The 72,089-nt window shown below is 37.6% G+C and overlaps 4 protein-coding genes across 6 annotated transcripts; 1 reads left to right on the plus strand and 3 right to left on the minus strand.

Annotated features, from left to right (window-relative positions):
• Positions 1-3,884: 3,884 nt before the first annotated feature.
• LOC109175089 (transcription factor bHLH78-like) lies at positions 3,885-6,580 on the minus strand. 2 transcript variants are annotated; one of them, XM_019324336.1, is made up of 8 exons: positions 5,668-6,580; positions 5,413-5,583; positions 5,269-5,334; positions 5,102-5,170; positions 4,829-4,900; positions 4,558-4,716; positions 4,388-4,466; positions 3,885-4,295 (listed from the first exon to the last, which is right to left on the minus strand). In XM_019324336.1, the coding sequence occupies exons 1-8, from the start codon at positions 6,304-6,306 to the stop codon at positions 4,270-4,272; spliced, it is 1,281 nt and encodes a 426-aa protein (XP_019179881.1). In that variant the 5' UTR covers positions 6,307-6,580; the 3' UTR covers positions 3,885-4,269. The 2 variants fall into 2 exon arrangements, with proteins under 2 accessions (XP_019179881.1, XP_019179883.1); XM_019324338.1 differs by having other exon boundaries at positions 3,885-4,305; positions 4,387-4,466.
• Positions 6,581-10,720: 4,140 nt separating this feature from the next.
• Positions 10,721-14,668, minus strand: LOC109175136. Its single transcript, XM_019324388.1, has 3 exons — positions 13,934-14,668; positions 10,986-13,842; positions 10,721-10,902 (listed from the first exon to the last, which is right to left on the minus strand). The coding sequence occupies exons 1-3, from the start codon at positions 14,666-14,668 to the stop codon at positions 10,721-10,723; spliced, it is 3,774 nt and encodes a 1,257-aa protein (XP_019179933.1).
• A 6,959-nt stretch (positions 14,669-21,627) lies between these two features.
• On the minus strand, positions 21,628-22,992 carry LOC109175137. Its single transcript, XM_019324389.1, has 2 exons — positions 22,731-22,992; positions 21,628-22,055 (listed from the first exon to the last, which is right to left on the minus strand). Exons 1-2 carry the CDS (start codon positions 22,990-22,992, stop codon positions 21,628-21,630), a joined length of 690 nt encoding a protein of 229 aa, XP_019179934.1.
• Positions 22,993-26,640: 3,648 nt separating this feature from the next.
• Positions 26,641-45,696, plus strand: LOC109175217 (DNA topoisomerase 3-beta). 2 transcript variants are annotated; one of them, XM_019324476.1, is made up of 15 exons: positions 26,641-26,800; positions 26,888-26,944; positions 28,256-28,359; positions 28,493-28,586; positions 35,282-35,381; positions 39,145-39,385; positions 39,495-39,657; positions 39,753-39,872; positions 40,004-40,083; positions 41,136-41,414; positions 41,922-42,090; positions 42,690-42,818; positions 42,943-43,155; positions 44,053-44,232; positions 44,901-45,696. In XM_019324476.1, exons 1-15 carry the CDS (start codon positions 26,780-26,782, stop codon positions 45,546-45,548), a joined length of 2,598 nt encoding a protein of 865 aa, XP_019180021.1. In that variant the 5' UTR covers positions 26,641-26,779; the 3' UTR covers positions 45,549-45,696. The 2 variants fall into 2 exon arrangements, with proteins under 2 accessions (XP_019180021.1, XP_019180022.1); XM_019324477.1 differs by lacking the exons at positions 26,641-26,800; positions 26,888-26,944 and having other exon boundaries at positions 28,272-28,359; positions 28,498-28,586.
• The last annotated feature ends 26,393 nt before the right edge of the window (positions 45,697-72,089 follow it).

Consider the following 72,089-nt stretch of genomic DNA (forward strand, 5'->3'; position numbering starts at 1 on the left):
TTATTTTAAAATAGTCTAAATTCAACAATAAATGTATTTTATTTTTTCAGTTCGGAACATGAACCGTCCGTTCCGGTTCACGATTTTAATAAACTCTAAATATCGAATTTCGATTCTAAATTGTAATTGGAATATTTCGGTTTGGTTGCTATAGTGTTTGTTTAGTTTGAACCAAATTATGGTCATAATTTGTTGGAGAAAAAAAATAAATTAAATATTTAGTTTAAGGGTAAATATGTCCATTTAACATTTCAGGGGGGAAAACAGTCACTTCAATAATTTAGGGGGAGAAAATGCTATAGGTATATAACTCAGGGGGAAAAAGTGTCATTTTCCCTATTTAAAATTATTAAAATAAAAGTTAAAAAATTATTTTTTAATTTGGTAACCGACACGTCAACGTATCAATAGGTAAACAAGTCATTTTTGATGAAATTGCATGAATTTGTGTAGTTCAGGGACCTAATTGTAGTTTTTTTTTTGAGTTGGGTGGCCTAATTGCATGTTGGTGTGCAGTTGAATGACCTATTTGAACCTTATTCCTAAATCTTATAAATAGATAGAAAAATTCCAACAACTAATAATTGATTTATTATTCTTTCATTATTTAGTTCAAATTCATAGATTTTTCTCAAATTCTACCTAATTTTCTACCCAATTAGTGATTTCAAAAAATCTATTTGATTCACTAATTGGCCAAATCAGACCTCCATTACTGCCAACCTGGTTTTACAATGCTTCTTTTCATTTCCTCGTTAAAAAAATCAAATAGAATAATTAGGTCATATTTTGGACACAAAAACCATTAGACATCCAGATTTCAATCTTTGGTTGCTTGTTTTTGTGTTTGTGTTTGTATTTGATATGATATGCCCCTTCCATTATAGAGGACCCAACAACTCATAATTTATACAAATTATAAAGTGAAAATCTAATTCGTAATCTTAATGATAATTTTTTTAAAAAAATGGTGTATAATATTCGGTACATATTCTTACCATTGTGATACTAATTCGAATTCAGTCCAAATACACTTAAACTCGTAGAGTTTGACTCTTACTCAAAGAAAAAAAACTGACAAAAAACTATTTAACATAACTCACTAGTTACAAAACAATCAGCATTTTTGTGTTGGAAAATATTAGCAATTAACTTTAACATAACGTTTTCTTTATTTACTTAAAAAAAAAAAAAGATTTTGTTTGAATGTTAACTTTTTTTCTTTCTTTTGGTAACTCAATAACTAACCTGTCTTTCAAATGTCTTTGATGAGTCCTTTGAGGAGCATATATCTTTTTAAAAAAATTGTTTTCATTTGTGTAAACACAAGTAATGCATGAAAAGTATTTGAACCTAAAATGATGTGGACAAATTCTCCTTATGAGGTTAGTATTATAAAATTTATTGTTCTTGTTTGGTAAATGTTTGTTAGCTTATAGCTGTTAGCCGTTAGCTGATTGAGTTAATTAGAAGATATAATTAATTGATAACATTAGCTGATTGTAGAAATGTGTTTGGTAAATTAGTTGTTAGTTGATAGTTATTTGATATAATTTCTTTTTTTAGAAAGCTAATTGAAAAAATTACTTTGAGTAGCTTTTCAAAATTTAGCATTTTGGAGTACAAAAAGCTAATTAACCAAACACTTATATTGATTTTTAAACCAAGTCAAATAACTAATAGTGGTCAAATAAGTCAAAATTGGCCTGTAGGCTAACTATTTTACTAAACACGGCCAATATGTAATACTCCTTCTGTTATATTTTATTTGTCTTATTTACTATTAAAGGGTCAAACTAACTCTTTATTCTTCACTTATTTTCTTTAATATGGTTTTATAATTTTTAAATATTTAATAGTGTAATGTAATTTTTAAATATATTAATTTTATATAGTACTCCGTAATACTTTGTATTAAACTAAATATTATTAAAAATATTATAAATAACTTGTGTTAAGTCTGATTAATTGAATCAGAAACATAAATTGAGAGAAAGAGAGTATAAAATATTGAAATGAAGTGAGGGTATTGGTAATTCCCATTACTATCAAGAGTGAGACTTTGGATTCCAGCTCAATACAATACACAAACATCATTCTTAATCAACCAACTGGACTTAAGAGACCATTTTGTCCCCACTAACAGCTGTTTACAAGTAGTAGAATCTAATCCTCCACAAGTCACGCCATTTTTAGGTTTTTTTCTTTTCTTTTCTTTTCTTTTTCTTATTTCTTTGTGTTTTTTTATTTTTTATTTTTTTATATTTAGACGACCCCACTCCCACATTTTCTTTTCTTGATTACGACACTTGTACAATTTTTTATTTTTTAAATTTCCCTAAACTAACACTTACTTGGCATTGAAATGACTCTTCTAACCCCTCCAACGCCTCAAAATTACGTTGTCCCAGTAATGTGACAAAAAGTATTCTCACATTCCCTCTTCTAATAGCTATATTCATTAATTATTTAATTATATTTAAATGAGGTGTTTGGTAAATAGTAGTTAGTTGATTGTATTAGTGAGTTTGACTAGCTGATAGCATTAGTTGATTGTAGAAAAATATTTGATAAATTAGTTGTTAGCTGATTACATCTAAACTGTCTTTCTCAAAAAACTTATCGAAAAAGTAACTTTGTTGATTGAGCAGCTTTTTAAATTTTAGCATTTTGGAGCAATACGTTGTTACGAAAAGTTAATTAATCGAACAATCATATTGATTGTTTAACCAAGACAAATAACTAATAGTAGTCAAATAAGTCAAAATTGACTGATAAGTTAACTATATTACCAAACATGGTCAAAATATGTTATACTCACTTTTTCAAGTTTAAAAAAAAAAAATTAAAAATCTCTATACTAGGGAGTGAATATTGAAAAATAATTTTAATACCAATAGATAACATTATTTTGGATTATATTGTTATTTTTTGTGGAGTTTCTTCTCTCTTTCTTTTCCATGTCAAAATTGGAATACAAAAAGTATATTCATTGCTTTATAGACCAGATGTTATTCTAAATATTTTATAATATTTTGTGAGGTCATCGTATATATGACTTGTTATTGCATATGGAATCAAAAGCAAAAGAGAATAGGTTTTTTTAAAAAAAAATTTATTTTTAATCCACAAACATAATTATATTTAAAAAAAAAAAAAAAAAAAAAAAAAAAAGGAATCGACACTTTTCATCTTTATAATATAGTGATAGTGACTTTAGTTTTTCAATAGTTGGCGGCTCTACTTTTGGTTCTTAAATTAACATCAAAGTAATACTTTTAGTCTTTTATATATATAATAATATACAAAAAGAATTAAAAAATTTTACTCCTTTCAAAAAAAAAAAAATCAAACAAACAAATTTTACTAATATGTGATCTCCTTGAATAAAAACGTCATTCTAATACTCCTTATCTCTCATTTATATGTCCTACTTACTAGTTATTGGTCAAATCAATTATTTCTTCTTTGTCTATTTTCTTTAGTATTTTTTACTTATTTTTAAATTTGATTTTTTTTTTTGTGTGTTTGATAGTATTTTTAGTGTAGTTTCTAAATATATAAATTTTATATACAAATACTAAACTTAATAATAGGAAAAATTAGATTAAAAATAACTTCAGTCAATTAACCGAACCAAACACATAAAATTAGACGGAAGGAGTAACAATTAACACTGTTATTTTAATTTCATTACAATTTAATTTACTCATCGGATGGACTAAAATTACCCCTTCAGAATTAACTTAAAGAAACAAAAGTAGATGCGCCAATAATTGAAGGATTACATTTTCTATATTTTCATAATTAAAAGATCAAAAGTGTCACTTTTTAAAAAAAATAAAATAAAAATAAAAAGTATATGCAAATGAAAGGGAAAGAAAAACAAGGAATCCCATGATCTATAGCCAATAAATTAGTGATAAAAATTTGAAGGGCAAAGAAATAATACAATTCTACAATATGTTACAATGTAAAAATTTCACAACTTCTTACAACCATCTGGTCTGTAATTTTTTCTCCAATTTATGTTGTCAGAAGTTAACCCATAAAATGAAAATATTAAAAAAAAATTAAGAATAAAATCATGGTTTCCTTGATTAATGACCTAAAAATATAGAAAAAAAAGAATAGAAGAGAAAAATAATGATCTTGAGTGAACTTCCAAGTTCCAAGTCTGTGATCTGTACATACAGAAGCCTCTGTCATTTTGGGGTGGCCTCAAAAATGAATGGTTTGAAACTTTGAATATTATCTGATCTCATCTCATCATATCTCTACTTTCATTTGAGCTCCTGCATTTCCACCCCAATCCAATCCATCATTCAAAAATCTCTACCACAAAACAAAACATTATTAATTCCAACAAAACAAAACAACTACTAACCATGAACATTCTCAGCCTGGTTTTGGCCAATGCACATTTGGACAACATTGTTGAGGTCATTCTCAAAGAACGTCGAAACCTGCAGAATATTCGTCGTTTGGGCATTAGTACACAAATGAGAGACATGACAGTAGTTTTAAGGTTTTTGGCAGGTGGCTATGTTTGATTACCTGAGAGGGATTTTCAACAAAATTTCCCATAGGAGGAGGCAATGCCGCGATGCCTAGGTTTCTGTTCAATGAGGTTATCGGGGACATGAAATTTTGCCCATAGGATGCATCTGTTGGGAACATGTTGTGATGCACTGATCCGCGGGATTGGAGAACGATCTGGATATATATAGTTACAGAAAGGCAAGAACATTAATTCTTAGGAATCTTAGCTACATTTGAAACAAACATCTTAGTGAAACAGTACTAGGAACCGAAAACACAGACTTACATCCTTGGATAGAAGAGCTCCCATGTTGGAGTCCATTGCTGGATTCACTGTGGCCAACTTCATCGAAAGAAACTGCAATTATACCAAAAACCAGCACAGATTCAGTAAATCAGATATATATAGTCGCTTATGGGTGGCGCTGAGATTCGAACCCATGACCTTTTACATTGGTCAAATTGAAACATGTGCTCATCTCAAATAAAAGGCTAAGCTGATAGTTGGATTGCACGTTAATGGCTATATGCTCAACAAGGTGTATGTGTGATTCTTTACCTCAACCTGTCGTTGCAATGATTGCACGTAGTTTATGATCTCATCAAGCATTACAGCTTTTCCAGTCACCTATGAAAAAAAATTTAAAATTTGGACCCGTTTTGTTGTATATTTGAGGCATTGAAAGTTTCTTGGCAAAGCGAAAAAGGGACTATTCTGAAATGCACCTTGTTGCAGCCAGGCACAAGATCTTGTAAAAGTTTCATTCTTTCACTGATTTTTTCTCTTCTGACCTGTAAGAATTGCATGTTAGGAAACCCCATTGGAATCAAGAAACGATATATTAAGACGAATTGCGATTAGTTTCGTACTCTTTCAGCTAGACTGTGAGCATCAGTGGCTTGACCCCTTCTTGCTCTGACATGAATGTAGTCCTTTGGTGCCTCTGGTGGCTTTGGATTGTCTTTACTGTTCTGTTTCTTGTTTGCATCCTCTTCGGGTTTGTTCCGTTTGGCGCTCGATTCTTTGTTCTCTGATACAACCTGCAGAAAGCAGAATTATAACTTTTTTTCAAATACAGGAAGAAACAGCTGCAAATCCAAGAATTCAGAAGAAAAAAACATTACATTAGTTGTCTCTTTGCCTTTTTCCTTGGGAGCTGCTTTCCTCTTTCTTGAATTGGCGGTTTCCCCTCCCGGGATCTGCTCAGAAACCGAAGAATTCTCCCGGGAATCGCCCAATTCTGACTTCTCAGCCATCTGAGATCCAGAGGCCTTGATAGACTGATTACTGGGAACTCTGGAAAGCTTGCCAGTTTCCAAATTGTGAACCATTCTGTGCTGCAATTCGGGGTCTTTCAATCCGGGGCTCATCACCCCGGCCCCGTTAGCAAAACACGAAAACTTTGCAGCTCTCTCTGCAAACCCAGGGTCAGTGGAGAACTGTGGGAATGGCAAGGTGGCCCTGATCTGATGATCCACCATTGAAATATTGCTGAGCTTTGGGGGTGAGCTCAATGGGGTGTTGTAACAGGAAGTGTTATCAGCATAGGAAGGGGAAATTTCACCCAGTCTCCCAATCAATTCTCTCAGCACAAAATTCCCATTTTCACCATTATTAGTAGGAGAGGACACCATTGAGCTTAGAGAAGACCCCAACAAGTCCCTCTGATCCATTGGGTTCTCCCAATTAGGATTGAAGAAACAGTTGTGCAGTTCATATGGCATTGTGCTCTCATCGCTCAAGAACATGCTGTCTTTCTCCATGGCAGAGAATTGGAGATGAACCCCTAGAATGATCAAGAAAAACCAGAATTAAGGTGGGAAAAACAACCTAAAATTGTTTGTTTTTTGGAGGAAAGGTTGAGACTTGAGAGAAAAGTCTACAATCAGAAGCCCAGAAAAGGCTGCTATTGTGTCTTTGGTCTTTGAATTTGCTCAGCTCAGAAAGGAAAGTTAAAGAGAAAGAGAGAGAGAGAGAGGGGTTAGGATCAGAGAGAAAGTGAGAGAGGAAAATGAAGGAAAGTGGAGAGGAAGATGGGGGGAAAGAAAGAATGAAAGATAAAGAAAGGGAAATGGTTGTTTGACCTTTAGTTTCATCTTCTTTTTTTTTTTTTCTTTTTCTATTTTTGAAAATTTTCCTAATACCACCCACCAATCACCATCCATGCTTCCATGGTGTGCCATTAGCCATAGCCCCCATAGGGGTCTTGTCAAAAAAAAAATTGTTCACTTTATTTAACTAACCAATATCATCTGAGCGTTACGAATTTACGATACTCGAATATATTTATAATTATAATATATTATGATTAAATAAATAATATTTTGATTTTCAAACATATCTAATGTTTTAATTTTCTTATTTGTCAAATTAATTAAAATTTAACTCTTATTATGGTTTTAATTAGTAAAAATTTGTTGAAAGTTTTAAAACTTATATTTTAAAGTGATACGAAACTTAAGATTATATTATACATACAAATATGCCATACTATTTTGTGATATGACATAGGCGTTTAATTTAATTTTAAATAAAATTTCAAATTTTAGATTTGCAATAATATATAAATATAGTGACATATAAATAGTAACTTTGTATTTAAAATTAAGTGTTAAATAAATACTTTTTAAATCTAATTATAAATCAATCAATAATTATTGAGTACTAAAATTTAACCAATGCTAGTTATGGAGTAAGAAAAGAATAAAGAATGACCTTTAAATTGTCCATGTAAAAAGATAAAATGGGTTTTCTATTAATTACTCGTCCATCCCATTTTATGTGTCGGGTTCAGTTAACGAGCATTGACTGAAGTTATTTATAATTTAACTTTTCATAATATTAAGTTTAGAATTAATATGTAAATTTTATATATTTAGAAACTACATTAAAAGTAATACTAAACACAAAAAATCAAATTTTAAAATTATAAGAAAATTTTAATAAAAGTAAGCAAAGAAGAAAGAGTTGGTTTGACCAATGAATAGTAAGTAGGACATATAAAATGGGACAGAGAGAGTAATAAAAGGCAATTTATATCCTACACCACGGCGCGCGTTGCACTATGCGCCCAGATGCAAAACGACGTCGTTTTAATTTATTTTTTTTTGAAATTTCCCGCCCTAGTGAATGGCAGTAGTTTTTTCTTTAAAAAAAAAAACCCGCTGTTCAAGAATGTACATAATGTTATACTAGAATACACATAATTGTATACATGAATGTACATAATTATATAACAAAATATACATACTCTTTTTAAAAGATAATACACATAATCTAACATAATACATAATAAACATAAACTTTTAACATAATACACATCAACTATTAACATAATACACACAAATTTTCTGATTCGGATGTACATAATTGTATAAAAAGAATGTACGTAATTGTATAAAAAATGTACATAACTGTATGAACCAATACACATAAATGTATGAACAAATACACATAACTGTGTTAACAAATACACATATTCCCAGCAACTTCCTACCGCGCCTCTCAAAACGACGTCGTTTTGGGAGGCGCGCGGCGCACAGTGGTATGTGCGCCGTGGTGTAGGGTATAACGATGGGTAATAAAATGGTTGTTAACTACTTCTTACATTTTAAATTAACATTAATATTAATTTTGATTTATCTAAGGCTAAAGTGTCATCCCGCACCCTGAACCATTTGTGATTATTCATCCCGCACTATGAACTGTAAAAAGTGATATTTCGAGCCATCAACCAATTTTTTTTTTCACCTAGCACTTTTTATAGGTTGTCCGGTAATAACGATGACATGGCACCGGTTTCAACTGCTGATGTGGCCTTTTTATCTAGTCAACGAGTTGTTAGTGTCATCCCGCACCCTGAACCATTTGTGATTATTCATCCCGCACCATGAACTGTAAAAAGTGATATTTCGAGTCATCAACTAATTATTTTTTTTCACCTAACACTTTTTATAGGTTGTCCGGTAATAACGATGACAAAGATGGAAGGTAGGCATTGGACGAATTTATATTTCAATTTTTCTATTTCTTTTGTACATTTTCCCAATTTCTCCATATTTTTCTTATTTTTGTTTCTTGATTTTTCAGTATTTTTTATTTTTCAAAGATGTTTGTAAACTGCCAATGTAATGTTTGTAAAACTGCAAGTGGTAAATTGCCAATGGTAACATGCCAATGTATTCCATTAAACATAGACATTGATAACGCAGTCAAACTGCTAGTGGTAAACTGCCAATGCAGTCAAAATTGAAATATAAATTCGTCCAATGCCTACCTTCCATCTTTGTCATCGTTATTACCGGACAACCTATAAAAAGTGCTAGGTGAAAAAAAAATAATTAGTTGATGGCTCGAAATATCACTTTTTACAGTTCATGGTGCGGGATGAATAATCACAAATGGTTCAGGGTGCGGGATGACACTAACAACTCGTTGACTAGATAAAAAGGCCACATCAGCAGTTGAAACCGGTGCCATGTCATCGTTATTACCGGACAACCTATAAAAAATGCTAGGTGAAAAAAAAAATTTGGTTGATGGCTCGAAATATCACTTTTTACAGTTCATGGTGCGGGATGAATAATCACAAATGATTCAGGGTGCGGGATGACACTTTAGCCTTTATATAATAAAAAAGTGAAGCATAAGTTTTACTATTAATTAAACAAAAATTGCTTCAAAAACTCTATCCAATAAGAAAGTTACACATAAGCATTTTTATCAACCAATCATAATAAATTTTAAACCCCCACTTTCACTATAAATACAATAGATTCTCCCTTTAAAATGGTTAATGTAAAAAAAAAAATGTTGATTTTATTGAACTAATTTTCACTTAATTTTATTTTTCACTTTGCATACCATGAAGATTCATTCTCAATGGTAACTTTTACTTTTAGGCACAAACTATTGTGACATTGTCACATTTAGTCTTGTTTTTATAATTTTGTCTTATATATATATATATATATATATATATATATATATATATATATATATATTACTTTTATTTACTTGTCACAATTAGTCAAAATGTTAATTTTTTTTTTTTACTCTTCAATAAAATGGACTAACATGCAATTTTTTCATTCAAGCCTCTTGTTCTACACTCCTACATATGTACTTTTTCCCTCTCTCTTGCAAATTCTTTTAATCAAAATTACATATTAGTCATATAAATTAAATGGTGGAATAATTAAATTTTAAAGTAAGCCTGAATACAAAATTAAAAGAGCAAGAGTAAATATATAAATGTTAGAATAATCTATGACCAAAAGTAAAATATGATCTTTATAAGACAGTATAATGAAGATTTTGTGTGTAAAGTCAATTGGTGTATCATAGAACTCAATTCTCATAATTATATGAATTTACATTGCTAGTAATGCATCCTAATTATGAATGCGATGAACAAATAGTATAATGATGATAAACATCATTTACGTGTGAACGAACATTATTTAAATGATAATTATAATGAAAATTATTTGTTGTGAGATGCATAAAGCATGACACATTGGCCCATTATAATTTGTCTTAAGGGGGGACAGAAGATATTTCTAAATTATATGATTTGGCATTTTACTTTTTAAAAATATATATATATTATATTTACTTAATTGCACTTTTGATTCCTAAGATAAAAAAACTATTATTAAATTTATCCTTCAATTACATGAATAAGTTAGTATCATGACTATCATCATATCCTTAATTATATACCAATGTGACAATTTTAAATATTTCATATGATAGATTTAGTTAAACGATCACATATATGTTTGACATACGCACTCTAGTCCGCACGGACTTAGATCAATGGTTCAGCATCCCAGTATTTGGGAGAAGAGATCAAAGTTCGAATGTCGGCGGCGGCACGACAATTATGCCGTCATTGAGTCACCGTGATTTACATCTTGGCAAATGTTCTATCGGGTCAAAGTGTGGAGGGCCTTGAAGTTGGGGATTCAATTTTTTGAGAGAAGACATACTTACTCTAGATTCTTTGCCACTCATTTTTTTTTAGCACTGGTGACTAGACCAAAATATGTCTAAAATTGAATATAGAATTAAAGATTATTGTGACAGAAATAATCGAAAATAGTCACTTAAATACATAATGTACCCTTATAATTAGATGATTTTTTTTTTGAACAAAAAAGCAAAACGACTTCATTAATAATTCAGAAAACCAGAAATACACGTAGGTGGGATAACAGCCCACTCTCCTGAGACAGCCGAAGAACCAGTTGCCCGTGCTAATTCATGAGCCACTCGGTTCGCTGATCTCCTAACATGACGGACACAGACGTCCCCAATGTCATTAGCAATAGATAAACATTGCTTTTCGATTAAGCCTACATACGAGTAATCAAACATGCGTGAATTAAAAGCGGTACAAAAATTCAGACAATCAGTTTCACTAATGACATTGTTATACCTTTCAGCCAAGACAAAGCCTCCTTCACAGCGATCGCCTCTGCCGTGAACGGATCATGGGTGCCCTCAATATGGCCCCCCTTTGCTGCTATGAACCGGCCGTTATGATCTCGGATGACAGCGCCGTAGCCCGCCCCACCGGAGAAGATCGCGGCATCGACATTGCATTTCAGGTTGCCACTCGGAGGCGGACTCCAGCTTACAGTAACAGCGCTAGTTCCATCCCATTCAGACTGGGCGAAACAGTCCAGCCAAGAGGTTCGCAGCTTATTCACTTGGTCATGCATAGCCATTACTGTCGGTATCGCGTTGCGCCAAACTATCGCGTTCCTGGTTGTCCACATCACCTCCACGATGGCTGCCATCGTTGTGATTTTTCCCATGTCTGCTCCATTTAAAATGGAATTCATAGCCAATGGTAAAGAACGTCCCTGGAGGAAATCAACATGTTCCCAAAGGTCCAAAACGTACCAGCACTCGCCGAAGATGTGTTCCACAGTCTCGGCCGGGAAACCACAAAAAGGGCAGCCTCCACCTATCCAAATGTGTTTTGTTTTCAGATTTTCACGAACTGGGAGCACACCCCGAACACACCGCCATAATAAATTCTTCACCTTCGGTGGAATTGGTAATGACCATAGTTTTTTCCATGCATTAAAACCATCTACCGCAACGTTTAGCCACTGAGTGTCCATGATCAAGCGATAGCCGTGCCGTACCGTGTACCTGCCTCTCAAATCTCCATTCCAGCGCCATGAGTCTTTAAATTGGCAACTTACAGGTTTTGCAAGGATCCGTTGAATGTCCTCCTCTAAAAAAATATCTTTCACAATATCGATGTCCCAGTTTCCTTCGGCATTCAACAGACCACTAACAGTGGCGTTTTGTAACTCTCCGATGCAAGGTGTGTACAATCGGGGATGAGAGTTATCTGATAGCCAGCCCCAGTCCCAAATCCTTGTGTCCGCCCCGTCCCCGATACGCCGAGCTACTCCCAACTTTAGGATTTCTTGCCCAGCCATTATGCTATGCCATAAGAAACTTGGATTGTTTCCTACGCGCACTTCCAAAAAATCGGTACCTGGAAAATACTTTGCTTTTAAAAGTCGGCTAACCAAAGACTCAAGATGAATTAAAAGCCGCCAACCTTGCTTGGCAAGCAAAGCTATATTGAACTCATGCAATTTTTTAAAACCCAAGCCTCCCATTCCTTTTGGAGCACAAAGGCGTGACCAGCTCAACCAATGAATTCCTCGTTGTCCTGTCCCCCCACTTCCCCACCAGTACCAGTTGAGACACTTCTCAATAGAATCACATGTCCGCCTTGGTAATAAGAAGACGGACATAGTGAAGATAGGTAGGGATTGAGCTATGCTTTTAATAAGGACCTCTTTACCTGCCCATGAAAGGAGTTTGTGTTGCCACATCCCAATGCGCCCACGTAATTTATCCTCAATGTATTTGAAAGTGGATATTTTGTTTCGCCCTAACACGGAAGGCAGGCCCAAGTATGTGCCCAAATCCTCCGCGACCGGGACACCAATACAGCCCGAGATGTGTTCGCGCATGTCCGGGGAGGTATTAATACTGAAAACTGCATTTGATTTATCGAAATTGATCAATTGTCCCGAAGCTGCACTGTACAGGTCCAAACATTCTTTGATTTTTAGAGCTTCACTCTGAAGTGCCCTGAAAAAGAGTAAACTATCATCAGCGAAAAAAAAGTGGGTTACTGCCGGTGCCCCCCGGGCTACCCGTATCCCGTGAATGTCACCCCGGGCTTCCGCCTGTTGTAACAAAATGGATAGGCCTTCGGCACAAAGAATAAAAAGGTACGGGGATAACGGGTCCCCCTGCCGAATACCCCTCGTAGGACACACCACGCCAACGGCCTCCCCGTTAACTTGAATTGTATAGTTAACGGTCGAGACACAAAGCATAAGAAGTCGGACCCACTCGCGCCCGTAGCCTAGCGCACCCAACATTCCCTCCAAAAAACCCCACTCCATCCTGTCATAAGCCTTAGCCATGTCAAGTTTTAAAGCTGTCCACCCCATATTCCCACACGTCTTCCTCCGTAAATAATGTCCAATTTCCCCTGCTATGATGATATTATCTGTTAAGAGCCTTTCTGGGACAAAGGCACTTTGGGGTTGTGAAACAACCACCTCTAAAGTCCCTTTGAGCCTATTAGCCAGCATCTTGGCCAGCACTTTGTACACAACGTTACAAAGGGCTATCGGACGCAAATCAGACACTTTCTCAGGGATCTTTTTCTTGGGAAGTAATACAATGTTGGATGTATTGAATCCCGGTGGAAAAGCCCTGTTAGACACACAGCTTAGTATAAACACCGACAGATCATGTCCCAGGACCGGCCAAAAATGTTGGTAAAAAGCCGGGGACATGCCATCAGGGCCCGGTGCCTTGTCCGGGGCCATAGAAAATAGAGTCGTTTTCACCTCTACCATCGTAAACGGTTTTGTGAGTGAGCTATTCATCTCATCCGTGACCTGTTTCTGGACACGATGGAATAGGTCCGGACTACTATTGCTAGAACAAAAAATACAATCAAAGTACCTCATAATCTCATTGTGCATGGCCGACCCTTCTCTCCAATAACCCTCCCGGTCCTTAATACGTTGTAGGAAATTCCTTTTACGGCGAATAGTGGCAGCCTTGTGAAAATACTTAGTGTTAGCATCTTCGTGCTTTAGCCATAGCTGTTTGGACCGTTGTCTCCAAAAGAGCTCATCCTGGTGTACAAGAACTTCCAATTCTCCCCGTATTGCCAAATACTCAGACACGGCATTCACATCCCGGTTTCTTTTAAATCGTCCAGCTTGCGCCGTAGCACTCTTATTCGATTGCCGAAAAAGCGGAAGTGTTCTCTACCCCACTTCCATAGCCTTTGTCCACAAAGATTAATTCTATCTTGGAAAGCCATACCCGAGGACTGACGCCATGCTTCATCGACCACCTTTGCACAACCTCCTCAAGTAACCAAGCAGATTCAAACTTGAAGCTGCGCATGGTTGTACGCACTGGACCAGATTCCACATCAATAAACAGCGCATTATGGTCCGAAGATAGTGTATGCAAATTTCGGACCACCACATCTTCGTACAAGTCAGCCCACTCCATAGTTGCCACCGCCCTGTCCAGCCTTTCCTCAACCCATTCTGCAGTGCCATGTCCACGCTCCCATGCGAACCTTCCTCCCACCATCCCTAGATCATTGAGGCGACAATCCCCTAAAGCATCGTTGAAACCCTCAATCAAAGATTCAGGATGCGAATGAATACCTCTTTTCTCCGATAGGCCTGCAATGTCATTGAAGTCACCCGCAACAAGCCATGGAAGATCAGATTGATCTTTGAGACGCCGCAAGAGGTCCCAAGTGATCTGCCGATGTGTTCTGTCTGGATGTCCATAGAAACCTGTTAATCTCCATCTCGGCCTTCCCGGAATATCAATAATCACATCTATGTGATTTACAGAGTAGCTTAATAAAGTAACCGTATCACTGTCACGCCAGAACAGAGCTAAGCCGCCGCCTAGCCCCACTCGATCCACGCAAAAAGCCCTTTCAAAACCCAATTTTATACGTACCTCTTCTACCTTTACACTATTTGCTTTCGTTTCTATCAAGAAAACGAAAACGGGCCGCCGCTTGGACACCATGCCCGAGAGTTCACGAACCGTCCGGGTGCCGCCCAAACCCCGGCAGTTCCAGCTTAAAAGACTCATTGATCTTGGCAGGCCTGACTCCCCAGGCCCGCCATTTGCAGATTTGTGGTAGTTTCCACCATTGTTACATCCCCTACGCTTGAATCGCCCGACACTCCAGAATCCTCTCTGCGCCTTTTAAGATCCCCCTGTAGACCGCTATTTTCTTCCATTGACAGCGTTATGTGAGGAGGAGGACCAGGATTAGGCACGCTAGACGGTATAGTTAGTTTAATCTGGGATGACAGCAGCCATTTGGCTCCCACTGGATGCACTTGACGCCTTGGTCCCGCTTTCATCCAAGACCCGAAAGGGAATTCCTCCGGCGCAGTTCCCTCAACGTAAACCTGTTTGCAGAATTTGTCGATGTGGCCAAGCACACCGCAGCAAAAACAGAAAGCAGTAAGCCTTTCATACCGGAAGGACACCCATTGCGAAGAACCATCCTTCTTCAGCAGTTTCATACGCCTCTTCAGCGGGGCATCAATCTTCATCCGTACTCTGAGTCGTATGAAGCTACGCCAAGAGCCCCCGAAATTACCTGGATCAATGGCAACAAACTTTCCGACATAATTCCCGATCCGCGTTAGAAAATCCGTGGTTGCGAAAATAGATGGCAATCCATGGACTTGGACCTAGAAAGAAACTGCATCCAGCGTGACATCCTCTGGCCTAACATCTTTGGGTACCTCTTCACAGATCAACAAGCAATTTTCAAAAGTCCAGGGACCATCATCAAGGACCCTCTGAAGATCCTTCGGGTGGGGGAATTGAAAAAGAAAAAGCTCATCTGACAATGGCACCACCTGCATTCCCATCACAAGCCTCCAGACCGAGGCCATAGTCTGTTACATATATTCAAACTTGATCGGCCGGTCCGTGAGGAATCGACCTACGATATTGTGGAGAATCGGATCATCAGGACAGTTTTGGATATCCGGTGCTTCCAGGCCTGTGGAATCTTCCTCGGCCAATTGCAAAGCCGCACAACGTTCCTCGATTTGCCGAACGTCCATGCTGATTCTCGGGTAGCCAGAATATGTAAACAATAGAATGACACACAGAACAATTGGTAGATCCATCGAAGAAAAGATCGCTATAAAAAGCCCTAGATATCTAGGGAAACACTCTCCCAGTCACACTAAGAGAGGGGGCCACGATGAAAATCACGATCGCTGAGATCACGATCGAGGGATCACGATCGGAGAACGGCGTCAGAGAATCGGCGATAGCTTGCGGAGTTTGCGGAGAACGTGAGAGAAGAAGTGTATCTCTTCCTACTACCTTATAATTAGATGATTAATTTAACTATGTTAGCCTATTTGAGGACCAAAAAATGTAATTAACTATTTATTGGCCCTGTTTGGTAAAAAATTGGCCTATAGGCCAATTTTGACTTATTTGATCACTATTAATTGTTTGATTTAGTTAAAATATCAATGTAAATGTTTGGTTAATTAGCTTTTTGTAACTCCAAAAGGCTAAAATTTAAAAAGCTACTCCAAGCAACTTTTTCAATTAGCTTTTTGAGAAAAGAAATTATACCAAACAGCTATTAGCTAACAGCTAATTTACCAAACACTTTTCTACAATCAGCTAATGTTATCAACTATTTATACTCTCTAATTAACACAATCAGCTAACAGCAAACAGCTATCAGCTAACAGCCATTTTACCAAACAGGGCCTTATCTACTTCTCCTATCTGATGTTATGATGAGGTATAATTACACTTAAATTAATCATTTCTTTACTGTATGAATTTTTCTAAATTACAAAACACGTGTTAATTCCAGTTTTATTTTAAATTTATTTTGTTAATTTTTGAAGTGTCTTCATTAAGCATTAACTGTCTCGTCTTTAGTACACAAAATGCATAAATGACGAGACAGTTGCATAATCCCCACCTGCCGCCGCCGAGGTTTAAATCTTAGTCAATTCTTTTAAATATTGTCTACTGAACCATTGAACTAAAGTGCGGGCAAAAAAAAAAAAAAAAAAAAAAAAAACAACTTTCTGTTCGAACAATTAGGGAGTTATTAAAGAATTTAAATTTGAGTTTAAATCTAAGGTAGGGCAACTTTTAATTGTACGCGTTAATACTTTTATGGCTGAATTTAGGTGTCATCTACCCAAATAATTAATTGATGGCATATCATTACTTAGATTAAAAGGCTTTATTAAATGAATTTATTAATTAAAAATTAAAAGAGCTTATTATTGATGAAAACAATATTCCAACTCCCAAGCCTTAATATTTTATGATAATTACAATTTTTTTTTTCAGAATTGGCTATTTAAAAAGAAGTTTTAAATGTTGGTTTAATTTTAATAAATGTTTTAAGTTCAATTAAAAAAATATGTATACGTAAGTTGATGCACTTGAATTGACTTACAATTTTATAAAAGGGAATGATCTGATCCAACTTATAAAAATATTTATTTGCTTCCTCAATGCACATTACTTTCATATATTTATAATGATTACTTACATGAAACCTTATTTTCTAAATTAAGGTATTTTAAATTTATTTCTCAAATTAAAACACTTTTTTCGCATCGTTAGTGCAATTTTTTTTTTTTTTTTGAGTGAAATTGCCCGGGAAAGATGTATTACCACACTCTAATGGAATTGTCACCAAAGATATTGGCTACAAGGAATGTATCTAAGCTGGCAAGCGGCGGATCCAAGATGGTATTCCCCCATTCCCAATTGTGGGCGGCGAATCCATCGTTAGTGCAATATTACATGCACTTTCACTCAATCTTTTTAGAGTTCTATTACATGTACCCCAAATTTTACTCCCTCACTTTTACTTCCTGACGTGACAGACAATGATAGACTATTTTCATCATGGGGTCCCAAGAAAAATGTCTACATCAATAACTTGAAAGTGATAGTAGAACTTGAGAGTCCACAACATATATAATAATTTCCATCTTTTTACTTCGTGCTGAGATGTCTTGATCCCATAAAAGACATGGGCCACGATTTTTCATTCATTGTTCTTCATCCAATAAAATATATATACATAGTGAAGTTGTACCCCATGGGACTATGAGAGTACATATATCATTTTTCACTTTGTTATATGTTGTTATTAAATTATCATTATCACGTCATGCATACAGGGGCAAATCCATAAGAGGGGCAATGCGAGCAATTGCCCCCCCCCCCCCCCCCAACCCCAACCCCCCACCCCCACCCCTATTATATGTGTGTGTATAGTATATATGGGTTAGGAGAAATAAATAATACATTATTTATATATATAAATTATCAAAGGTTGAGATAGTTTAGTTGGTAACTAGATTTTTATTATGAAAAGTCAAGGATCAAATCTTACTAACTACACCCCTTAATTTTAATTTTTTGCACCACTCAAAAAAAATTCTTATTTCCATCCCTGCATGCATATCGTTAAATCATCATTGTCATGTCATACACTTCATGACTTCATCATATTACATGCTGAGTTTTATATATATATATATAGGGTCCGGTTCAGGTGAGAACCACTGCTTGGTTGTGAACCTGTGAACTCTTATGCACTATTGAGATGTGAGATTGGACAACCAAGATATGAAGAGTGGTGCGGTGATGCATCTGGTGCAATTGTGACTACCTAATAAACCATGGTTAAGCTGCCCCAATAATATGAGCAGCGAATGAAAATTGAATGGCAATTAAATCCTCTACCACCTGCCTGTCAATTTGTGGTATCCTAATCGATACCAACCAATAATCTTTCTACCCAATCTGATCTTTAAGGTAGACACGCAGTTGTCTGTCTTTTGTTTGGCTTTATTACCTAGTAAGTGTAGGGTTATGCTTCCCACTTTATAAAAGTTGTCTCTAAAATTGTAAAGAAACTTTTTAGATGTGTATTATGGCTTGTGAATATATTAGGCTTTTTTTTTTTTTTTTTTTTTTTTTTTTTTTTTTTTTTTTTTTTTTTTGAGGGGGTGTGGTGGGTAGGGGTGGGGGGAGTATAATTGAAGTGATGAAAAACAGAATTTAATGCATTTTTATATAATTATATTGTATTCTAGCTGTATGTCATTGGTTTGGAATGATACATTAGTGTTAAATAAATTACCCCATTTCTTCAAATATTCTGATATGATATTAATTGGAATGTATACATAACTTTTTTATTAGGCATACATAATTAGATTAAGGAAAATTGTGATTTTAGTCATTCAATTTAATTACATAAACATATATAGTTTATTCATTCTCTTAATTATTTGAGTCTCTACATTTAGTTATTTAATTATAATTTTAGTGACAAATATAGTCTTCCATAACAATATTTGTATAATATTGATGGACTAAATAATTGAATTATTTTTCACAATAATGACAAATTATCAAATAGAAATGCAATAATAATGTTTCTATGTTATTATACTATATACAAATTTATGAAATTAATGTTTTTTTTGGTCAAATAATTGAATTATTATTCGATAAGAATAATTTATCAGATAAAAATGCAATAATAAATAAATTAATTATTAATTTATATATAATAACTCATCATATAATTGCGACAATTTATTTTAATCTCCTATTTTTGGTGCACAATTTCTTAAGTGTAGAGGTTGGGGGTGGTTAGCTTAGCTTATACTGGCATACACCTCTATTAGGCTGGCATTGTTGCAAACCACCATTAATAATTAATGCTCAGTTAAAAAGCCATACACAACTGTTGTCTGCCAAGTACTATATCATTTTTTTTTAAAAAATTTTAAATACTATTATTTTTCTAATTGCGTATTATTGGAGTAATACTTTGTAGGCCCCACTGGGTAGGCTCACCAATAAAATTAAAATGCTTTAGGAGAATGATGAATGAGATTAATTAAAAAAAAAAAAATTAAACCTTTTGATCCGTGTGATTTTATTTAATCAATTTATTATAAAATTTATTAATTTATAATTATACATAAAAATAATTTTCTTGTAAAACGACTTATTTTTTAAAAAAAATATTTCATTTTCTGATATTTCGCTTAAAATTATAAAATAATTCTTTTGACTAAAAGTCAAGAAACTGCATTTTTCTATTTTTTTAATGAACTTAAACATATACGGAGTAACAAAGTTATTTCTTATAAAATGTTAATTATAATAATAGTGATAATCATTATTACTTTTTAAAAGTTTAACTTTTGTGTCCTTGTAATTATGGTTTTATTTATATTAAAATAAAGTTATAACTTAAAATTTATATATATTTTTGAATGATATTGACTCTATTACAATGTAGTATCTGCTTATAGTTATTTTCTCAACCTATTGAAGCACAAAAATAAAGAGCCACTGAGGTTTGAACTCACAACCTCCCATATGGGAATCCAACCTTAATGTCATCTGAGCACAAGGTGCTTGACAACTTAAAATTTATATGATTAGCTAGTTATGAATATGTGCATTGTGCGAATAAAAATTGCCAATGAATTAAAATGATCAAAATAAATGTAGGATCACAAACTTAAAGTTGAAAGATACAAATTCTAATGATAATACTATTGTCTCACATGAATTAAGCACTTTGTGCACAGATGGCACCCGGGTTGGACTTCCATATGGGAGATTGTAAGTTCGAGTCTAAGTGGAGCTCTAGGAATAAAGATATACGACTATAGGAGTCGGGACTAAAATATACTACTCTATAATAGATGCTCAACAGTTTAAAAATCTTACCACATACTTGAAGATTCTTCAAACGATGCAAGCCAATTTATGTAGTGTACTAGTGTCTCGTTAAAAATTTCACTAGAAAAATCATGTGGAAAAAACTAGTTAAAAAAAAAAGGTACATGATGCATGTGTATTCATGTGAAATGAAATTATGTAATGCAGATATGTAACAGACACACCAAACACAATATAAATCAATAAATGAAGCACCAAAATAATTACACAGTTGAATTTGATAATGCAATTGGAGAACACCTCCTAATCTGCGGGGCCACGCCCAAAAACTTTTTCACTCAAGATCAACCCGCGTCTTTACAATTACAAGGTTCAATGAATTACAAAACTAGGTCTACCACCCATTTAAACATTAACCTTATAAAGCAACTCTATGAAAAAGTTTACATGTACAATTTGAACTAATTCTACCAATTAAACAAATTGTAATCAACCTGAATTTCAACACAGCTAATACAAATATCAAGTAGTGGAGCGGCTTCTCCAGATAGTATTCTAGTCTTTTCCTATTTTGAAGTTTCTTCATAGCACCTTCCAAATAATATTCTATTTTAATCTCCTGGAAACTTTATCTATCTTCATTACATAACTCCCTATTTATAGTGTTTTGGACACCATAAAATTAGAGAATTTAACCACCCATTTCTTCAGCATTACGCGCATAACCTCATAAAAATGTGATGAGAAATTTTCTCATCCACTCACTTTGTTGAGATATTTCATGAACTTATTCAACATGATCAGACACTCCACAAAAGTAGCTCCCGGATCTTATTAACACTAAGGCTGAACTTACCCCTGCAAAGGGGTAAGTTTGCAAGATGATGTGGCTAAAGCCACAAAATTTTTTTTTTCTTTCTTATGAAATGGGTTTGCAAATTTGCAAACCTCGCAGCTGCGGCAGCTTTTGTATTTTTTTTTCATTCAAATACAAGGCTCAAATACAAATAAGATTATTAAAATACAAAATACATTATAAATTACAATACAAGTTTTATTATGAACTACGGGATAATACTCATTTACGCTCTCTCATATTTTGAAATCGTTGTAGAACTGTTTCATTTGAAACTTGATCAAAAATATATTTTTCAACATACGACACTAAGCAATCATTTAATAAATCATCGCCCATTCGGTTGCGTAAAGATGTCTTGATTAACTTCATAGCAGAAAATGCTTTTTCCACACTAGCAGTTACAACCAGTGGGATCAAAGACAACTTTAGAAGCAAATACACCATCGTATAGTCCAAATGTCTTCCCGTTTTCACCATTTTTTTTAGCTAATTCATCAATACCATCCAATTTAGAGAAAGCAGGATCAGAAGTTACATCAACAAAATAAGTCTGTAGTTGGTTATCTAGTAATTGAAGTTCAATATCAGAAAAATCATTTGGATAAAACTGTGCAAATCGAACTAATTTATCCTTATCAAACCTAGCAAATGAATTCTTTGGATCAAAACATGCCACACATAAGAGCAACTCTGTATTCTTCTCATTGAAACGATTATTTAGCTCATGGAGCTGTAGATCTAAAACCACATAAAACCTTTCAACACGGTACTTATGAAGATGAGTCCTTTTTTCAGCTTTACGGCGAGGTCTTCCTGGAACTACATAAACTTCATCCAAATTAGGTATCAGAATTGAATGCTTGTTGCAAAAGAGTGAAACTTCTTATAAAAGAGCTTCCCACCCATCATCTCTCATCATTTGCAATCTTATTTTTGAGACATCAACTAGTCTCATGGCGTTCACAATGTTTTGATCTTTTTTTTGTAGTGCATGTGACAAATCATTGGTAATTCCTAAAACATCGCTCATTAAGTGCAACAAGAACATAAAATCAAAACATAAGATATTCTTCAATACTCTAAATGCTTCTGTCCTTTGTTTTGGATCCTTCCTTTATTTCATCAAGAACATCAATCACTGGAGAAAATAATGTGATAATGCTCAAAAGTGCATCGTAATGAGATCCCCAACGTGTATCACCAGGACGTTTTAAAACTATTTCTTGATTCAAACCAATTCCCGTTTCAATTGTATCATTAGAAATTGAATCAATCAACATCTTTAATTGTTTGTCTCGTAAGCTATCCATGCGCTTACATGAAGCACAAACAATATTGCACAATTGCGAGACAGTGAAAAAAAAAAATCTCCAACTTCTTCATTTTCCTTTGCAACAACCACAAGTGCTAGTTGTAATTGATGAGCGAAACAATGAACATAAAAAGCAATTGGATTCTCATTCATGATCAAAGTGTTACGACCATTGAACTCACCTCGCATATTACTTGCTCCAACATAGCCCTGGTCTCTTATTCTTGAAATGCTTAATTTATGACTTGTTAGAAGATCTTCAATGACTACTTTAAGAGACATAGAAGTAGTGTCACAAACATGAGTAATGCCAAGAAGATGCTCAACAATATGCCTACTTGAATCAACATGCCGAATAAACACAATCATCTGCTCCTTAACTGATATATCTCTCGACTCAACAATATGCCTACTTGAATCAACATGCCGAATAAACACAATCATCTGCTCCTTAACTGATATATCTCTCGACTCATCAACTATTATTCCAAATAATTCTTCACCAAGATCATTGATTATTATTTGGGTTACCTCACTTGCAATTGCATTAGCTATATCTTTTTGAATGCAAGGGGCAATCTTTTGGTGATTTTCAGGTGCATTTTGCAACACTATTTTGACAATTTTTCATTATTATTAGCAAGTAACTTTAAAGCCTCAAGGAAGTTTCCTCGACTAAGTGAGTCGTAGCTTTCATCATGTCCACGAAAAGCAAGTCATTGCCTTAAAAGAAGTCGGATGCATTCACTGATGAAGTTAATCGAACACGATAGTCTTGTTTTGATTGCTCCAACTGTTTTGATACACAAACGTGTATGTGTTGCTCTTGAGTCATATAGTCTTGACAAACTTGTACGTTGCTTGCGTGAACACTATTATGATTACCAAATGTGCACGCAACGTTTCCGGCCCTTTTCTCCGAAGTGTTGAATCCTTCTATAACAAATGACTCTCCTCCTGCTTGTTGTCCGCTGCTTCCATCTTTGAATAAATAACAACATAAACAATATGCTGCATCTTCTGATACACTATACTCCAACCAATCTTTAAACCATTTAGGATTAAACCTCCTATTGACACGTGTAATCACTCTAGTAGGAAAAACATGATTTTTTGGTTGACAAGGACCCATTTGTAAATATCTTCGTCGCATAATATCCCTATCATTGATATTATATTCATAAATGCTTTTCCTTTTAGGCGGATCAACTTCAAGTTCATCTATGTTAACTTCAATAAGCGGCCTTGTACTTACACTTCGCGACTACATTAACTAGATGAATCCTCAAAAGTTGATTTTCTTTTAAATAAATTTTCCATAACTAAACCAACATAATTAAGTAAGTAAATTAACATAAGCATCTTACTAGTATTTACAATTATCAAGTAATCAATTAGTAATTAGTTATCAACAAATAACAAATAACATAAAAAATCAGTATGACACTATTTACAGATTAACAAATAAAATAAGCAAACTAGTACTTACAGATTAACTAATTAGTTAATTACTAATCCACATTAACAGATTAAGTAATTAGTAATTAACTAGGATAATCCACACTTAATAAATAATAATTAACAGATTATCAATTGAATTAGCAAACAAATATATTATTATGATTTAGGTGCAATATTATATATAATGTGTTCAGTATCCATACCTGCAGTAGTTTCCTTCCACCAATTCACCAAACATTACATAAGTTATAAAGTAGACATCAAAGCCTTGGCTGCTTCATCATCTGAAGAGGCATTCAAGCATTATCATCTATTCATCTTGAAATCTTGAATACCCAGAGCCATAAACTAGACCTAAATGGAGGAGTGACAAAAACAAAATTAGGCAAAAAAAATATATCAAAAAATTAGGGTAATTTCAAATTAGGAAAATCATAATTAGGGCAAACAAAAAATTAGGGCAATTAGATAAACAATTGAATTAATTTTTGAAATTAATATTTATAATTTAAGGGGGGAGATTGTGAGAAGTTGATGTTCATAGTAATGGTACTAATAGAAGGGTCGAAGAATGAAGAAAAGTAGAAAACCAATTAACCAAACCTGATGGTTGGTGTCAAGTTGAGTGGCGAGAGCGCGGTGGGCGGTGGTGAGGCGGTGGACCGGCAAGGGCGGCATGAGTGTATGGAGGTGGTGCCCTGGTTGCAGTCGCAGAGGAGGTGGTCGCAGTCGCAGAGGAATTAACGGAAGAAACGCAATACAAGGCAGCCAAAACTTAGTCTGTAAGGAGAACAAATGTATATATATATATATATATATATATATATATATATATATATATATATATATATATATATATATATATATATATATATATATATATATATATATATATATATATACAAATTCATTTTTATTCAAATTTTTGTCTATTTTATGATTTGTAAGGATGTTCTGATGTTATTTGTAAGTGTAAAAAATATTACACGTAAATCCACTTAAAGTTGGCTCAAATTAATTTTCAAAATAATTAGTGGTTAGGTTCTGGACCTAGTCCAATATCTGTGTCAGTAGAGTCTGGTAGGTCAGAAGATTTGAAGCTCATTCAACATTACATTTCGGTTAATACCCTATTTACAAGGTGCTTTAAATCTAGAGGAGCAGCTTAAATTGAGGAGTTAAGGGCTGCATGATTTGAGATCAAGGAGGCTTTACACTACCTCTATAAAATGTTACTTTGTTTAACATTTTATTTTGCACTTTAATGAGTTAATCTATTGAGTTTATTCCTCATACTCTGCCCAATTATTCAATCAATATATACGAGTGAAGAATGTTTCTCAATTGGTTCATGTTGTGGAGAAGATAGCATGCACGTCAAGTTCATGGTGGTGTTGGAGTAGGCTCTAGAGTAGTTGTAGTTTATACTTTAGAGTGTAACATACTCTCCTATTGTACTCCTGTTGTTCATCTAGTGGATTTGGGTTGACGTGAGTGTCCCCTCAGATGTAGGAGTGAGGCTCCAAACTGCGTGAATATTTACTAATGCACGATTCCATTTATTGCTTTTATAATTAGTTTCTTTATTATGTCTATAATAGATAACTCCAGTTTAATAATTGAATTAAATTTTAATAGAAACCTTTAGGCTATCTCTTGCATTCAAGATCCACAAGCTTTTTCATTATTTGTCAATGTATTCTAATACCATTTTAAATTATCAAAATGAATTTATGATAAATTGCAGACATTCCTCATTTCCTTGCATGTTATTTATTTACCTATTTATTTATTTATTTATTTATTTATATTCCAATTACATTCGCATCCAATTCATTTACAAATTTTCACCTTGCATTTCATCCATTTTAAGTAAATGTGGAATTGAATGATAGAGAATTTGGTGAATCCTTGCTCACCTCTAAGGGGGTGTTTGGTTCAAGTTATATAAGATAACTAAGGTTATATTTGATTGGGAATATAAGATTTCTATGTTTGGTTTAGGTTATGTAATTTTCATAGGGAATGTCACATAACCTCCAGACATAATTTTTAGCTATTGGAAGGGAATATGAGATACCCTTTGAGGGGGCATTTGGTTCACGGAATGTTAGATTACCTTAGGGAATGTTAGATTACTGGGAACGTTATATTACTAGGAATGTTAGATTCCTGTGTTTGGTAAAAACTGGGTTATATATAATATAAACCTGTTTGGTTGATGAATTGTTGGGAATGTTATAGTGGTTATTTTACCTTAATGCCCTCATATTACAAATCATCTTGCAAAGTCAATGGCAAATTTTGTAAAATAACAAGGGAATCTTATATTACCTAAGGAGAAGAAGATTATCACATTCCCTCAAAATTAGAAAAAATCTGATGTGGAGGGTAAATTAAATAACATTCCATGGAAAAGTTGGATAACTTCAACCAAACAAAAGAATCTTGTGTAACTAGCCAAATATAACCTTGATTATCCTAGATAACCCGAACCAAACGCCCCATAAGTATAACAATTGATTCGTATTACCTTGGCTTCTTAGAACTTAATTGGAGCAGATTTAAGCCCATATTCAATTTGGACCTTGGAGAAGGGGCCGATGAAGTGTTGACTTTTGATACGAGAACCCGCTCGCATAGTCGCGCTGCTAAATGGTTCGGGTCAAACCATTACGGGTCCTGGGGTTGCCTCGAAGGTTTCATACTCCATCATACTACCCGTTAAATCCCAAACCGGTGAAGAGTTTGCTTTGCAGTTTGCTCATCAATGGCGCCTAAAGTTCTCATGGTCAGAGAATCGCCCTCCCCCTCCCTTTTCCCTTTTCAAATATTTTTGCTCATTTTCTGCATATTTTGACGCCTTTTGAGCTTTCAGGTGGCAGAAAAGCCCAGCATTGCTCTGTCGATTGCGTCTGTACTCTCTGGTGGCCAAGTATGCATACCCTTACTTTTCTTAGTTGGTTTATTAAGTCCTGTTGTTTCTTTTTCGTGGCGCTAAATGTGGGGAAGAAAAGATTGAAAATTAAAAATAGAAAATGTTTCATTGGGTTCTCTGGGCATTTTAATTATATGAATTGGGAAGTACTGAAGTAGTCAAAAGCATAAATCAGAAGATTTTATGGGCAAACTTAATCAGTTGTTGTGGTTGGATGTTTGAAAATAATCACAACTCAGCTCAACGAAGCATTGATCTGTGGATTCTATTTCATAGTTTATTTCTCTTTAATGCTAATTTAGTCATTACTGCTCAAAGCAAAAAAAAAAAGGAAGAGAACTTGAGGTAATCGAGGGAGGGCCTGATAGAATGTTGCATTGTAGCCTGCTTTTCTTCTTAATTGGAGAATGCTGTAGCTAGGTTTCTGATCATTTATTAAAAACTGACCTGGGAAAGCTTTTTCTTGAATGTTTTTTCCCACAAATTTTAAATGAGATTTGAATATATGTGTATATCATTATTATTAGATGACAAAGCAATGCCCTTGCCTCAGTTAGTTATGGATGCTACATAGAATAGGCAGATGGAGTGTTTATTTATTTATTTATTATTTTTTTTTATTTTTAATAATATATGGAGAAATTTATAGTATCTATTTTTCCAGAAGAAAATTCTACGGCCTTTCCCCAACTTGAATGACCCACTTTGACTAAGCATGGATATTAAGAGTTTAGTATTGATTGATTGATTGATTGATTTATTTTTAAAATTATCTGAGTTGATATATCATAATAATAAAGTACTCTGTAACTAGTGGAATATTTTGACGTATAACCTGTAAGGAAAACATCATATCGAGGTTAAAGTAGTCTGTCTTAGAAACAAATTGAATTCTTGGAGATTGTAATCTTTACATTTAGATAAAGGGCCCATTAATTTCAGGACACTCCAGAATAAAAACATTAAAAAGTGGATCATTTGAAATATGACAAAGGGAGTACTATACTTAGGACTCATGGCTATAAGTAGGGGCAAGATCTAGGAAATGTATTAGTATTTCTACTGTAAACAGTGAAAGCACAGTAAATCCTGAGTTAGGCCTTAATCTTGCATGCCCTGGTTTCTTATTTTTTCGGTATAAGTTCATTCTTGCTGAATTCTATGAACATATTTCTAATTTAAAAATTTTGTCCGTGAAATGAATTAATTGCACTTCTTGTCGTTCTATCATCCTTAGCTTTCTTCAATTTGCTTGAGCTGAAATCTTTTAAAAATGGCATTGCTTCACATATTGCATATTTGGTGCAGATGTCAACACGGAGGGGTAGTACTGATGTGCACGAGTTTGATGGAATGTTTCTTGGTTCTCGTGCTCAGTTTAGAGTGACTTCAGTGATTGGTCATGTGTTCAGGTTTGCAATTATTTCAAATCATGATAAGTACATTCAATCGTATTTGCTTGCTTCAGTGATATACTTGCTCCCTATATCTCTACTATATGAGTGAGCAAATGTAATTTTAAGTTTTCTGTTTTTGACAATTCAGTGTAGATTTTCCAGCATCATATCAAGATTGGGCATCTACAGACCCTTTGAGTCTTTTCCAGGCACCAGTTCGTAAGGCGGAGACAAATCCAAAGGTAGGGAGTTCTCTTTGTTTGTCTGATGTAGTAGTAGTAGTAACAAGAAGAGAAATTTTTAGCCAATGGCATTTATGTAGAGAAAGTGGTCGGAAAATATTACACTAGTAGGTCAAAATTTTGTCCACAAAGAAGCAGGAAATTGAAGAGACTGATGGTTTCTTAGCTTATGGTAAATTGTATTGGGAGAAGTTGTTTAGGGTTTCAAAATTTGGTGGAAATAAAAAGAAAACTTTCTTGTTCTCACTCCTAGAAACCCTAAATCCCTATTGCATCAGACACTTGAGAAGAAATCCATTTCACAATTCAGTAGTAAGTTTCTTTGAAAATTCTTTATTACTCAACTCTGAGAAATTAAAACTGTGAAAGTGTAAAGGGTTTCATCTATTTCATCACATAGAACTGTACAGATTACAATAATTTATACTGGAAAACTAGCTATAACCTAATGGGCCTACTGTAACGGGCCTAGGGTTTCAATACTCCCCCTCAAGTTGGAGAGTAGATCATAAGCTCCAAGCTTGTTACAAATATATTCAACTCTAGGAGCTCTAAGGGATTTCGTCAAGATATCAGCTAACTGATCTGCAGAATTGACGAAGCTAGTTTTAATACACCCTGACACAATCTTCTCTCTAATGAAGTGGCAGTCAACCTCAATGTGTTTAGTCCTTTCATGATAAACATGATTTGACGCGATGTGTAGAGCTGCTTGATTGTCACATATCAACGTCATTTGGGCAACATTGCCACATTGCAATTCTTGTAGTAGGTGTTTAAGCCACATAAGCTCACATGTGGCAAGCGCCATGGCTCGATATTCTGCTTCAGCACTGGACCTAGCAACCACATCCTGCTTCTTACTTTTCCAAGATATGAGATTACCTCCAATGAGAATACAATAACCTGAAGTAGAGCGTCTGTCAAACGGGCAACCAGCCCAATCTGCATCACAATACCCAACAACTTGTAAATGTCCTCTATCTTCATATAATAAGCCTTGTCCTGGTGCTCTCTTGATATACCTTAGAACACGAACAACAGCATCCCAATGAGAATCACAAGGTGTCTCAAGAAACTGACTCAACACACTAACTGCGAAGGAGATATCCGGTCGTGTGATCGTGAGATAATTCAGTTTTCCAATTAATCTCCTATATCGCTCTCGGTCAGGCAATGGCTCCCCCTGTCCTGGTAGGAGTTTAACATTCGGATCCATTGGATTATCAACCGGTCTACTGTCCAGCATGCCAGTTTCTTCTAAGATATCCAAGGCATACTTCCTTTGAGAAATAACAACACCACTGCTAGATTGAGCCACTTCAATTCCAAGAAAGTATTTCAGCTTACCCAAATCCTTAGTCTGGAACCGACTAAAGAGATACTCCTTCAATTGAAATATGCCCTCTTGATCACTCCCTGTAATAACAATGTCATCCACATATACTACAAGGTATATGCATTTCTCATTAGAATGACGATAGAAAACAGAATGATCAACCGCACTTCTTGTCATACCAAACTCACACACCACAGAACTAAACCTTCCAAACCAAGCTCGTGGAGATTGCTTTAAACCGTATAAAGAACGGTGAAGTTTACATACCAGACCAGACTCCCCCTGAGCAACAAACCCAGGTGGTTGCTCCATATAAACCTCCTCGTGAAGATCACCATGAAGAAAGACATTCTTGATATCCAGCTGGTGTAAGTCCCAATGATGAATGGCTGCCAAAGACAAAAGTAACCGAATTGAAGCAATTTTAGCAACCGGGGAAAAAGTATCAGTATAATCCAAACCAAAAATCTGAGTATAGCCTTTCGCCACCAGTCGAGCCTTAAGACGATCAATTGCACCATCAGGGCCCACTTTCACCGTATAAATCCATCTACAACCAACCACAGTTTTACCAGGAGGAAGAGGAACCAACTCCCACGTGCCACTAGACTGGAGGGCCTCCATATCTGTTAACATGGCTTGACGCCAACCTGGATCCGAGAGAGCCTCACGAGTGGATTTGGGTATAGACACAGAAGATAGGTGAGAAAGAAATGCAAAGTAAGGGGACGAGACACGGTGATAACTCAGAAAGGTATATATAGGATGGGGGTTACGAGTAGAACGTGTACCTTTTCGAACAGCAATAGGTGCCTCAGTGAGATCAGTGTCAGATTGCAGTGGAAGTGGTGGAACCGCAGCCGGAGGATCGGACAGCACTGGCAAGTCACTAGGGACCTCAGGAACTGCAGGGCGAGGACGCTGGTGATAAACCTGAAGGGGCGGGTTTAGAGCAGTCGGTTGAGCTGGAGGAACAGTGGACTGGACAAGAGGAAGTGGATCAAGATAAGGTACGGGGAGCACCTCAGAGACAGGGATCGTGTCTCCTGATGAGGACTGGAAAAACGGTGTGGACTCAATAAAGGTGACATCTGCGGACACAAAGTGACGCTTTAGTGCTGGAGAATAACACCTATAACCCTTTTGGACACGGGAATAACCCAAAAAGACACACTTGACTGCTTTAGGATCTAATTTGGATCGACCTGGAGTCATGTCATGAACAAAACAAACACACCCAAAAACACGAGGATGAATAGGGAAAGGATCAACAGAAGGACACACAATGGAATATGGGGTGTCATTGTTAAGAGCAGAAGATGGCATGCGATTGATCAGGTAACAAGCAGTAAGGATAGCATCAGCCCAGAATTGGGAATGAACATGGGAGTGTAACAACATAGTACGGGCAATTTCTACTAGATGTCTATTCTTACGCTCAGCCACCCCATTCTGCTGAGGTGTGTAAACACATGACCTTTGATGCAATATACCACGAGATGTCATATATGACTGAAAAGGATGAGAGAGATATTCTTTAGCATTATCACTACGCAAAATACGAATGAGTTTGCCAAATTGAGTTTGTATTTCAGCACAAAAAGTTTGAAAAATTTGAAACAATTTAGAACGATCTTTCATAAGGAAAACCCAAGTGCACCTTGAATAATCATCAATAAAGGTTACGAAATAACGAAAACCCAAAATAGAGTTGACACGACAAGGACCCCATATATCTGAATGAACTAAATCAAAGAGGGACGCAGCCCGATTATTGACTCTTCTCGGAAAAGACCTACGTGATTGCTTTCCAAGATGACACGACTCACAATCAAAAGACTCAATAGACAGACTTGGGATCATCCGTTTTAGTTTAGAGAGACTAGGATGACCCAAACGACTATGAATAAGTAAAGGAGACTCTGTAGAGGTAGAAGCAACAACATCACCACCCCGCATGTAATAGAGGCCCTGTGACTCATTGCCGGTGCCAATCACCCTCCCTGTACTGCGATCCTGCACAACAACCGAATCAGCACAAAAGGTTATGGAACAATTGAGAGTACGGGTAATTTTACTCACAGAGATAAGGTTGAAAGGACTGTTAGGGACATATAAAACAGACTCCAAAGAAAAAGACGATATAGGGGAAGCCTGACCAACACCAATTGCTGGTGTTTGATGACCATTAGCTAAGGTGACCATGGGCAAAAGTCTTAGACTTAGACACATTATGCAAAAGAGAAAGGTTACTGGAAATGTGATCTGAAGCACTTGAGTCCAATATTCAAGAGTTTGGAGTATTGGTGTGTGAAAGACAAACCAAAGACGAAGTACCAGCATTAGGTGTGGAAGATTCAAGGCGGGATGCTGCTTTAAGCTGGAGATACTCTTCATATTCCCTAGAGGTCATCTCAATTGGAGTAGAGGTTGGTTCATGAGTCTGACTCTCGGATGCAGTGGCCTGGACCAGATTAGCAGAACGGGGAGGTCGACCATGTAACTTCCAACAACGATCTTTGGTATGACCATCTTTGTGGCAGTATTCACACCGAGGACGTCTGCCACGACGAACACCACCACCACTAGATGGTCCAGAAGGTCCTCTATCCACAGCCCGAGTAGCTAGAACTAATGATTCTCCAATAGGCTCAATCGAGGGAGCTGAGGCAACACGAAGCAGTCTGGCAGCGGTGTCAGTGAAAGTAGGCATATTAGGACTAGATAGAATCTGATCACGAATGTGAACCTGATCAGGCCGAAGGGCAGCCAAGGTCAACACCATAAAGAACTTATCACACTGCTTCGCATGATTTTCTAACATCTCCTGATACGAAAGTAAATTATTATACTCCTGTTGTAGAGCTTCAATCCGACCCAAGAAATCCTGTGTACTTGTATCAGCAGTGGAACGGAAGTTAAGCATATTAGATATAAGGGAATATAGCCTTTGGATATCATTAGTATACAACGACTTAGCTTTATTCCACACATCATAACAAGTTTCACGTAAATAAGATATAGTTTAGGGTCAATGGATTGCCACAACATATTGCACAATAACGCATCTGACTTTTCCCAATCTGATTTCTTCGATTCTTCAATTTCCCCAACCTTTTTGGTTAGATGATCAGACATCCCCTGGCCTTTGAACCAGAGTTTCACAGACGCGGCCCACGATGTGTAGTTTTCACTCCCAACCAATTTGTCCATAGTAATGGTGGGATAAGAGGTAAAGGAAGCCATAGAGATTACCCACAAAAAAAATAACACATTGTTTCTCTCTGACCGGCGGTGAACGGCGGCGGTGGGCGGCGGCGAGGGAAACGGTCAATACTCCCGGAAGCGCCTCGTTGAGACGAATCCAACGGCGGTGGCGGTGTCGCGATCGGAGGCCGGAGGAGAGAGATCTGGCCGGAAAAGTGAGCGGCAGTCCAGCGATGTCGGCGGCGCGTGGCCGCGCGTGCGGCGGAGATCGGCGACCGGATTCCTGCTGTAGGCTCGCGACGACGGTCCGGTAACCCCTGTGGTGTTACTTTGGAAGAAAAACCACAAGGTGGACGTCGGAACAGTAAGACAGTCGCGGCGGCAGTGTGGCTCCGGTGGCGGCAGCGGCGGCGACGGCGGTGGGAGGGAAGAAAGGGATTATTTAGGGGTTAGGCTCTGATACCATGTGAAAGTGTGAAGGGTTTCATCTATTTCATCACATAGAACTGTACAGATTACAATAATTTATACTGGAAAACTAGCTATAACCTAATGGGCCTACTGTAACGGGCCTAGGGTTTCAACAAAAACTATTACAAACAGATTTTTTGTGGATTCTGAAATGCCTGATGACCCTGATTCATAGAAGCTCCAATGAGACTAGCTGACCTTTTTGTGTGTATTTCAAACTCAGTTAACATATTTCCACCTTTACTTAACCTTGACATGTAAATAATGTTTTAAATGATAGAAATTCAGAATCAACAAGTGTTCCATAAAATGAAGGGAATTACAATAGAGCATAACACCACCCTTTTTTTGTCCATAAAGGGATGGTAAATTCCTAGAATTTCTGAAATTACAAAAATGCTCATGATTTCTAGAAACTGAATAAATACTCTTGACAACAAACTTGCTTTCCTTTTACTGTTCAATGTTCTGCTTTACTGTCCATTCTGGTTTTGTTCGTACTTTTCCATCCACTATCTTGCTTGCTCTAACATAATCGAATTTATTCCACTTCTGGTTGCTTGACTATAGTGACATTTCCACTTTTGGCCTTCAATTTTGATTTGTTCCACTTTTAGTCTTCCATTTATAAAAACGTTTCACTTTTAGTCCTAAGTACTCAAAATGCCCTCACTTTGTGAAAATTTACCAAACCTCAGCTTACTAGTAATACTACATTTAAGGGAATTTGAGCTAAAAGTGGAACATTTTTAAAAATCAACGACTAATGCTAAACATATCAAAGCTGAAGACCAAAAGTAAAAATGCCATTAAATTCGAGAGATCAAGTGTATAATAAACTCAACAAAATCTTTACAACAGTAAAAGCATTAAAATGGGATATTTTCTAGCTCATCAACATAAAATGGTTGTTTGCTATAAGTTGCACCAACTGTCTTGGTTTCCTAATATATTAATAAGAATTTGAACTTCATGTAAGTATGTAACTGCTGAAATTCGTTTTGCGTGTGTGTGAGTTGTATGGTATTTTTTTGAGCTCCGAAATATGTTTCGTGGCACAAGTTTATTTTCATTTACAATCTCACTAACTAGGTCAGAGCTAGAAATGCTTAAAATCCTACACCCTCAGCAAATTATGGTTAGCTATTAACAGAATTGCTGATTTGTTTTTCAAAAGAAAAGAGAAATGGTTATGCAAATTACAGAAAGTCTCTTACTTCATAATCTGTTTCACCATCATATTGCCCCATATTGTTTACTTTTCCTTTTGTCTCTTGTGTTGGGTTCATTGAATTTAGTAGTGAGAAGGATAACACCATGCCCTTATACTCCAGCGTTTACCATAGCTTTTGGTAGGTATCTGTATCCATTAAGAATTTATTGGAACCCATTAACTGGCACTCCAGCATGATGAAGCTGACAACAGGTCTCTCTATCTCGGAAAGCTACCTCCAATTAATGAATGGTTCAGCAACTTAGTTTATAACCAGTGAACAAACTATTTTCTTTAAGAGATTGTCTGTGTATGTCTCCTTTAAAGTTTTAACATATATCATTGGGAGTTTGTTATTTATTTTAGCTTGTATTATAGTCATTTTGAAGAAGCAGATAAAATGTAAATTGTATCTATCTGTTGTTTAGATTGATAGAGTTGGCTATCTAACCTCCTGGAAACAAGGCTCACATTTGTAGGCATATAAGCCAAGAAGCTCGTGGTTGTGGACAACTAGTGTTGTGGTTGGACTGCGATCGTGAAGGAGAAAATATATGCTTTGAAGGTATCCCTCTCAATAAGATTGTTTCCCTCCGTCCCATTTTATGTGTCTTACTTTCCTTTTTAGTTTGTCCCAAAATGTTGTCCACTTTCCAAAATTGAACATCACCATCATTCTACTTTTTTCAAATTACCCTTCTAGCTTTTGCTTTCTTTATTGTTTTTATTTCCAAAAGTGAAAAAGTGAGGGGCATAATTGGAAAGTGCATAACATTTACTTTAATTCATTAAAAAGCGTGCAAAAAGTAAATGAGACATCCAATTCGGGACGGAAGGAGTAATATATAATACCTGAAACTACTTATATATGTATGTGTGCGTGTGTACATATACATATAGTACCTGAAACTTGCCTACAACACATTTTCAATAAATTTCTTAGAGTCTCAGGACTACAAACAAAATGTGCCAAACCAGAGTCTTATAGAGAGCTAGTCAGTAGTCAGCTAGGTAGGTGGCACTATACTTGCAAAAAAAATGCACAAATCAAGGCTGAGTTACCTGAGTAAGCTAATAGTAAAATTGTAAAAATGAAGAAATAATTATAATTATATTGTACTTGATACTTAAAAATATCAATGTTCTAGAGGTGGCAATGTGGGTGGTTTACATTCCAACCCACCCAAACCACCCATCTTTAAACTTGTCTAAAACTCCAAACCACCGAAATAACCTGTACTTCAACCTTTTTTTGAGCCACCCAATATAACCCATGGTTAATTTGGGCTGGTTGAAAAGCTGCCCAATTTTTCTTCAACCCATTTGTCGCCTATCCAATATTCCCTTAAAAATCCTTGATCTAAATCTGACTAAGTAGTGTACCTAGTATTCCTTAGCTGTTCCGACAAAAGATCCAACGGATGCACATAATAGAAAGTAAGCTAAAATAACACCAGATTTAACATAGTTTGAAGATTTCCTAATTTTCGACCTGCGGGGCAGACACCTTAAGGTGATAGCCAAATTCACTATAGTAATTTTAAATACAAGATACACGGATTTTACACAACTTGTGAAACTTATCTACAATTGCAACCCTAATCTAGTATCACTAGGAATTCGGAATACAGGAACCCTACCTATTCTTCATGAGAAAAGTCAGAAAACACCCTTCTGACCCAAAAACAGATGACAGTAGATGATGAGAATTTTGTTGCTTGAGAAATTCTGTTCAGCGCACAGTATTGGTAGATAACCCTCAAGCTCTCAAGGTGTTCAGGATGCAAGAACACATGCCTTTTTCTTGGAATCATCAAGAGAAGTTTCAATCAAATTCAAAGATCAATCTGTGTTTTGCCAAAATAATATTCCCTAGAATTAAATTGACATTTACATTCTGTATCAATACTTAAAACCAGCATGATGGGTGTTGCTCTTAATAGCAAGGAAAGAGGCCAAGATCTATAGTTAATTGCTTGACATGCTTTCAACATAATTGCTGATTGTTTAGAGAGCACAATGTTTCACTCTGTATTATTTACAGCTTTTTAAAGTGGGATCAATGGGTTTGTCTTAGGAATCTAGAGAGTTTCCTTTATTGAGCTAGTTATATTGATTATGTTGCTTGTTTATTGTTAATCATATTTTTTCTTTAAACCAGTTTTTAGATTACATGATTATTAGAATTCTTAGAATTTCAATTGTGTATAAATGGAGAGCCTCCATCAGATGGTGTGAACTTCTGGATTAAAACTGGTATCGCCTCATGTGCAGTCATTAAAACTGAAAAACCATAAAAATTTCTTATCTGGCAAACCTTGAAATTCAGATTTCCGATATATTATTCTCTCTATACCAGTATACCATGGCCTGCTATTCCACTTTCCATTGCCCCATGAAATTGCTGTAAGCACAATTCTCAGAGAAACTATGATAGACTATCTTTCATTTGAAGTATTTAGTTCTGTTGAGTTAACAAGCACTTGATGGGCTGTTCATGACTAGACTCTTTGGTGCCTGACATAATGCCACATGCTTATTATATAGATCAAGACTTTGTTTCTTTAGTGATAAGGTGATTTGAACAATGAAGACAAATGGAATTTGGCCATTGAAATTTTGGCTCAAATATTTGAGCAGCAATTTTAGATGTGGCATTTTGCATGTAACTATGTAAGTAATGCTGGATCTTGATTCTAGGGGTCAAAGTGAAAGCCATCATACTGATCATGGATAAGATTCAGAAATTTGTTTCTTATCAAAGTTCTCTTAGGCAGACTTGAAAAAAAAAAAATAAAATAAAATAAAATAAAATAAAATAAAAAAAAAAATATATATATATATATATATATATATATATATATATATATATATATATATATATATATAATGGCCATAACATAGGTGAACTTATATAGAATAAAAAAATAGCATGCAAAATAAATTGCTGGAAAATTGGGAGTAGGGAACAGCATGTGTGAAAGTGATACTGTATTGGATCTTTCCAAAGGAATGAAGGATTATTAATTTATTTCTTTTTAAAATTTTGATTTTTCTATCAAATCTCTTACCAGTTTGTTTTTCACTCATTTGTGGTTTACATTTCCCCTATACTTTTGCAGTTTCTGTTCTTATTCACATTATGTGCTTTTCTATCATTTTTGTTGAACTTTGTCCCCACAACTTGCTATTCATTTTTGTTTTGGTATTTTAGTCATATATGGGGCATTAGTTTAAATCTTGTTTCTTTCTTTTCTCATCCCTCTATTTCTCTTTTAAAATTTTCCTTTTATTTCTTCTCCCTTACACATCAATGAATGTTGCTAATTATGTATTAAGTAAATCAACCATGCTTCACCACCAACCCCAAACTTTATTAGATCGAGGCTTAGTTGACCTGAGCTGAGTTATGCAGCCATGTTCCATAGAAAATTACACATAGGATGGGACAATCTGACTGTGCTGTTCAGACAACAGCAAATCCAAGAGGTGACTACATATGTAGGATATTTCAGCTAGTTTATGACGTTATGGGCCAAGGTAAAGATGTGAATTGTCTATTAATTCTTGCAAGTTGGGGTCTTCTGCAATTTTTTTCTCTTGGTTTAGTTTATTAATGCCAGAAAGTGCTTGCTTTACTTCAGAGTAGGCACACTTCTGGTTTGTAGAGCCAAGAAGAAAGTTAGGAAGGAGACTCCTGATGTGCTTGATTTTGGAGGAATGGAACCAACACATTTTTGGAGTAGGATTTCATATAACATATTGATGCTTCATTGCTTCCTTAATTCCTTATTTCTTAAGCCTTTTAAGTTCATGAGTGTTAAGAGCCCCACATTGATAAAATAAGAGAAAATATATGGGTTTATAAGGCCATGGGTTAGACTAGCTAATTGGTTGGATTCAATCTTTTAGTGTGGTTTGGCCCATGTGCATTATAGCCCAATTGAGTGACCCTAGCCCAATCTTAAATTATAACAATGAGCACAATATTGTTTCACTCTTTTTGTAGAATTTCCTTGGTGCTGTTACTGACACACAACGAAAAGTATAGGACCTTTATAAAACCCTAAGAAGTTGGGTCTAAAGTTGCAGTTAATCCTTATTTGTTAATTTCTCATATATCCATATATGATATTTACATTTGGAATTGCAACTTTGCAGTCAATTTTAGAGCACATATATGATATGTCCATTCTCAATTGTATTGAGTTGGCGAAGTTGCTAGGCTGATGCATTAAAAGTATTTGATTTAAACTACTTCTTAAAGTCTTTCTTGGAGCTCTTGTTTGATGTTTACTTGGTTCTGCTTTTACTATTATTTGTTTCAGTGATTGAATGCACTGGATTTCCATGGAATGATGGGAAAAGAGTTTACCGAGCTCGATTCTCTTCTGTTACTGAAAAGGATATTCTGAAGGCCATGAATAGCCTTGTTCTGCCTAACAGAGATGAGGCATTGTCTGTAGATGCACGTCAGGAGATTGATCTGAAAGTTGGAGTTGCATTTACACGTTTCCAGACCAGCTATTTCAATGGGAAATATGGCAATCTTGATGCAAGAGTTATCTCGTAGGTCCTATATATGTGTGCATTAATCTTCAATTGCCATTTGCATCCTGCTCCATAAGGAGATATAGTTTTCATAACTACTGTTATGATATCATTCCTCTGTGTTCAGCTATGGGCCCTGTCAAACTCCTACCCTTGGATTTTGTGTAGAACGCTACCTGCAAATTACCACATTCAAGCCGGAGAAGTTTTGGATGGTGCATCCATATATAATGTATAAGGGATATGAACTTAAATTAGGATGGGAACGCAACAGGTTGTTTGATGCAGACGTGAGTTCATTTAATTAAATTTCTTATAGAATTGAATCCATTGAACCTATGTTTCCTATCAATGTGTATATGCAAACCTTGTCCTACTATCACAGGTTGCTATGATGTTTCGGGATGTAATAAAAGAAGGTGGAATCATGAAAGTTGTTCGTATATCTGAAAATCATGAGTCCAAAGCTCGCCCTTCTGGTCTGAACACAGTTAATCTTTTAAAGGTCAGAGCTTGAAGGTTTCCAACTGTTTTCTTTATTTTTTTTTGACTGAGATTTTCAACAATTTATGGTCAGATAAACACATTAGTCCATAAACACATAAATTGATTATGATGATCTCTTTACAATTTCAGGTTGCTTCAAGTGCATTAGGCTTTGGCCCGCATTTGGCTATGCAATTAGCTGAGCGTCTATATACACAAGGTTTCATCAGGTTTTTCCTACTTATCAGTTTGCTATCATATTATTATTATTATTATTATTATTATTATTATTATTATTATTATTATTATTATTATTATTATTATTATTGTTGTTGTTGTTGTTATTATTATTATTATTATTATTATCCTTAACCATGATTATTGTAGATGGATGTAACATTAGTTGAAAATATGTTCTTCTAGATGGGCAATAATAATACTCCACAATTATAATTACATATGTTTGACTGTTTCAGTTAAGCAATTCCTAAGTTTAGACTAAGATTTGAACCCATTATGGGTATTAAGAAGTAAGAACAATGGTTTTAGTGGGAAGTGAAGCACTAGTCGGTCTGGTTTACATAAGGAAAAATGAAGATAAATGCAGAGAAGGTTATGTGTCTTGTGTAATAAGCCAGTCATTTTGCAAAATTGATTGCCCTTCAACTTAGTAAATAATGAAAATAAATGATAAAACTATTTGAAATATAGATTGATCTTCATCTCATAAAAAATTCATAAATTCTTTGTACTTTTGGTAGTAATCTGTCTTGAAAAGGGATTCAAAATAAAATTTTGTCAATAATTATTGGTATCCAGTAAGAATTAATGAACCCCAATCAGCAGCCATCCAGCACAGGATAAAGTGGATAACATATTAAGATGCTTCCCCATCCCCCCACCTGTCCCCGAAAAAACTGCCTCCAGAGAATGAATAGCTCAAAAACTTAGTTTTTAACTGGAGAGTAGTTTTGTTTTTGTTTTGTTTTGTTTTTTTTTTTTTTTGTTTTTTTGTTTTTTTGTTTTGTTTTTTTTTTTTTTTTGTATTTTAAATCTTTTTTCCAAGAGAATGTCAGAGCATGTCTCCTTTAAACATATTTCATTGAGAAATTTACTACCCATGTAAACAAACAATTCGTTCTGGAATTTACTACCCACACAGACCTACAATTCTAACTGCTGCATTAGAATAATAGACAAAAACATGTGATTATATGAGTCTTTGTTGAATTTACTAGCCAGTGCTTCTAAATCTTATTGGTTTTTTTTCTTCCTCTTCCAGCTATCCACGCACAGAAAGCACAGCTTATCCTTCTTCTTTTGACTTTAGAGGCACACTTGGGGCAATGGGACGTAATCCTGTTTTTGGTGATTATGCACAGAAGCTGTTATCTGAAGGTTATCCTAAGCCACGGGCAGGAACTGATGTAGGCGATCATCCTCCAATTACACCAATGCGTTCAGCTGCCGAAGATACGTTGGGGAATGATGCTTGGAAGCTCTACCAGTATATTTGTCAGCATTTTCTTGCAACTCTATCTCCAGATTGTAAGTATAAAAGGTAATAGCTCTTAGCTTGGAAGTTCTATCAGTATAATTGCAACAGTAGTTTACCCTTCCTCTACATATGAACCATAGCTCTTAGCTTGTACCTTGTGGTGGTGCCTATGAATTTCTATAAAATTGGACAGTTTAGTCAATTCTATATTGATATTGGGTACTGCAACATTATGTATGCCAAAATGATGCCACAAATCTTTAATTCTTCAATATATTCAAGTTATATTCAATACTAAGTATTTGCCTTGATTTATGCTCTCTTAGTCTTGGTTTATTCTTTAATAGCTAATGCCTTGATGGTGTGTGGTGACTCTATGCCTCCTTTTGAACTTCCAGTTCATGATATTTTGCACTTCTATACCATAAAATTGAATTCACTTTTTAGAAGCTAATATTCTATACTTTGATATTCACATGCTATAACTAATGCCGCCTGCCTGCCAATTTGTATTGTACTAAATTTTGTTGCAATTTGGAAATAATGTGTATGGCTTATTTGCTGTTACAGGATAAAAATTGACTTTGAATGCGGTGGAGAGTTCTTTAATTGCATTGGGCATCTTGTCACTGCAAAGGGATTCACATCCATTATGCCTTGGCTTGCAATTAGTGAGAAAAACCTCCCTGAGTTCAGTGAAGGGGAGAAAATAGCAATTTCAAAAGTTGAATTAGATGAGGTATGTTGCTTTGGGCCTTTGGCAATAAAGAATGTTTTTGAACTATCTAGTATATGGACCCTTTTATTCCTTTTGCCTAAAATAATAATGTAAAGCTTAACATTAATGGATAAAGTTGATTGAATATGCTGCATAGATATCCTATATGGATCCAGCATAGTGTGTATATGTTAGAGTAAAGAGCAGATGAGGAAGAAGCAATGCAGAAATTATGGGATTAAAATGAAAACAGACAAACAAGGATACTGTAAAGTATCAATGGATTCTTGCTCAGCTACAATTGCTTTTATTTTCTAATCAATCTTCGATGCCTTCAACACTAGGGGAGGCTCCTTATTTATAATCTAATACAATGAAGAAATTAAGTAAATTGCATAAATTATGTGATTTGTCTTCCCCTGATTTTCTGCTCCAATCCCAAGAATTATGCTCCACCTGCAAATCTGATGCTTGATTGATTGGTTACTTGCCATTTTCATTTGTATCTTGACTTAGTGCCTTATCTGTATATTTACACGATTAGAAGTTCCAACTGCAATTTATTTTACCATTTTTGCATTTATACTGAAACAGAGTATTTTTAAAATTTTAAATTTTAGGGAAACACTTCGCCTCCTGATCACCTCAGTGAAAGTGAGCTGATCTCATTAATGGAGAAACACGGAATAGGAACTGATGCATCTATTCCTGTCCATATCAACAACATATGTGAACGCAATTATGTCCAGGTTTGCAGTTTCTCCTTTTTTTTTTTTTTTTGGGTGAATTCAGTCACTTCCATGCAGCCTGAATGGGGACGAAAGTACCATGCAGTGAAATATATTTTGAAATTATAGGTGTCTTTAACTGCAGGTACAGGCTGGAAGGAGATTGGTTCCAACTCCTTTAGGTATCAGCTTGATAAGAGGCTATCAATGTATAGATCCCGATCTCTGTTTGCCTGACATTCGCAGCTTCATAGAGCACCAGATCACTCTTGTAGCTAAAGGTCAAGCAGATCATTCTTTGGTTGTGCAGCATGTACTGGAACAATTTAAAAGGAAGTTCAGCTATTTTGTTAAGCAGGTATGCAAATACTAATTTATTTTACTTTAGGTATCAGCTCTCTTAGATCATCTCCTGTAAATGTGTTAACGGATGATAGAGTAATTGTATCTCATCTTTATCTTTTCCAGCGTTTGTAATGTTTTCACTTTCATTTTGGAATAGACATCTCTCTCCCTTTGATGGTATTTAGATAGTTTCCTTTATTTCTAGGGGATCAGCTTGTTTAGTTCTTTGATTTTCACTTTATAAACTAAAAGAGTTGCAATTCAGTTGTCCAGGTTATCTTTGTATTGGCATCTTTTGCTTCTCCACAATGTTGTATTTTGACCAGTGCATGTTGATATTGACACTTGACTGGCAATAAAAACAAATGATTATGATGGCTTGGAAGTTGAAAAATCACAGTATGGTAAAGCAAGTTAAGCAACTTCTGGAACAAAATGGCCAAATTGCTTCCATGAAGTTTGCTTCTTGGGGACATCTTTTAATTGCACCTATTTGTCTTTTATGTTCTAGGAAAAGTTTGACACTGTCATAGTATGTTTCATGATTTTTGTCCATTTTTTGCATCTTCTTACTTTTTCTTTTGAGTTTTTGGACTACTGATGTATGGGTCGGGAAGGTATTGATATGGTTAAGATTCTGACTTCTGATATTAGAGCCCTTCCCCAGACCATGAACACGCTCCTACAGCTATAAATTGTTTAATACATACGCATGTATATATTTTTGTAATGGAATGCTTCATTTCAGTAAAATGTGTATTTTGCTTTGCACTTTCAATGGTTTTCTTGGAACTAGAGTTCTTAACATTGAGTATTCTCTTTGTTTTCATGACATTAGAAATGTGATTTATGCACATCATGTCCAAAGGATGGATTTATTTTCAAGCTGAACCTTGTCTTCTTGATGTAGATTGAAAATATGGATGCATTGTTTGAAGCACAGTTTTCTCCTTTGTCAGAGTCTGGGCGCCTATTGAGTAAGTGTGGCAAATGCTTGCGCTACATGAAGTATGTATCTACGCAGCCATCGCGACTATACTGCAATACGTGTGAGGAAGTTTATTATGTTCCTCAAAAGGGAGCAGTCAAGGTATTATAATTCATTACACCTCATAATCTAAACCCGTATTTTGGTATTTTCAGACTTGAAACTGTGTCAGACCTATATTATGCTCTTCCCGTGCCAGCTGTATCCTGAGGATCATAGTAGTAAATTTTCCCCATCCACATATTTCAAGTAGTACTTTTCAATTAATGATTTTCTGTTTCAGATCATACCCTTTCAAAGTCGTCATGCAGAATGAGAAAATGTTGAAATCATTAAGCAAAGTTCATAAAATGGAAGCTATATAAGGCTTTTGGATAAGCATGCTTCAATTTTATTGGAGAAAAAGAAAAACCATAACTAAAAATTCTGATGGAAATCATGGAATCAATAGGGGTCCTAAGTCGTGGTAGTATAATGGGATTCAGAAAAAACTTCAAAAAAGCAATGCCATATAAAATAGTACAAATCTTGAATATTTACAGAAAAGTGAAATATATTAGTAAACCAAGAAGCAACATGCTTTGTACAAATTGTACAAAAAAGCTTGTATAATAAGCCTTAATCTTGGAAAAATAGAAGAAAAGTGTAAACTAAGATTTGCTAGGCTATTTGCATGTGGGATGTCATCTTTTCTACCCTTATTGCACTGATTGTTTACTTCTTACTTGTATAAAATGTGAGCTAAACTCATTAATATTCTACCCTTGCAGCTCTACAAGGAACTAACATGCCCTCTGGATAATTTTGAGCTACTATTGTGTAGCATGCCTGGCCCAGAGGGCAAGTCATTTCCTTTCTGTCCTTATTGCTACAACTGCCCCCCGTTTGAAGGCATCGACACACTATTTGGTGCCCCCAAATCAGGTGGTACCGCTGGGGCTGCCAAGCTGGGGAAGGGAGTTGGAATGCCTTGCTTTCTGTGTCCGCACCCAACGTGTCAGCATTCCATGATAACGCAAGGGGTCTGTGCCTGCCCAGAATGCAGTGGAACACTTGTCCTTGATCCAGTTAGCGCTCCCAAATGGAGGCTATATTGTAATACATGCAATTGCCTCGTGTTTCTGCCCGAAGGGGCCCATCGGATTGCCACCACTAGAGACCGGTGTCCAGAATGTGACTCCACCATAATAGAAGTCGACTTCAACAAGAAAACAACTCCGTTGAAGGATGGAAGCACGCTTCATAAGGGGTGCATTCTCTGCGACGAGCTTCTGCATTCAATCGTGGAAATGAAACACGGGAAATCGTTTTCTAGGTATTCAAGGGGAAGGGGAAGGGGAAGAGGAAGAGGAAGAGGGAGGGGACGTGGGCGAGGCGGTAGAAAACAGGATCCCAAAATGAGTTTCCGAGACTTCTAGCTAGTTAGTACTATTGAGTTTTATGTGTCACTGGTTTTTCATTAGAGTATGCAAAATAGGGTAAAATTATTCGTTGTAATAGTATACTAGTGGATGGTTTGGCCACTTTTCTTTTTTAGCTTTCATACCCTTTGTATTGGAAAAAAAATTTAGTGTTCAATTTCAATTTCTAAGTATAGGAGGATATTCTCAAAATATTGTAAATTCAAAAATTGTTTTTTCTTTTAAATTAACAAAATTACTTTTAAAAGGGTTGCTATTATTTTCCTCTTCTATTTTCTTGCTATTGTCCTAGCAAATACAAAGTGTATTACCTCAGCTCCATCTATGCTATGCTCACTCATATTTGACAAATGTACCCCAAATACTTCATAGTGAGATTGACCATTGTTAAATTTTTTATCTTCTGGGTATGGAATCAACACCTTTTTTTGTGGGCAAATTATATTGTGGATCATGGTCTATCTTGCACCGCAGATCATGGTTCATTATTATGATATTCTAAGTTGATTAAAAAGTATCATTGATCATGATTCATTATTATAAATTATAACAATATCTTAAGTTCATTAAGATGGACATCAATTTGTATATTATCATTTACACTTTTTTTTTGTATAAATTAAATCAATGTTCCATTCTCCGCCTTCTCCACCGGTTACGCCTTGCCCCACCCCTCCATCTCCACTGCTACTGGTCGTTTACTCATTTATTTTCGCATTGTTGTTTTCCTTTGTTTTGTTTTACTGGTTTAATTTTGTTTGAGAGTTTGTGTTTCCTCTCGTTGTTTTGACAAGTTTCTTCCTCTCGTTTACTTGGCGATTTCTTTTTCATAAAGTGTGAAACAATAAAACTGGTCATGGCGTATGTGAATCTCATCCTGGGTGACAAACATGACAATGAAAAAGAGACTCCTCTGAACTATGATATGCAGTTCAACCCGATGGAGATATTGTCAATGGAGAGCAGAATGGAAATAGATACTCAGTGCAAGAGTATTCAACCAGAGTCCGTCTTGGGTACGTTTGACCACATCATTAAAGAAGCTTTAAGTTCATCCAAAGAATTCAGCTTCAAATTTGTAAAACAATCCGCAAATCAAGTTTTCTGTAGCATTGCGAGGGAAGTTGTTTCTATGTCTGACTGTAAGGAATGTTTGACCATTCCATCAATCTTTATTGTAAACGTTTCAGCCTATGATTAATGAATTAGCTTCTTTATTTTCCAAAAAAAAAATAATAAATAAATCAATGTTACAAAATATATTATTAAAAATGTCTCATTGAATTTTTTTTTTGAATGATATTCATATTAATACTTTTTGAATCTTAATTAGTCTACCCTTCGATAAGATGAGATTGACGTTGTCACATGGTTCCATTCTACCCTTGATGTTTGAGGATGTGGTTAGTACTTGCTAGGGCCTTGGTTGAGTTGACCTGCAACCACAAGACAGGTTTTGGTTGATACCATAGAGGGTTGGTAGTTGATTCCCAACCAATTTGACTATGTACACCCACCTTTGGTCGAGGCACTTTGATAGTGGGTTGGGTCACACGAAGGTGATGTAGTCCCTTGGCCTATGGTGGAGACCTGGTTGCAAGAGGCAACTCCTAGCCAGCTACACTTGGTGGATGAGGGCTATTAGGATTATTATGACGATTAGGGCTATTAGGCTTATTATGACGATTAGCAAATGATGCAAGACTTGCTACATGGGATGCTTAAGAGGTGTTTCATTTCATTCAGTATTCCCGATTAGAAATTGACAAGATGTCTACCTGTTGACCCTCCAGCCATACCTTGGGAACCAGCGACCACCTTCTTGATTACCTCATAGTGGGTTAAGGATACATCTTTCATGGTTGTTGCTACTGATCACTTTCGCAGTGGCGGGTAAAACAAACTCGTTGGCCACCCAATCCTCAATTCCAAACTACACTCTACTTTCAGTGTATAGGATAGTTAGCGATGCCTTAAAAAAACCCAGGGTGTGTTTGGTTCGCACATGGGAATCGGAATCGGAATGGGATCAAATACTTGGTAATGATAATGAGTTCTGGTGAAAGTATTTTGCATGTTTGGTAGTAGGGTGGAACGTGAATGACTAGGCTAAGGATGAATAATGGGATGAAACCCTTATAGAATAAAGGAATGAGTTTTTCCATTAATGGGGTATTCCAAACCAATAGTAGTATTTTAAAAATCAGTCAATCAAACAATAACAATCACTTTTGTACACATACTCCAGTGCTAAACCTGCCAACCAAACACACCCCTAGTGTTCCCCAAGCTTGATTTTCTACTTGAAGCCTATCCCGATTTATTACTCTTTTTTGTTTTTGTTTTTTTTTTTTTTTGGTATTTTATTCATTCTTTTTCCTTTGTATTTGGATACTACACTTGGACTTTTCTTATACATTCTTGCTTTGTTTATGATATAGCTGTGCTTTTATTTTCTTCCCCGTCTGTGCCTCACATTGTCATAACATTATTTCATAGCTCCTACCTCCTCCATCGTGCAAACTGCAAAGCCTCGAACCCAACTACCTCTCGTTGGACTCCATAGGTCAACTTATTTCCCTTATAAATAAATCGTTACTAATAAAAATTCTTGAGGTAATAGGCACTCCATACCCTATCTATCAACATTCACTACTACAGAATTTACATACAACGTCGGGTCTTTAACGTCGGCTATATACATAGCCGACGTTAAAAACATTAAAATTTTTTTTTTTTTTAATAATTAGGTTTATAACGTCGGCTCTTTGTAGTAGCCGACGTTATAAATATAAAATAATAATATAAAATAAATAAATAACTTACGACGTCGGCTGTATTAATAGCTGACGTCGTAAGTTTTTATTATTTTAAAAAAACAAAAATTATTTATATATAACGTCGGCTAACTATTTAGCCGACGCCGTATTCTTTCGAATTTTTTTTTTTTAATTTTTTTACTTTATAACGTCGGCTAAATGTTTTAGCCGATGTTATAAAGGTTATTAATAGCCTGAGAACGGTCAAATAGACAGATCTGAGAACAGTCGCGATCCCCATCTTCCATCTCTTCCATCTCCTCCGCCATCCCCACCGCATCCATCTTATTCCCATCGCCTCCGCCGCCCCTGCCTCCGCCGCTGCAACTCCCCGACGCCGTCCACCCCGCTGCATCTTGCCGCCGTCTTCCACCCCGCTCCATCGTCCACATCGCCGACGCAATCCTTCCCCGCCGCCGCCGCTTCATGCTCTCCTCCCCGCTGCCGCTTCACGCTCTCCTCCCCGCCGCCGCTTCACACTCTCCTCCCCGCCGCCGCACCGTCTCAGACCGGCCCTTCCTTCCGCCGCCGCCGCCAGCCATCGACGGAGCCATATCCCGGTAAGTTTTATATTTTTTTAATTATTATTAATTATTTTCGAATTTTATTAAATTTATTTGCAATTTAGGGTTTGTTTGTATATATTTGTATGTTTTATTGATTAATTTTGAATTTTAGTCAATTTATTTGCATTTTAGGGTTTATTTGTATATATTTGTAATTATTGTTGATTAATTTTGAATTTTAGTCAATTTATAGAAAATAATATTATAAAACTAGTAACCTTGCTGTATGATATTTACGACTTTGTGGATCCACATGGGCACAGTGAACCTTTTTTTTAAATGCTTTAATTTAGAAGCAAATTTGTTGGTCTCTTCTAGTCAACTTAGCTTTAAGGAATGAAACATGAACAGGCTTTAAATGAAACAGAAAAAGGGGAGTCAGTTGCCATGCCTATTTGTGCATAATAATAGCATTAACTATCATAATAATATTTTGGATTGAGGCACAAACTTAAAAATTAAAATAGCATTAACTATCATAATAATAGCCGACGTTGAATATATATTTTAAAAAATATGTAACGTTTACAACGTCGGCTAATAGCGTTTAGCCGACGTTGTATCATATTTAAAAAATAATTAAAATACTTACAACGTCGGCTAAATGCTAATAGCCGACGTTGTAGGTATTTTATAAAATTTAAAATACCTACAACGTCGGCTAATAGCATTTAGCCGATGTTGTAAGTATTTTAATTATTTTTTAAAATACTAAATGCTATTAGCCGACGTTGTAAACTTTATTTTTTTTTTTAAATAATATATAACATCGGCTATATAAATAGCCGACGTTATAGATAATATTTACAACGTCGCCCAGAACAACTACGGAACATAGCCGACGTTAAAAGCTCTATTTAGCCGACGTTAAAAGCCTGCTGTGTAGTAGTGATTTCTTGCATAGTTTCTAACTTGTTCATCTTTTACTGGACTATTTTCAACACCAGGTAAGGGCTTTCTCAATTTTTGGCCAGTTTTCCCCCCTTCAAGGGGTTTATTGGCTTCCCTTTGCTGTAACACCAGTTCCCTACTTGGAATTAGCTTGGCTGGGCCTACATAGCATGGAGCCTATTCACGGCCCATTAGTATTCATGTATATTCTCCCGGGCTCGCTCTCTTATTTCTTCCAAGAAGTTTAACTCAACCCCATGTCCTCTTCATTCTACTCGGGTTGATATAGTGTTGCTTGATGGGGGGGGGGGGGGTGGGGGGTGGTGGAGGTATCATTACTTCTATGAGAACCCTTGTTTCACAACCATAGGTTAGGCCAAAGAGGGTTTTCTTAGCAAGTTGCCAAGGCGTTGTTCTATAGTCCTAGAAAATGGAAGGTAGTTTCTTGTACTAGACGGATTCTGCGCTTTCGATTATTTTCTTTATTCCGTCAAGGATAATTCGGTTAGTATATATTTTCTACTTGTTCATTCGTTTGAGGGTATGCCACTAACCCTCGGGAATTGGATTTATGTTGAACGTTGGTCGAGTTCAGCCTAACTCAATTCAAGATGTGGCGTTGTGGCTTACCATGGAGGAAAGTGGTTAAATGGTTAATGTCCACCTATTTATTACTAATTGGTTTTTATAAGTAGGATATGTAAACTAGATAGGCAAAGAACTCTGTGGTTAAGCGTGCTTCACTTACTACAATCACAAGATGGGTGACCCACTAGGAAGTAAGCATAGTGCAGCATTGAGATCCATCAATTGGTATTAGAGCCGAGGTCACGGGTTCGAATCGATGGCGAGGCGAAAGCTGAGTCCAGTCCCATATGGGATGTGGGCATATGTAGGTCGAGCCAAGTCCAGTCTCGGGAGGGGGATGATGGGCGTGGAAGCTAAGGATCGAGTCAGGCATGATGCGTAATTGGGCTTGGTGATCTAAGGTTGCGGCAGGTGCTGGGAGGAGGATTGTTGGGCATAGGCCGGGTTGGCCGAGTTCAGTCCTTGCTCGATTTGAGACGTGGCGTTGTGGCTTATCATGGAGGGATGCAGTTAAATGGTTAATGCCCACCTACTTATCACTAATTGCTTTTAAGTAGGATATGACAACCAGATAGCCAGAGTTGTGGTTAAGCGTGATTGGCTTACAACAACCATAGGATGTATGACCCACTATGAAGTAATTTCCCCTTCCTTATCGGCTAAAATGTTCCCTCAGGTCCGAGGATTTTTGATAACGATAAGTTTAAGATTTGGATAGATTTTAGAAATGAATACTCTTCATAACGGTCACCACAAACAATGCCAATGATGGTTTTAATTACCCGAAGTCACCATAAACCAAGAAATGCATGAAGAATATGTAAAAAATGATAAATATTATATTCACAAACCCATAGGCTCTTTAAACGTTGCAATTGGGCTACAAGCTTTCTGAATAAGAAAAAAGATCTACAAACAGGCCCAATAGCCAAATGCCAAACCCAACTAAATGATTAACTATTGTCTTTCTTAGACCAACGGAGATGTTAGATGGAAAAAACCAACTACAGAGGATTGTTGCTTGTGATGATGATGTCTGAAGTGGAAAAGCCCACACCCCCTTTTATATTATGAAAATACTGCATGTACTTCCATTTTTTATTCACAATTTGTATTTCTTCTCACAAATTCTTGATGCAGACACATTTTTTGAGACTCACATGATGAAATATTCAATCTTTGTGATGGATTTAATTAACCCGGGGTGTGCCCGAATCAATAAATCCGGATAAGAATGTAATATAATAAGAATAATAAGGGAATAATATAGAACGATGTCGTAAAGGTCGCTGGGGACCGTATATTATATTAATTGCCGTAATATTTGGCTATTACAAAGATTCGATAGGACAAAGTGTGTAATAAGTGTAGAATATGTAATGAATCGCCCCTTGTTAGGACAAGGAGGGGGGTTTTTATACAAGCAAACCCCCCAACCGCCTCCCCCTAAATCGGGGGTGGTTATATCTCACTTTGACCGGGCCCGGGCGGACCGAGTCGGGTCGGGTCCTGAGCCCGGGTGGTGCCGAGCTCCCCGACCCGAGCTCCACGTAAGTCGGCTCGGGTCGGGGCACCTCCATGGTGCTCCGGGTCCGCGTTGCTCTTGGGTACCTCCGTGGTCTCCCGGGTCCGTGTTGCTCTTGGGCACCTCCGTGGTCCCCCGGGTCCGTGCTGCTCTTGGGCACCTCCGTGGTCCCCTGGGTCCGTGCTGCTCTTGGGCTCCACCAAAGTGCTCCGGGTCCATGTTGTTACCCCGAGTCGGGTCGTGGGTATAATATATCTATCACTTTGTTTGCCATGTCATGGAGTACAAGTAAGAGAGTAGAATTTGAGAGTATATATACTAAAACTCTTTTAAGGTCGCAGGCCATGACAAATTAGTGGACCATGATGATTAGCGATTCCCAACCACACACGTGTCCTTGCTAGTCACTAAAGTCTCCCACAAAGCCACTAACAGCACACCATGTCACGAAACAATGCTAAGAAGATGGTCATCAACCGCAAAACACCATCCTCTCAAGTCTCAATGCTTTGTCATGCGCAGCACGGTGACCACCGTGCTCGACCAAAGACGTAGCCAACTGGAAGAGGGGCGAGACCTCCTCAAGCGCCTTGTCCCAAATCACGACCGACAGCTGTTGTCGCTACGCAGCTGCGATTTGCACCGGATAGTGCGTGTTTTATTCAATTTAATTCTTGTACCTTTATTTCAATTTAGTCTCTATTTTAAAAATGGTGAAACTAAAGACAAGTGTCCTAATCTAATTAGGAACATGGTTGTGATTATTTATTTTAAACATACTAATTTAATATATTGGTGGGTAAAAATAATTAATTTTAAATATTTATAAAGTAATATATGAGTAAGAATATAATTAAATATCATCGCCAGCGCCACATAACCTAAGTTAACAGTAATATTAACACAATTAACTATTGTCATTAATTGCACCACTTTTGAAAGTACAAGGACTAAGTTGAACAAATTAAAGGTGTAAGGACTAAATTGAACAAAACGTTATAGTATAAAGACCTCGTAGGTACTTTGACCCCAGTCATCTTTAGCCATAACTAGTATTTTCACCCTTGCGATGCACGGAATGGAATTGTTGTAATATATAAAGAATATTTAAATCGATAAAGAGTTAATTTCACCAGAGGTCGCTTATCTTTCCTGACAATTCCAAATTTAATCCTAGACTATAGTTATTAATTATTACAATTTGTTCTATGTTATAATTCTTACGTTAATATTCTTACTATTATTATTAACACTTAATTACTTTTAGATATTATTTTTACCACTTATATTATTATTATTATATTATTATTATTAATATTAGTTTCTTTTCAAGTTCTGTTAGTATATAACTAGTATTTTCGCCCGTGCGATGCACGGGATAGATTTGTTATAATATATTAAAAATATTTGGATTGATATATAATTATTTAAATTAGAACATTAAATATTATACAGTGCAATGGAAGATATGTTTTGAATTATTTATGTGTTTTGATGTTATCATTGTTTGAATTTGAGCAAATAATTGCTCAAATTAATAGCTTATGTGTAAATGTACGCATGCGATGCTGTAACTTTGGAGATTTTATTTATCATTGTTTAGTATTTATTTTTTATAAATTAGGAAAAATGTGTTCGTTCTCTAGCAACTCAGTTATAGGAATGAATTGCTATCTTAATTCATTTGTATGGAATATATATATTTTTGTCTAGATATATAGCAATTTTGTCATTTAAAAAAAAATAATATCAACGATTGTATTTACACATTATTGAAACCTGTTTGTAGATGACATCGGTTGTAGCAACGCAATCCTGTCCATCATCGTATAGAGCTAACACCTTCAGTCTTTCAGGATAGGTGACTCGGGTGAAAATATATATAATGGTAGAGTATTAGTCAATTAGCGATCCTTTTATATTTTAAGTCAATTAGTAATATCAAATTCATTTTCAGCAAATTATTCTTTTATATTTTTAGTCAATTAGTCAATTAGAATATCATATGCAGTGATATTTTTACCTAATTTTTGTTCAATTTTTAATTGATGATGTATAATATTATTATTGAAATATTTACGTTCCATTTTTAATTTATCTTTAATATTGTTTAAAATATGCATTTACTATTCATGATGTAGAATTATTATTGAAATATTTCCGTCATATTTTAATTTCCGTTTCATTTTTAATTAAAATGCAATGATCTAACCATTTATTTTTTTCATATTAATCAATTATGGATCATTTTTTATTTGCAGCCAACTATTAGTATTCATTTCTTTTAATATTTTCAGTCAATTTGTAATGTCATATTCATTTTCAGCCAATTATTCTTTTTTTTTTTTTTAATTTTCATTCAATTAGTCAATTAGAATATCAGATGCAGTGATATTTTTACCTAATTTTCGTTCCATTTATAATTGATGATGTAGAATATTATTATTGAAATATTCCAGTTTCATTTTTAATTTACCTTTACTATTGTTTAAAATATGCATTTACTATTGATGATGTAAAATATTATTATTTAAATATTTCATTTTCATTTTTAATTTACTTTTACTTGATGATGTAGAATATTATTATTAAAATATTTTTGTTCTATTTTTAATTTTCATTTCATTGTTTAAAAGTGTGAAAGATTTATGACATAATTGTGATTTGATGTATTATACTGTATAATATTATTATGAAAAATTAAAATGCAATGATCTTACCATTTCCTTTTCCATTTTAGTCAATTATGGATCATTTTTATTTTCAATCAATTATTAATATTCATTTCCTTTTCCAATTAACCTAACTTCAATTCCTTTTTTTTTTTTCATTTTTAATTTTCAGTAAATTATTAATATTCATTTCTTTTTTCAATTTACCTAATTTCCATTCCATTTTTAATTGATGATGTAGAATATTATTGTGAAATATTTATGTTCCTTTTTTTCATTTTTTTTTAATTTACCTTTACTATTTACTATTGTTTGGACAAGAAATCAAGTAAATAGGATTTTGTTTTTAATTATAGTATAGATTTGACCGTGAGGTTGTAACATACATATATGATGAATTGGCTATATTATAAATTGTTTAAATTTGTTATATAGGGTATTATGTTACGTGAGAGCATTGAATATGGAAACAATATTACTAAGATTTTAGTTGATTTCTACTTTACATTTGCTTACAAAATAAGTTGTATTAAATTAGTTGGTGATAAACATCCAAAAATTCTACACGGTAATATCATACATAATATTACCAATTATGCTATTATGTTATTACCTAATTAATTAATGTCTTTTCTACACGGTATTATAAATATATAAAAAAAAATACGGAGAACTTGCAAACAATAATGTTACCAAAAATATTATTATATTAAATAATATAATTAATATATCTGGAAGAGGGCACTCTTTGATCCTAAATCAATAAATAATTAGTTATATACACATTTAGCAGTACCAATGTTATTACTAATACTTTATATATATCTGCAGTATTGAACCTTTAGTGTGAGATAAGAAAGAAATAATCAGTTAAATGATGCCTTTATTTGGATGCACTAAGACTATTACAGTGCTCCATCACTTTGCAAACATGTACAACTTTGGCTTTATTTTATACTTTAAATTATACTTTGCTTATCCTTTAGATTTTAATATATTATTTTAAGCTAATTTATTTATTAACATTAAAAATACATTTTAAAGTTTGACAATTTATACTAATAAATCATTTTAAAAAGTGGCAAAAGATGATTTTCTAATTTGTTGCCACGGCATCAATTTAAAAAAAAAAAATTGTTGCTATTGTTTACATCGATCATCTCATAAATATCCATAATTTTTATTAGAGGGGTCTAATCAACACATAAACTGAAAAAAAAATGACAATCATAAACAAAATATTTACAAAAATAAATAATAAAAACATTATGATAATGATTAAGACATAATAAATTTACATTTCCAAAAAATCACAAAACTCTGGAAATCCTGATTGAAAAGGAACTGTGTATCAAGAGTTACATATCTTGACATAACTGGCTAATCAAAAAGAACATTCATTACTTGTCATTATTCAAACACTTTCAAATATAAAGAAAAATTACATATCTTGACATAACTGGCTAATCAAAAAGAACATTCATTACTTGTCCTTATTCAAACACTTTCAAATATAAAGAAAAATTAAAACACTTGTGTTTAGATTAACTCTTCGTATCATTCTTAACTCTACACAATTGCATAAGAACAACCATAGGATTTGCAAGGCCAAAATATAAAAATAAATAAATAAATAAATAAGGTTTCAACTCTTGGCCTTGGTATATATTGATCCCACACTGTAGCTTTCAATTGATTGTCCCTATAAACAAATAAACTACGGAGTACTTAATAAAAAATACATATACAAAATACAATAAAAATAACAAAATTAGATAATTTACTTTGTATCCACGTACAATTAGAAAATCAATAAGTTAAGAAGACTTCCCTGCAATGATTTTATCCAATGGGGAGTATATCTCAACGACCCTACCAATAACGTCAAACATGTTAATAAAAAAAAAATTCGGATGTAGATTAAAATTGTAAATGAAACTTACCAACGAATTGTTTATCATCTACAGACTTCAAAGATGAAAATGGTTTCAATAAATAAATTTGTCTAGAAAAGTTGTCATTTTTTTTATATATTATTTAACCAAAGTAGCATAGTGAAATTACAACATAAAATAATGAGTGCATTTTTTGAAAATATAGAAATTACTTATCACCATAAAATTTTTAATGGCATAAACTTTTCATTGTTTGAAAAGCTTACAGTACTTACCAACATGTTCCCTTGGTATATGAGCATGAAGTTCCCTAAAATGAAGTAAAAAAGAAAATTGTTATTTTGTAATTTATTTTTGCAGTATAGGAAGCAGCTTTGTAATGCATCTTTTTCCCAATTTCATATACAACACGAGTTATATAAAAAAGCAAAATCGAAAAAAATACCATTTGATAGGAAAATGTGCACTCTCTAGATTTTATGAAATCACCCCCTTTTCTCTATGAGACTTCATATAGGTGCACACCAATCACTATCTAATAGCTCTGGAAGTCTTCAATGGAGAAATATCCTAGGCAAGAATAAACATTGGAGTCGTATAAAAAAACAAAATTGAAAGAAAAAAAAAAAACCTCTTGATCGTAAAACATGCACTCTCTAGATTTTACGGATTCACTCCCCTTTCTCTATGTGACTTCATATAGGTGCGCACCAATTGCAGTCTAATAGCTCTGCAAGTCTTCAATGGAGAAATATCCTGGGCAAGAATAAACATTGAAGCCGTAATAGTTGTATGTTAGTATACATATCTATATCTCTATATATAATTACTCAATATAAAAGAATTGGTAGGGTATATCCCGACCGACATAGCTTCACCACGACCGAGAAGCCTTTGTCTTTTTCTCTTTGTCTTTGCAGGTAACAGGTCGGGCTCCTTGAGAAGAACCCGGTCGGGGGCCGACCGGGAGTTGCCCGAGCGACGGTGTCGACCGCCGAGCGGTAGCCCTTTGGCGAGAGAGCTGACGAAAGACACGTGGCGATTCTCTACGACGACAGACAGGGCACCCGGGAGGACGACACGTGGTGGCTACGTGGAGGACATGCCGAACGGCTGGAATCCTGTCCCCGGCATAGCGGCTATAAATACCCACAGTAGCTACAGTGTAGGGGACTTTTGGACGATCGATAGGTTGTTGTTAGAGAATCCCGACCGCAGTCAGTCGGTACTCAGAGCAACCAAGTAGATTGTACTTAGGGCCTTTACCGTGATCAATAAAGACATTTACTTGCTTTATTCGGTCTCGGCTTATTTCATATTGCCTACGTATAATTAGCAGTATCATTTTGGCGCCGTCTGTGGGGACCCGTGCAAGAAACCAACGTCTTGACGAGCACCCGGTCTCTATATCAACATGTACCCGTGGGCACACAACAACTTTGCCGACGACCAGGCGGATGCGGCGAGCTCCTCCGACCACTATGCCACCCAACAGCAGGGTCAGACGATGGACCTCAACCTCAACCTCTCACCACCGCATCCGTCAAATGCATACCCGGCCACCCAGCAGCCGGTGAATTACATACAACCGGGTTACCCAACACCCGGTCTGCCATATCAGCAGCAGCCGATGATGTATCCCGCCCAGTATCCATACCCGGTCCCACCCCCACCGTATGGGTATTGGCCAGGCCAACCGATGTGCTACACTCCCCCGGTTGGTTATCCACCATATACGCCAGCTTATACAGCTCCAGCCGCCGCCCCTCCAGTACAACCGACCGCACAGGTAGAGCCGCAGCGTCAGTCCGCATCCCGGGCTCGACGCTCGGCTCATTCGCGGTTGGGGTCGGGGGGTGCTGATGCGATGGAGGCACCAGCTCAGGCCGTCCAAGCGGAGGACCCTGAAGAAGTTGCCCGAGCGGTAGCTTTTGATCGTCTTCGACCGGAGATGCGCCAGCGTTTGGGATCCCAAGACCCGAACCGCGGGTAAGAAGACGTACAGATGCAGGAGGCTAGCCAGGAGGCTTCATCTGGGTATAGCGGGTCGAGGTCTCACCGACGGCGACGCGCTCGGGATACAGCCCAAGCCGCTCAAGCCGCCGAGCTCAACGAAACCCGAGGATTACTCTATAACCTCCAGGCGGAAGTTGCGCAGCTCAGGAATGCGTACCCTGCAACACCCCCGGTCAACCAATCGACCCTGCACCAGACGCCGTTCACAGCAGCGGTAATGGCCCAGCCTTACCCGCTTGACTTAAAGGTCTCTGGAGAGAAGAGTTACGACGGACGGGCAGATCCTGAGGCCCACGTGAATGATTTTTTCAGCAACATGATGCTGAAGGGCGTTTCGGACGCCGTGATGTGCAGGGCCTTCTACTCGACCCTCACCGGTCGGGCGGCAGAGTGGTTCCGTACCCTGCAACCGGGGTCGATCGATAAATTTGAGACCCTGGCGATCAAATTTGTGAGGAAGTTCATCACTTCCAAAGTGGTGAGGAAGTCCTACATGTATCTCGAGAAGGCCAAGCAATTAGAAGGGGAAAGCTTGACCGATTTCCTCATCAAATGGAAAGCGGCGGTCGGGGAGGTCGAGCCTATGGACGATGCGACCGCAACCCACATGCTTCACATATCTCTCCGGGCGGGGCATTTGTATCAGGACTTCATCCTACACCCTCCGACCAGTTACGAGGAGGCCCTTCGGAGGGTCACAGATTACGCCAACGCTGGCGAGGCTAACGCCGTAAAGCGCTTGCAGGAGGTCGGCTCTTCGTCCCGTAAGCCGGCCGGCCGGGCGGAGCATCGGTCGGGAGACGACAACCCCCGATCCCGCACCAGGCCTGGCGAGTTTACGGCCTTGAACCGATCCGCAGCGGAGGCCATGCAATACGCCCAGTCCTGCAATCTCATCAAACTCCCCCATCCCGATCGAGACGGCCCTGACAAGAGTAAGCACTGTGCTTACCATCGATGCGCCGGGCATGATACCGAGGAGTGTACCCACTTGCGCCAATTGTTGGAAGATCTGCTCAACCTGGGAAAATTGGACAAGTGTGTGGGGAAGAGAGAGGACAACAAGAAGAATGCCGATCGGAGAGATCATAGGCGTTCTCATCACCGCTCCGATCGGTCAGGTCAGGACCGAAGAGACGACCGAAGGGACGATCGTCATGATGACCGACAGGACCCTGACCCTCCGTCTGGAAGCCGCCCGTCCGGAAAGCCCACCATCCATGTCATTTTTGGTGGGCTGGAAGATGCTTCCCGACCGCGGACTAATTGCCCGGTCGCAATAGTGGATTTCCGGGAGATCGGGAAGAGGCAGAAGATGGAGCCCATAACCTTCACCCTCGAGGACCAACCTACCAGCAGCGACCACGGCATGGAGGCGCTCGTGGTCACGATTGACGTTAAGGGGACGGACGTCCAAAGGGTTATGGTGGACACGGGCAGCAGTGTGAACGTCCTATACTTGGACGTGTTTGAGAAGCTTGGCCTCGACAGGAAGGAGCTGACTCCGGTTAGTGTACCACTGTCAGGATTTACCGGGGCTCTCATTTACCCCGAGGGAAAGATAACGCTCCCGGTCGAGATCGGCGCGCCTCCAAAGTCGGTCAAGACGGAGCTGGAATTTGTTGTGGTCAACCTCCATTGCGTCCACAACATTATCTTGGGCCGACCCGCCATCATGAAGATCGGTGGGATAATTTCTATGCCCCACCTGTGCATGAAATTCCCCACCCCTAATGGGGTCGGCGTGGTCCGTGGCGATGTCCAATCCGCCCGAAAGTGTTACACCCGAGCGGTCAATAGACGTGACTCTGGTCCATCTTCCCGGGTGAACACCATAGCCAAAGAGGAGGCTAAGGAACGGAAGGAGCAGCCTGAGCCTTCCGAAGAAATAGAAGAAGTTCCCTTATCCGAGGACCGCCCGGATAGGAAGATCAAGATTGGCCGAGCCCTTACCCCCGAGCTTCGAGCGGAAGTTTTGGCCGTACTCCGGGAGTATGCTGATATCTTTGCGTGGGGGCCTGAGGACATGCCCGGGATCGATCGATCGGTCATCTGTCACAAATTGGCCGTTGATCCCGCAGCTAAGCCGGTCGTGCAGAAGACACGACACCTTTCCTCCGATCGCCGCGAGTTTGTCAGAGAAGAGGTCAAAAAGATGGCGGCGATCGAGCACATCCGTCTGGTAGTCTATCCCGAGTGGGTGGCAAATATCGTTCTTGTTCCTAAGCCCCCAGCATGGAGGATGTGCATCGATTTCACGGACCTCAACAAGGCCTGTCCGCTCGACCCGTATCCTCTACCGAGCATTCACCAGATGGTCGACGAGACGGCCGGGGCCGAATTAATGAGCTTCATGGATGCTTTTAAGGGGTACCATCAGATCATGATGCACCATGAAGACGAGAGCAAGACAGCCTTCGTGACCCCGGATGGGCTGTATTGTTACCGAGTGATGTCGTTCGGCCTCCGGAACGCAGGAGCGACCTACCAGAGGATGGTCAACATGCTCTTTGCCGATCTATTGGGCCGAACGATGGAAGCTTACATCGATGACATGCTGGTCAAGAGTCGGGACCAATCCGACCACACTCGGGACCTCCGGGAGTGCTTCCAGATCATGAGGAAGTACCAGTTGCGGCTGAACCCGACCAAGTGCACATTCGCGGTTCAGACCGGCAAGTTCCTCGGCTATATGATGACCAAGAGAGGAATCGAGCCTAACCCGGCCAAAGTAAAGGCGATTCTGGACATGCAGCCACCTTCCACCGTTCGGGAAGTCCAGCAATTGACCGGTCGGTTGGCAGCCCTCAGCCGGTTCCTCTCCAAGCTAGCCGAGCGCGCTTTACCTTTCTTCAAGGTATTGCGAAAAGTTAATGGATTCGTCTGGGACGAAGAATGCCGAGTGGCTTTTGACGAGCTGAAGGAGTATCTCATGTCACCAATCGTGCTCTCAAAGCCCGAGCTCGGAGAAGAGCTAGACGTGTACCTCGCCGTCTCCGATCGTGCAGTAAGCGCAGTACTGTGCCGAACCGATCCGGAAGGGGTCCAGCGACCGGTGTATTATGTAAGCCACGCGCTACATGGTCCCGAGCTCCGGTACTCCCGGTTAGAGAAGGTCGTCTATGCCTTATACATTGCCGCGAAGAAGTTGGCTCCCTACTTCCAAGGTCGAGCAATTCGCGTGTTGACCGATCGGGCCAGTCCTCCGAACTGCTTCATCATCAGGTCGCCTAGTCAAATGGGCGTTAATGCTGACCCAGTACGCGATCGAATACCGACCGAGACCGGCTATTAAAGGTCAAGCTCTTGCGGACTTCTTGGTTGAGTGCACCGCCCGGGATACCCGGCCTCCTGAGGTTGCGGATCCCGAGGCTGAGTGGTGGTCACTAGCTACTGATGGGTCAAGTAGCAAGAAAGGGGCAGGAGGAGGAGTGGTGGTCACGAGCCCAGAAGGATTCAATGTCTATTTTGCTCTCATGTACCAGTTCCACCCGACCAACAACGAAGCCGAGTACGAAGCGTTCATTAACGGTTTGCAGTGCGCTCGGGACTTGGGGGCTGAGTACATCCGAGCTCAGACAGATTCCGCGCTCGTGGTCGGGCAAGTTCTCGGGGATTATGAAATCAATGGAGAGCGTCTGCAGCTTTACCGAGATCTTGCCATGGAGAAGCTTGCTCAGTTCCGGGGGTATACCGTCCGACACATACCCCGATTGGATAATGCCGACGCAGATATTTTATCTAAATTGGCTCAAGATGCCCCGGAACACATGTCGAAGATAGCTCGGATCTTGGTGATCCCGAGGCACAGTATTCACCGGCTACCGGTCAATCCCATCCAACCGGTAGATGACAATTGGATCACCGATCTGAAGGAGTACCTCGAGCACGGTCGCCTCCCAGACGACCCACACCGTGCTCGGAAGGGCAAGCTGAGAGCCCCAAGGTTCCAAGTCTTGGACGGTCGTCTATATCGGCGATCGTATGGAGGCCCCCTCATGCGTTGCTTGACCGCATTTGAGGCTGATTTAGTTATGAAGGAACTGCACTCGGGAATTTGCTCTTCACATCAAGGAGGCCGATCCCTGGCCCGTCGTATCATGCTGATCGGGTACTATTGGCCGTCCCTCCAGCTAGACTGTGAAAAGTTAGCTCGGGAATGTGAGACGTGCCAACTGTACGCCCGGATGCCTGGACGACCGGCAACCTTCTATCAGCCGGTCACGACCGCAATCCCTTTCGCTAGGTGGGGAGTAGACATCTTGGGCCCCTTCCCTCAGCTCTCTGGTCGGAGAAAGTTCGTGATCGTCGCCATTGATTACTTCTCCAAGTGGATAGAAGCCGAGCCCTTAGCCACGATTACCTCTCAGCAATGTGCTCGCTTCCTTTGGCGCAATGTGGTCTCCCGCTTTGGTGTGCCCGTGCATCTCATCAGCGACAACGGCCGCCAATTCGTAAGCCAATATTTCCAGAATTTCTTGGCCACGATCGGGACGACTCACGCCCGGTCGTCGGTGGCTTACCCTCAGGGAAACGGTCAAGTGGAGAACGCGAACCGGACGATTTTGGAAGGTCTGAAAAAGAAGTTACACTCGGCTGGTCGTAGTTGGGCCGATGAGTTGCCATATGTCTTATGGACTTATCGGACGACCCCGAGGGAAGCTACTTTGGAGACCCCTTTCGCCCTGGTTTATGGGGCTGAAGCCCGACTCCCGATCGAGGCTTGGATCCCGACCGATCGAGAGAGAACCTACAATGCGGAGGAAAACGAACATGCGATGGCCGTGGATCTCGATGCGGTCGAAGAAAAAAGAGAGCTAGCCGCTCGGCGTATGGCCGAGTACCAGAAGCGTGTTAAGAGTTCGAAAGACGTTCGAGTCAACCCTCGTTATTTTCAGGTCGGAGACTACGTTCTACGACGAAGGGAGGCCAGTCAACCTCTAGAGGGCGGAAAATTGGCTCAAAACTGGGAAGGGCCGTACATCATCAGTGCGATCATACGGCCGGGAACATACCGACTGGAGACGACAACCGGTCGGGTAATCGATGGGACTTGGAATTCCGAGCACCTCGTTATGTTTAGGCATTGAGCTTGTTTTTTATAATCTCTGGACGAGGTGGGGGCTTGACCTGCGAGTAAGTCCCGGTCGTCGTTTGTAATTAAATTTCTGTTTGTAAATATAACCGCCTGCGAGCAGGAAGAATTAATGTATATACGATCGTTGATTGCTCGACCGTTTGCATACGGCGGCCCGATCGGTTATTTTCTATACCTCCAGTGCATGCAGATCAATTCATCTTCAAGCTACACCGACCGGGCGAATTTATCGACCGGTCAGATGCGCTCCACATCAGCGGACATTTGAGTCACGCCACCGATCGGGGAAGCCAGGAGCTCTCGGCATCATTCCCCGGTCCGTCCAACTTCTTTCCACGACTGCACCCACTCGTGCCTCGAGCGCACAATCGTGTGGGGGCTGGGATGAAGGGGGTAGGCCCGTCGCTCGGTTACATTCCGACCGTAGAGGCTTGCTTGTTTTCAAAAATTTTCGACAAGGCCCGGAGATCGGATGAAGGGGGTAGGCCCGTCGCTCGGTTACATTCCGACCGTAGAGGCTTGCTTGTTTTCAAAAATTTTCGACAAGGCCCGGAGATCGGGTAAATCCGATCGGATGGCCAGTTTGACGTCGAAGTCTCGGAGGGCCGTAGGGTCGGGTGTCGAGTGGGTCGAAGTAGTGCAAGACCGGGCCATAAGGCCGCGAGGTCGAGCATTAAGGATCAGCATTTACACGACTAAAGATAAAAATGCGAAAAGAAAGAACGAACAACACGAGTTAAACAAAAGAGAAATTTTATTCATCATCAAAAGGTGCCCGGTACAAATTCGGGACCGGGCTCCCGACTGAAGTCACTTACAAAAAAGAAGTAAAGCTACCCTACTTCTTCGAGCTCTCGGCATCGGTCTTCTTCGGCAAGTCTTCTCCGCCCGGAGCGGCGTCGGCTCCGCTCACCTTAGTCCGCTCCTTCGGATCAAAAGGCGCTGGACCGGGGTCGGGTACTTCGTCGGGGAGCGTGGTCAAGACCAGTTGGAGGTCATCCCCTTCAAGGGCCTGCTCCATAATCTTCCTGGTCTGGTCCCTCATTTTACGTTGACCGGCCTTGTACGCCCACCGGCCGAACGTCCATATCAGCTTCTCCCCGACCTCTGTGCCCCGAACGGACTGGAGAAAGCGACCGCCCGACTTGGCATCTTGGAAAAGATATTGGGCGAGCTTATCCGGATCGTTTTGTCGAGCCTTGAGCTCGGCCGCCTCCCCGATCGCCTGTTGGGCGACCTGCTCGGAGAGGTCTCGCTCGGCCTTGGCCTTCTTCAGCTGAGCCTCCAGCTCCCGGATCTCCTGCAGCCGCTGGTTGGCGACCTTCTTCAAGCCCTCAGCTTCGTTGGCCTGAAGGGCCCGTTGCTGAAGAAACTGGGTCGCTCGGGAGATCTGCACATATGAAACAACCATGTTAGCCGAACGGCAATACTTCGAGAAAATTCGGAAGAAGGAAAATACGCTTACCTCAGCCAGGTCGTAGCCGATCTTCTCGGCTACCTGGCTCGGGGTCAGCTTAGAAAAGTCTTCCTTGGCCGACCCGGCGTTCCCGATCCGAGCAAGGATCGACGATCCGCCTCTGCTGCCCCCGCCCGATGGGGTCGGGCTGTGTTGTTCCCGGTGCCGCTTCAAGGCCCCGGTCTCTGCGGTGGTCTTCTCTGCCACCTTCTCCTTCCCCTTCCCGACCGCCACTCGAGAAACTAAGACCTCTGAGGCGTCCACCACGAAGCCTTCGGTCGTGGTGATGGTCGACGCCCCAATGGGTCGGGCAACTGGGATCTCCTTCTCCCCGGCCGGCTTGGCTTGGCCCTTCTTCTTGCCAAGCGAAATCTTGGCCACCGGGCGCATGGGGACATCCTCATCTCCGAAACCGGCCATTGCTGCAAGTAAAACGAAGTTGGTTAGATCAAGAATAGAAGTAATCGGGTGTGAAGGGTCCGGGGTCGGGATGGCCATAAGGCCTCTACCTTTCCTCTTGCCCCGGGCGGGCATCCGCTCAATCGTCACACCCGCCGGCTCGGGTTTATACTTCTCGGGCTGGTCATAGACCGGATCGGGCAGCCGGGCCGCTTCGTAGCTCTCGGGCGACTTGAAGATATGGTATTCGTAGATCTCGCCCGAGATCTTGGCCACGGCGTCGATGAGGGTCGGCGTCTCGACTGGGATGACTTGCTTCCGAAAGCGCTGGCTCCAAACCCTCTCGACCGGGAGGATCCACGGATCATACTTCACAGAGAAGATCCGGTCCTTCCACCCCCGGTTGTTCACGGGCAGTCCCTCGATCGAGCACCTATCGGCTCGGGACTGTGTCATCAAGAAACCCCCTCCATACGCGGCGCTAGCACCTTCACTTGATAGACAAAGTTGAAGAGCTCCATGGTGCAGGCCACGTCGTGTCGTCGGCAGATCTGGGGGAAGCACGCGATCATTCGATGCGCGTTCGGGCAAATCTGCCCGGGCATAACCTGGTAGTACCCTAGGAACGCGGTGAGAAGGCTCGAAAAGGGGAATGTGATCGGGGCCATTAGCGAGTCGTAATGCAACCTGATCCATTTCCCCTGGTGCCGCTCGATGATATTCCCGAGCTGCCTGCTGGTGTCGAACTCGACCCGACCAGCGAGAACCGCCGCAATCCTGCTTGCCTCCCCGTTGGTCAGCAAGCTCTTATGGCCTTCCACGCTTTCGCTGTTGAGGAACTCGTACCCGTCCCTGCGTGGCGCGGCCGGCTCGGCCGGACTTCCTTCAACGGCCTCTGCTTCGTTAGCCTGATGTTCTTCTTCAGGCTCGACCTGAGGGTAATCCCCTATTACCCTCAGCGGCGTTCCTCGGACGTCCTCGGCCGGGGAATTCCGTCCGCTCGTAGACGTTTCTTCGTTCCCCGACCTGCTGGAGCTCGACCCCGACGTCTCCGACGAGCTGGTGGATTCTTCTGGCTCGAGGGCTCGCTCGGGCGCTGGCGGCGGTCGTTGCCCGACCTCTGGAGAATAGGACATGATGTCCACTTCCTCGCTGCTTTGCTCGAGCGTATTGTCGTAGTCCGCGACCGAAACGTTTTGACTATCCGAGTCCGACATAATTCTACCTAAAGGTCGGTCGGGAGTTAGTACAGGGTTCGGGAAGTTAGCTCGAAGTTAGTGCTATCCTACTTCTACGCTGAGTGAAGAATAAAGAAAGAGTAAAGAACTAGGAGCTTACCGAGTGAAGAAACTTGGAAGAGGATCTGAAGTTTTGCTTTGCTTGATCGGATTGCTGATCTGCTGCTCGGGACTCTCTGAGGGTACCGATTGCTTCAGAAGATTGAGGAAAGTTCAAATGAAGGCCTCAGGAACCTATTTATAGGAGAGCGTTTGGGCGGGAAAATCATCCACTTGCGTGACACGACCAGCGCTGATTCCGAGGCGACGGTTGCAGTCGCAGAGGCCGGCAGTGGCCGACACGTGGCGGAGAAGGGAATGACAGCTGGCCGGTCGGTTTGGCGGCCGGCGGTTGGGCTTCTTCATCCCGGCCCGTTTTTTCCCGGATGATCAAAAAGGCCCGGGCTGGGGGGCTCTTGGTAGGGTATATCCCGACCGACATAGCTTCACCACGACCGAGAAGCCTTTGTCTTTTTCTCTTTGTCTTTGCAGGTAACAGGTCGGGCTCCTTGAGAAGAACCCGGTCGGGGGCCGACGGGAGTTGCCTGAGCGACGGTGTCGACCGCCGAGCGGTAGCCCTTTGGCGAGAGAGCTGACGAAAGGCACGTGGCGATTCTCTACGACGACAGACAGGGCACCCGGGAGGACGACACGTGGTGGCTACGTGGAGGACATGCCGAACGGCTGGAATCCTGTCCCCGGCATAGCGGCTATAAATACCCACAGTAGCTACAGTGTAGGGGACTTTTGGACGATCGATAGGTTGTTGTTAGAGAATCCCGACCGCAGTCAGTCGGTACTCAGAGCAACCAAGTAGATTGTACTTAGGGCCTTTACCGTGATCAATAAAGACATTTACTTGCTTTATTCGGTCTCGGCTTATTTCATATTGCCTACGTATAATTAGCAGTATCAAGAATGAATAAATGAATATAAGGAAAAAATATTATCAATTAATAGATTTACCAATTAGGTTAATACGTGAATATGGAAATAATATTATCAATTAATAAATTTTAATTAATTTCTATTTTACATTTGGTTACCAAATAAGTTTTACAACAAAAGTTTGGGCGGGAAAATGAAATAGGAGGATTTTACTTTTATATATATATAGATTGCCGTGAGGCATAAAATAATAATATAACCATAATTAAATATTCTTGTATTGTATTCTGTGAGTCACAATAACAATATAACAATAATTAAATATTCTTCAATTCTAATATTCTTCTAGGATTTTTATTATCATCATTAATTATTCCCTAATTTACCATAATTAAATAATTTGACCAATTATAAAGAGAGATTATTAAATAAAGCACGGGACAATTTTTTAATTAAAAAATTTAAAAATTCATTAATAAAACATAAGGTTCTCATAGTTTTTTCTTAGAAACTATTTAATAAAGCATTTTTTTTTTAGAAATTGGTGGCTCAAACCGCCTACGACGATTTCAAAAAAAAAAATTGTCCAAAACGAACAACCGAGTCAAAAGTTATGACTTGCCGAACTTTTGACACTTCACAACTTTTACCTAGAATTATTGTACGAATGAGAAAGTAGAAATCAATATATTTTAATGGGAAGAGAGATTTTTTAGGAATTGGGCGGAAAGTTAAAATTTCAGGATTTTGTTTTTATATATAGTATAGATATAGATGTGCAAAGGGGATTGTATTACACTATTTTATAATTTAGAATATAATTTTTACCCAAAATTATTGTACGAATGGGAAAGTAGAAATCAATATATTTTATTGGAAAGAGAGATTTTTTAGGAATTGGGCGGGAAGTTAAAATTTCAGAATTTTGTTTTTATATATAGTATAGATGTGCAAAGGGAATTGTATTACACTATTTTATAATTTAGAATATAATTTTTACCCAGAATTATTGTACGAATGGGAAAGTAGAAATCAATATATTTTATTGGGAAGAGAGATTTTTTAGGAATTGGGCGGGAAGTTAAAATTTCAGGATTTTGTTTTTTATATATAGTATAGATAGTATAGATGTGCAAAGGGAATTGTATTACAATATTTTATAATTTTAGAATATAATTTTTACCCAGAATTATTATACGAATAGGAAAGTAGAAATCAATATATTTTATTGGGAAGAGAGAGTTTTTAGGAATTGGGCGGGAAGTTAAAATTTCAGGATTTTGTTTTTATATATAGTATAGATGTGCAAAGGGAATTGTATTACACTATTTTATAATTTAGAATTTAATTTTTACCCAGAATTATTGTACGAATGAGAAAGTAGAAATCAATATATTTTATTGGGAAGAGAGATTTTTTAGGAATTGAGCGGGAAGTTAAAATTTCAGGATTTTGTTTTTATATATAGTATAGATGTACAAAGGGAATTGTATTACAATATTTTATGCATTCAAAAAAAAAAGTATTACAATATTTTATAATTTTAGAATATATTTTTTACTGAGAATTATTGTATGAATGGGAAATTAGAAATCAATATATTTTATTGGGAAGAGAGATTTTTTAGGAATTGGGCGGGAAGTTAAAATTTCAAGATTTTGTTTTTATATATAGTATAGATATAGATGTGCAAAGGGGATTGTATTACACTATTTTATAATTTAGAATATAATTTTTACCCAAAATTATTGTACGAATGGGAAAGTAGAAATCAATATATTTTATTGGAAAGAGAAATTTTTTAGGAATTGGACGGGAAGTTAAAATTTCAGAATTTTGTTTTTATATATAGTATAGATGTGCAAAGGGGATTGTATTACACTATTTTATAATTTAGAATATACTTTTTACCCAGAATTATTGTACGAATGGAAAAGTAGAAATCAATATATTTTATTGGGAAGAGAGATTTTTTAGGAATTGGGCGGGAAGTTAAAATTTCAGGATTTTGTTTTTTATATATAGTATAGATAGTATAGATGTGCAAAGGGAATTGTATTACAATATTTTATAATTTTAGAATATAATTTTTACCCAGAATTATTGTACGAATGGGAAAGTAGAAATCAATATATTTTATTGGGAAGAGGGAGTTTTTAGGAATTGGGCGGGAAGTTAAAATTTTAGGATTTAGTTTTTATATATAGTATAGACTTGGGCCCATCATATATGTATCAATATTAATATTAATTATTACTTTCTGCCAACTACCATGTAGTGTAAGGCAAATTATGCTGTGCATCCGTATGCACCATGCATGGTGCATACGGATGCAAAAACGACGTCGTTTTATTAAAAACGCGCGTCTCCCCTTAAAAAAAAAAAATCAGGTTCGATTCCCAGCAACAACATATGAACTAAAATTTCAGAATCGATGAACTATAATTCCAGAATCTATGAACTAAAATTCCAGAATCTAATCTATGAACTAAAAATTCCAGAATGAATGAACTAAAATTCCAGAATCTATGAACCAAAATTTCAGAATCGATGAACTACAATTCCAGAATCGATGAACTATAATTCCAGAATCAATGAACTAAAATTCCATAATCTATGAACTAAAATTCCAGAATGAATGAACAACATAATGCTGTTGCTGGGAATCGAACCTGAATTTTTCTTTTTAAGGAGAGAGGCGCGTTTTTAATAAAACGACGTCGTTTTTGCATCCGTATGCACCATGCATGGTGCATACGGATGCACAGCATAACTATTCGCATAATGGCATCCCAGTTACCAATCCAAATGGATGGTTATTGGTTATAGATTTGAACTCTAGTGGTAGGGGTTTAAATTCTTACAAATACTTTGCTTTGTAAAAAATCATTATTGAGTATTTCAAAAAAATTATTACTTTCTAAACGTAATAATTTAATTTTTAAAAATGCTATTATTAATATTTATTAAATTAAATTGATATAAAATAGGAAAACATTTTTTTTTCTCTTCCTAAATTTTTCCTCTTGAAGTTGTTTTAATTTATTAGGTACCGATAAATTTGTTAACCCACCACTATTTAAAGAAAAAAGTTAGTTAATAATTACATGCTGAAAAGTCCAATACAATAGTTCTTCTAAAAGGCTGAACCCCAACCCTAAGGGCCCCCCAAGTCCAATACAATAATGCTATGCCAGGAGGGGGAGATTTGAGGAAAAATATAAGAGGGCTATATAGTATTAGTCTATAAAAATATATATATTATCCGATCACGAATACCAATTAAGCTACATCACGTACTCTTACTTTATTTAAAATAACGCGTTTAAAAAAAGGAGGGAAATAGTGGTGAATTGAAGGAATATGTCAAATATGGAATAATATTTTTTAAAATGGAAATAATGCTTGCTCATTAGGGTGTTAATGATTTTATAACCATGTTTTGGAGATGTTCAATGTGCGTGGGGCTGGCACACAACCTTGACCAATAATCTCAGATGCAGATTATTAATTTTATGGGCAAGATTATAAATTTTGTGATCGACAATATTAGTAAAGTGGATCATATATCGTGATGGAATATATTTGAGATACCAAATATATGCATGGTATTTTCTTTACGAGGGCTAATATTTGTTACCCATCTTAACATTGGGCATGTGGCAATGGCAAGCACAATTCCTTGAATTTAATTTGATACGTTAGGAGACACAATTCCTTAAATTATTCCCTTTATTTAATTTATTAAATATAGAAATTTGAATGATCGTATTTAAACTGTATTTTTAATGCACAAATGATAAAGAAAATTTACAATCATTCATTATTGGTAGCATGCTTATATCTTCAACTTTTATTTGGACAATGAATAGCCCCTTAACTATTTTTTGTTCCAAATTTAGTCCTCTAGTTAAATATTAATTTAGTAAAACTTAAATTTAAAAGTAATAATGTAAAAATCGGCTCTTCACATTCCCATTAAGAGTTAATACTATTTTTTGTTATGAATTTATAGGTGACATTCAACTTTTAGTCTTCTTTTTTTTTTTTTTTTAATAACATCACCTTTGGTCCTAGTATTATTGTGGCATGACAATCTTTGGTCTTCTATCAACAAAACAATTTAAATGTCTTTAAATACAAGAGTATTTTTGTCTTCAATAATTATGAATTTAAAAAAATATATATAAAAAAATATAACGGGTCAACGCAGTTTGTATTAAAAAGATTAAAATGTCCTTATATTTATAGGTATTTCAACGATTTTATTGATGGAGGACCAAAGATGGTCATGCTACAATAATACTATGACCAAAGAGGGATGTTTTGATAATTTAAAAATAAAAAACCAAGGATAAAAAATGAAATTAAGTCTTCCCACTAATGATAAATCCAATGTATTAAATTTATGAATCCAATTTTCTCATCTCAATAACGAGTCAATGTTT

The sequence above is a fragment of the Ipomoea nil genome, unplaced genomic scaffold (genome assembly GCF_001879475.1).
Source record: "Ipomoea nil cultivar Tokyo-kokei standard unplaced genomic scaffold, Asagao_1.1 scaffold0684, whole genome shotgun sequence".
Taxonomy (NCBI): Eukaryota; Viridiplantae; Streptophyta; class Magnoliopsida; order Solanales; family Convolvulaceae; genus Ipomoea; species Ipomoea nil.

Coding starts and splice junctions, on each gene's coding strand:
- LOC109175089 (XM_019324336.1), bottom strand. CDS start 6,306: ATGGAGAAAGACAGCATGTTCTTGAGCGATGAGAGCACAATGCCATAT. Junction 4,717..4,828: donor GAGCTCTTCTATCCAAGGAT/GTAAGTCTGTGT, acceptor ATATATATCCAG/ATCGTTCTCCAATCCCGCGG. Junction 4,467..4,557: donor TTGTTGAAAATCCCTCTCAG/GTAATCAAACAT, acceptor AATATTCTGCAG/GTTTCGACGTTCTTTGAGAA.
- LOC109175136 (XM_019324388.1), bottom strand. CDS start 14,668: ATGGTGTCCAAGCGGCGGCCCGTTTTCGTTTTCTTGATAGAAACGAAA. Junction 13,843..13,933: donor AGCATGGCGTCAGTCCTCGG/GTATGGCTTTCC, acceptor CAATCGAATAAG/AGTGCTACGGCGCAAGCTGG. Junction 10,903..10,985: donor GGCTTTGTCTTGGCTGAAAG/GTATAACAATGT, acceptor ACTCGTATGTAG/GCTTAATCGAAAAGCAATGT.
- LOC109175137 (XM_019324389.1), bottom strand. CDS start 22,992: ATGATTGTGTTTATTCGGCATGTTGATTCAAGTAGGCATATTGTTGAG. Junction 22,056..22,730: donor TGGAGCAAGTAATATGCGAG/GTGAGTTCAATG, acceptor AAGTTTATGTAG/TTCCAGGAAGACCTCGCCGT.
- LOC109175217 (XM_019324476.1), top strand. CDS start 26,780: ATGGCGCCTAAAGTTCTCATG. Junction 26,945..28,255: donor CTGTACTCTCTGGTGGCCAA/GTATGCATACCC, acceptor TATTTGGTGCAG/ATGTCAACACGGAGGGGTAG. Junction 39,873..40,003: donor ACACAGTTAATCTTTTAAAG/GTCAGAGCTTGA, acceptor TTACAATTTCAG/GTTGCTTCAAGTGCATTAGG.